The following is a 72,089-nucleotide window of genomic DNA, read 5'->3' on the forward strand; positions in this document are numbered from 1 at the left end:
AATTTTGTCTCTTGCAATCCTTTGTTCTTAACATTTAAATCCCTAGCGATTCGCCTTCACCTTGTCTGCTTGTGCAACCTCATGCCTTCTTTTAGCGTTCTTAATTTCTTTCTTCCATAAGTGCCTCATCTGTTCCTACCTGTCTATACCAGCTATACACCTCTTATTTTTCTTAACCATTGCCTCATTATCTCTTGAAAACAAAGGTTCCCTGAACCTGTTATCTTTACCTTTTATTCTGACAGTCATGTACAAGCTTTCTACTCTCAAACTTCCACTTTTGAAAGCCTCCCACTTACCAAGTATACTTTTGACAGAAAACAGCCTTGTTCCAATCCACACTTCATCCTTTCTGATACCATCAGAATTGCCCTTTCTCCAATTTAGAATCTCAACCCAGGGACCAGACCTATCTTTTTTGATAATTATTTGAAATTAATGGCTTTATGAACGCTAGATGTAAAGTGTTCCCCTACACAAACTTCTGTCACCTGCCCTGTCTAATTCACTAATAGCAGATCAAGTGTATTTATTTATTTATTGACATGCAGTATGGAATATGTCCTTCCGGCCCTTTGAGCCACACCACCCAGCAATCCCCCAACTGAATTCTCGTTTAATCATGGGACAATATACAATGACCAATTAACCCACCAACCGGTATGTCTTTGGACTGTAACACGCTGTAAGGTTTCACTACTAATGTAATGGCCTCTCTGTATGATTCACTGCTAAGGTAATGGTTTCTCTGTAGCAGCAATGTTTGGGTTATGACTAGAGATAACGGGGGCTTTGGAATGTTATGCTAGCCAATGAGCGGGATGTTGTTTTTTCTTGTGGGTCTGGGAGCGGGGATTACGCAGTGTTTTGCTGGGGAGAGATGAGGAAAGAAGACGTGAATGGAGAGAGTTGGTAGACCGCTGGATGGAGTGGACTTGGAGCGAGAGTCGGCGACGCTCGGAGGAGGTTGACGTGAACAAATGGACAACACTATGAACTCCAACGTTGCGCATGCGGGCTGTTTCATGAGAATGGCCCCTTTTCTTTTTTTTTGTTTGTTTACTAATTATATGGTCAAATTAATAAAGCTCAATCGTTTAATTGCATATTGTGTACTGTTTGTTATTTCGTGGTACTGATTGGTAACAGGGGACACATTACGCAACATCCACCCAAACAAGATTTCTCAAGTTTGGCAGGGCCGAGGGCTGTCTTCCCCTAGATTAAGCTACTAGCCGAACCGAGAGTTGCAATTGTTGGGGCTCGTCTAGGATTGATTTCGTTGGATGCTGTGTGATTACCCTGAGCATTGAACCAGTGGGGTGGATACTCGTACTCTGGATGTATTGTTAATTCACCTGTTAAGTATTGTTAAAGTTGTGATTGCGGGGCAGAGGTTTGATAAAATGGCAGGTGCAGTTCTTGTTTTAACGCAGACCAGCGCTGACGTAGCAGTAGCTGGCGGCTGAGATTTCAAAGACAGGTTTCTGTCATTTCTGAGGAGGGAGGGGAAGGAGTGGTCAGATTTGTAACGTCTAATTAGTCCCCATCCCCCAGTGAAGAGAGAGAATTCTGAATTAGTATCTGCCCTTAACGCTCTGGCAAATAAATGGAAAAATGCCCAGGTTCAAGGTCCCTGCCATAGTAGGCTCTGCCTATTTTCTGGAATAATGCCCACCCCTAAATGCGAAGAGGAGTATGAGACTTGGGCAGAGCAGGCCTCTCAGTTGTTAGATGAGTGGCAGTGCTCAGATGACGTAAAGCTGCTGACGTGGTGAGAGCCGTCAGGTTGCGGTATCCCGTAGCGACGGCTGTCAATTACATGCAGGCAGTGGACAATGCTTTTGGCCTGACAGGAAGCCCAATAGAGTTCAAGGCAGGGTTTCAGAACATGCGTCAGGAGAAGGGGAGAAGCTTTGTGCTTACATTTTTCTGTTAGAGAGGCAGCTAAATTGTTTGCAATGCAGAGGGGTCATTCAGGCAGCTGATGTGGATCAGTTAAGAGTGGGCCAAGATAGCCAGGGCTGCCCAGCCCCATGACCTGATTGCTTGGGGTCTCTGACAACCTTGTAAGACGCACCCCCTCCGTCTTTTGTTGAGCTGATCAGAGAGGTACGGGAAGAGGAGAATGCGTCGGAGGCACGGGAGGCCTCCGTCAGCAGGGTACAGTCCTCAGTCGTGGTCCGTTACGGTGAAGTGACCATAGATAGCCTACCCCGGGGAGCGGTAGAGAAGATTGTGGCAGAGTTGAGAATGGAGATGATCGGCTGTTATCAGCAGGTGTGACCCCCCCCCCCCGTATGATGGAGCTGATGGGGGTGCAGATCACTTAAGGGGATGAATAATGTGGAGGGCTGTTGGCAGCAGGTGTCACACGAGAAGGAGAGTGAGCCCCCAGGTACCTAAGCAGAGAGATTCTTTGGGGAAACTTAGAGGAGACCCTGTGAGGGAACGGCCTGGTGTCTCTGGGGGAAAACATTTCCAGCAATATACTAAGGAACCGCAGAAGGTGAAAGACCCTATTCCTGCTCCAGTGTGCCACTACGGACAGAGGGTATTTATGCTAAAGGCATACTCGACACTGGGTCGCAGGTCACATTGTTGTACCGTTCATTTTACACCCAGTAACTGAAGCATTTACCATCGACCCCATTCAGGACATTGGAGATCTGGGGGCTTAGTGCTAGTGATTATCCGTACGACGGTTATTTGTCAGTGAAGTTGGAGCTCTCTGAGGCTGAAGTGGGAGTGTCTGAGGTCCTTGATACGTTAGTGCTGGTTTGTCTGGACCCTGTTGAGAAGGGCGCCGTTTCAATTCTGGTGGAGACCAACACCCCTCTTGTGAGGAGGCTCATGGGGGCCTGCAAGGAGAAGGCTGGTGAGAGCTTTTTGGGAGCATTCTCCATGCACCTGGTGTTTCGAGTTGCTTTTGAGGAAGTGCGTGGCTGCATTGGGCTGGATACAGAATTTAGACGAGGGACTGTATGGTTTACCTAATCAAAGCCAATGATGGTACGGTCCAGGGAAGTAGTGAGAGGATAGGGACCCCCAAATTCCCCAGAGTGCCTGAGGGCAAGGCCCTCTTAAGCCCAATTCATACTTCTGCATCAAATGTACACCATAGGTTCGGCATAGTCATGTACTCTACGCTGCACTCTTTGCCGAACCCTACGCTGCAGCCTAATGTGCACCCCTCCCAAAATGTAACTACACATCGCGGCGACGCAGACCACAACAACTGTGATTGGTCCACTTAGTAGCATCGCATTTCCTCCATGCATTCCTGGTTGCTTCTTCTTCCCCGCCATTTCAGAATTGAGAGAGAAGAGAGAAGAAGAACTTGAGTTGAGCATTCTTAGCTCAACATGAGCTCCAACTCCAACATGGTGCACTCAGTTTCAATCCGCATTGTTTGAAGTACAGGAAGAAACTCAACACAGTGGCATAGAAACCCCACTGCCAACTAGCATGTTGGCTGTGAATTGTAGAACGACGCAGACACACCAATGCACAAGTATAAATGCTCACAACGGTGTAGGCCACTCACGTAGGCTACAGTGTAAGCTACGGCATAGCCTGTACGCACAAGTATAAATCAGCCTTTAGTGGACGCTCTGGAAGACCACGAGGGGGAGTTGGGATTTCCTGCTGGGGAACTAGTGAGGCCCGAGTTGCAGAAGCCCTCAGTTGTGCAGGTGAGCAGGATGGCAGTGATTGTCAGGAACACTGCGAAGAGGGAGGTCACCTTCAAGCAGGGGATACCCCTGGTGCATCTGTTCCCGGTGACAGTAATGTCTAACGTCCCTGTGAGACAAGCCCTGTGAGAGAAACTATTGCAAAGAGGGGGAAAGTTGGCCACTGAGTCATTCAACTTTGGGGACTCCCCAGTTCCTGCGGGTTGGAAGAGGAGGTTGATGGAGAAGATGTTGAAGCTGGAAGGTGTACTTTCCACTGACGAGTTTGATGTGGGTTGATCCAAGAACACTCGTCACACTATCCGGGTGACCGAGGACATCCTGTTTAGAGAAAGGTCGCAGAGGCTGGCCCCTGCAGAGGTGGAGGACATATGGCAACAGTTGTCTAAGTTGAAGGAAGCTGGGATCATCACCGAGTCCTGAAGCCCCGATGTGTCCCCAATAGGTGGCCCGAAAGAAGAATGGGAAGGTACGGATGTGTGCAGACTATAGGATTCTGAACAGGTGCACTGTCCCTGACCAATATATGGTCCCGAGGATTGAAGACGTGCAGGCCTGCCTGAGTGGGGTGAAGTGGTTCAGTGTGCTGGACTTGAGGAGTGGATATTACCAGATCCCCATGAGTGAGGCCGACAAAGAGAAGATGGAAGTTATATGTCCCCTGGGACTTTTCCAGTGTCAAAGGATGCCCAGGGCATACTGGGAGCCCTGCAAAAGTCCAGCGGGTCATGGAGAAGATGGTGGGGGATATGAACTTGCTTGAGGTATTGGAGTATCTGGATAACCTCATAGTGTTTGGATCCACTGTGGAAGAACATGAAACAAGGCTGCTGAAGGTGCTGGGTCGCCTGAAAGCTGAAGAGTTAACACTTTCTCTGAATAAGTGCCAGTTCTGCCAAACATCTGTTAGCTATGTTGGACACATAGTCTTACAGTATGGAGTAGCTACAAATCTGGCTAAGATATAGGCGGTTACCACTTGGCCAAGACCCCAGACTGTGAGTGCTCTGTGCTTGTTTCTCACGTTCTGTGGTTACTATTGGAGGTTTGTGAAAGACTACGTGAAAGTGAGTCACCCGTTGAATCAGCATCTGTGTGGTTAACCTCCCTTGGGGAAGAAAGGGAGGGGGAGAAAAGGACAGGAGTGTGGAGAGTATCTTAGCCCAGCGGCCCCCAACCACTGGGCTGCGGACCGGTACCAGGCCGCAGACCATATGCTACCGGGCCGCAAGGAAATGATATCAGTCAGCTGCACCTTTCTTCATTCCCTGTCACGCACTGTTGAACTTGACATAGGGTTGCCAACTGTCCCATATTTGCCAGGACATCCCGTATATTCGGGTAACTATGTTTGTCCCGTACAGGACCGCCCTTGTCCCGTATTTTCCCCACTAAGGTAGAGTGTTCCTATCAAACCTTTTGTGCTGAAATGGCGTGAAGTGAAAAAGCAATTACCATTAATTTATATGGGAAAAATTTTTGAGCTTTCCCAGACCCAAAAAATAACCTACCAAATCATAACAAATAACACATAAAACCAAAAGTAACACTAACATATAGTAAAAGCAGGAATGATATGATAAATACACAGCCTATATAAAGTAGAAATAATGTATGTACAGTATAGTTGGGAAGATGATGGCAAAACCAATTTGTGGGAAAAAATCGGCACGTACGTGCATGCACACACAGGTGTCCGCGCAAGGCTTCATGGTCATGATAGTCTTTCCTGGGGTAAAGTGTCCCAAGATTTCACTCGTAAACACGAGGAATTCTGCAGACGCTGGAAGTTCAAGCAACACACAACAAAGTTGCTGGTGAACGCAACAGGCCAGGCAGCATCTTTAGGAAGAGGTACAGTCGACGTTTCAGGCTGAGACCCTTCGTCAGGATCCTTCGTCAGGCCATCGGTGGTTAGCAGCATTGTCTGCCTATAACTTCAGCCTGAAGCCGAAACATCGATGCTGATGCTTTGCCGCGATGGGTGCATGAAGGACTGGTCAGGGACGAGAAGTGGGAGAGCATTCCTGCCCCGAGGGTGACCGCCATGTGTCAGTTTGCTATCACCGTGAAGGCAGAGGGAAAGGAGGGACAGGATCGAGCGGTGGATCAACTGGGGGCTTCTGATGACACCATTCCCTAAATTTACTGTAACCTGACTGCTCTGAAGACCAATCAGCTGCCAAAATTGAGTTCTGGGAAAGCGGTAGCTGCTCAGTGAGATGACCTGGGCATTGGTACCATTTAGGCAGCGATCGAAAAGGGAGACAGGCTCAGGCAGAGAAGTCGAAACACACAGTGGTGCGTCCATTACTGAGAGAATGGTCTCAGCTGGAGTTGCAGAACCAGATCCTATACTGGATTACTAAGCACATTTTTCCCTCCCTCTTTCTCTCTGCTTTCCACAGGGATCGCTCCTTATGCGACTCCCTTGTCCATTCGTCCCCCCTACCCCTTCTCACTGATCTCCCTCCTGGCACTTATCCTTGTAAGCGAAACAAGTGCTACACATGCCCTTACACTTCCTCCCTTACCACCACTCAGGACCCCAGACAGTCCTTCCAGGTGAGGCGACACTTCACCTGTGAGTCGGCTGGGGTGATATACTGCGTCTGGTGCTCCCAATGTGGCCTTCTATATATTGGCGAGACCCGACGCAGACTGGGAGATCATTTTGCTGAACACCTACGCTTTGTCCACCAGAGAAAGCAGGATCTCCCAGTGGCCACACATTTTAATTCCACATCCTATTCCCATTTTGATATGTCTATCCACGGCCTCCTCTACTGTAAAGATGAAGCCACACTCAGGTTGGAGGAACAACACCTTATATTCCTTCTGGGTAGCCGCCAACCTGATGGCATGAACATTGACTTCTCTAACTTCCGCTAATGCCCCACCTCCCCCTCGCACCCCATCCGTTATTTATTTTTATACACACATTCTTTCTCTCTCTCTCTCCTTTTTCTCCCTCTGTCCCTCTGACTATACCCCTTGCCCATCCTCTGGGTTTCCCCACCCTCCCCCTTTTCCTTCTCTCTGGGCCTCCTGTCCCATGATCTGCTCATATCCCCTTTTGCCAATCACCTGTCCAGCTCTTGGCTCCATCCCTCCCCCTCCTGTCTTCTCCTATCATTTTGGATTTCTCCCTCCCCCTCCCACTTCCAAATCTCTTACTAGCTCTTCCTTCAGTTAGTCCTGACGAAGGATCTCGGCCTGAAGCATCGACTGTACCTCTTCCTAGAAATGTTGCCTGGCCTGCTGCGTTCACCAGCAACTTTGATGTGTGTTGCTTGAATTTCCAGCATCTGCAGAATTCCTCGTGTTTACACCTATACTGGATTACGTCACCCCATACTGACCTCGGCGTTGCTAGCTGGTTCTGCTGGAGAAGTATCAGAAGATGTGTTGAAGTCACTTCATGATGATTCTGGACATTTGGGGTTTGAAAAGACTTATGGATTGCTCAAAGATCGGTTTTACTCGCCCCGAATGAAGTCAGAAGTCGAAGAGTACTGCAAGTTGTGCATTCGATGCATATGCCGGAAGATGCTGCCTATGCGGGCAGCTCCCTTGTCCCATTTGCAGAGAGTCGGGGCCCCTGGACCTGGTGTGTATGGATTTCCTGTCAATAGCACCTGATGTCAGCAACACGACAAACGTCTTAGTCATCACGGACCACTACACCAGATATGCACAGGCTTTTCCTACCGAGGACCAGAGGGTGTCCATGGTGGCCAAAGTGTTATGGGAGAAGTATTTCATTTATTATGGCCTCCGCAGGTAGATACATAGTGATCAGGGACAGGATTTCGAGAGTAGGCTCATCCATGAGTTACTGAGCACGCTTGGAGTTGAGAAGTCGAGGCCCATACCCAGTCATCCGTGGGCTGATCCCCAGCCTGAGAGGTTTAATCGGACCTTGCTAGACATGCTTGGGACCTTGGAGATCAGCAAGAAGAGCAGGTGGAGTCAACATATTGGACATCTGGTCCACAGTTACAACTGTACCCAAAATGAAGCTACCAGGTATCGTTTTGGGGAGTTATGTCACTGCCTTTTACACCTGGATTGGACTTTGTGTTTTGCAGGATGGATTGGCGAATTATCTCAATGTCGTGAGGACATGACTAACTTTGGTGGAGGGAGAGTGTAATGTGCTGTAATGTTTCACTGCTAATGTAACAACCTCTCTGTAATGTTTCATTGCTAATGTAATGGTTTCTCTGTAGCAGCAATGTTTGGGTTATGACTAGAGATAATGGGGGCTTTAGAGTGTATGCTAGCCAATGAGCAGGATGTTGTCCTTTCTTGTGGGTCTGGGAGCAGGGATTTTGCGGTCTTTTCCCGGGGAGAGATGAGGAGATAGGACGTGAATGGAGAGAGTTGGTAGACCGCCAGTCGGAGTGGACTTGGAGCGAGGGTCGGCTACGCTTGGAGGAAGTCGACGGGGAACAAATGAACGGAACCTTGAGTTCCAACATTGCAAATTAGACTGTTTCATGAGAATGGGCCCCTTTCTTTTTTTCATTTCTTTACTAACCATATAGTCAAATTAAGAATTATAAAGCTCAATTGTTTAATCGCATATTGTGTCGTCGTTAGGCCGCATCTGGAATTTCCAGTTGGCGGATGATCTCCCTCCACGCCGCTCTGTCCCGACACTTGTCCACAACATCCCTAGTCTAGTCCAGCTTGGTCCAATCCTTGATGTTATCCAGTCACGTTGTTCTTTGCCTTCCTCTTCCTTTCTTTCCCTCCACCTTTCCATATAGCAAGTCCGACAAGATGTTATCTCCCCACGTAACGTGTCCACAATAAGCAACTTTTAACTTCATGACCTTCTCTAGCAATATCCGTGGTCTATCAACCTTGGACAAAACCCTGTCATTTGAAACTTTCTCTACCCAGCTGATCTTCACCCTTCATCGATAGCACCACATTTCAAAAGTATTAATTCATTTCATGTCATCCTTCTTCAGGGTCCATGTTTCTGATCCATACCTCAGCACTGACCATACGTCGAGGAAGCGTATTGTGTACTGTTTGTTATTTCGTGGTACTGATTTGTAACGGGACACATCGTGCAGCATCCATCCAAACAAGGTTTCTTCAGTTTGGCTGGGCCGAGGGCTGTCTTCTCTTTGATTAAGCCACTAGCTGAACCAAGAGTTACCAGGAATATAGGAGGAAACCAGAGCACTGGAGGAAACCCAGGCGGTCACAGGAGAACATACAAACTCCTTGCAGGCAGCAGTGAGAACTGAACCTGGGTCAGTGGTTCTGTAAAGCATTGCGCCAACCACTGCACTATTGTGTCATCTGAGTATTGCACTCTCACTCTTTGGGACTTGTATGTACCGATAAAAAATACTTTCCTGGATACATTTAACAAACTCTGTCACATCCAGTCCTTTTACAGTCTGGAAGTCCCAGTCAATACGTCGGAAGTTAAAAACACCCACTATAATAACCTTGTGTTTCTTGCAGCAGACTGCAATCTCTCTACAAATTAGTTCCTCTAAATCCTGTGGACTGTTTGGTAGTCGATAATATAGCCACATTAACATGGTCTTGCCTTTCTTATTCCTCAGTTCCACACATAAAGCCTCACTAAACAAGTTCTCTAGTCTGTCCTGACTAGTAGTACCACCCCTCCCTCTTTAATCCCTCCCACTTTGTCACATCTAAAACAATGGAACCTGGGAATATTGAGCTGCCAGTCCTGCCCCTCCTGAGACCAAGTCTCACTCATGGCTAAAATATTATAATTCTATGTGGATACATGCCCTGAGCTCATGTGCCTTTCCAACAATACTTCTTGCACTGAAATATACGCAAGTCATGACATGCTCATGCATTCTTGATTTTGACTGAAGTCTTAACAACGTCTGTCTTCACAATCTCTCCACTAACTGTTCTGACACTCTGATGCCCATTCCCCTGTAAATTTAAAACCACAGTTCCACTCCCCTCCCCTCATACAACATTAACATCCTTTCTGCCAGAATCTTAGACCCCCTCAAGTTCAGGTGCAAACCATCTCTTCTGTACAGGTCCCACCTTTTCTGGAACAGAGTCCAATGATCCAAAAATCTGATGCCCTCCCTCCTACACCACCTCCTTAGCTGCATGTTAAACTGTATGATCTTTCTATTTCTAGTGTCACTAACACATGGCACAGGTAGCAGTCCCGAGCTCACATCCCTCAAGGTCCTGTCCTTTAACATAGCACCTAACTTCCTGAAACACACATCAAAGTTGCTGGTGAACGCAGCAGGCCAGGCAGCATCTGTAGGAAGAAGTGCAGGCCGAGACCCTTCGTCAGGACAGTCTCGGCCTGAAACGTCGACTGCACCTCTTCCTACAGATGCTGCCTGGCCTGCTGCGTTCACTAGCAACTTTGATGTGTGTTGCTTGAATTTCCAGCATCTGCAGAATTCCTGTTGTTTGCGTTTAAAAAAACCTAACTTCCTGAACTGACTTTGCAGAGCCTACAAGGACCATGATCATTCTTAATTAAGAATGCTGAGGACTTGATTTGAGAAGTTCCAAACGCTGGCACCCAGGAGGCAACATACCATCCAGGAATTTTGTTCTCGTCCGCTAAACCTACATACTGTTCCCCTAACTAATGAATACCCTATCACCACAGCTTGCCATGACTTTCCTCTTCTAGGTCATCCCCATCCCCCACCCCACTGTTGTTGAGAGGAAGGGCCACTGGGGTATTCCGCACTGACTGTTTAACCCCTTTCTACTTCCTGACTGTCACCCTATCTTTAGTGTCCTGAATCTTGGGTGTAACTACCTCTCTATATGTCCTATTGTTCACCCACTCAGCCATCTGAATAATCCAGAGTTTATCCATTTCTAGCTCCAACTCCTTAAGATGGAGTGTTAGATGTACCTCTCACAGGTATAGTCATCAGGGACACTGCAGGTCTCCCTGTATTCCCACATTCCAAAAGAGGAGGATTCAACTATCCTGCCTGGCATCTCTACTGTTATAAATGTGCAAATATAAAGAAGGAAAACAATAAATAAACCGGGTGGAAAAAAAAGGAAATTTACCTACAGTTTGTTCACCTTCTCTCACTCAAGCTTCTCCGCATTGAAGCCTCGAAAGCTAAAGCCTCAAATAACCACTCTAACACTGTCTGCCCCAGCAATGGCCGCTCTGCTTGCCCCACCTTTTTAAATTTGTTCTTGCCAATCAATCCCTATTGCTGATTGGTGACTGTTATTAACACCAAACTGTCGCAAGTCAATGCCTTATGTACTCAGTTGGTGAACCTGAGTGAGCTACATCTTCTCGCACTTCCAACTGCTCTTTGGACGCTGCTCAGAAGATATTATTGTTCTGTATGTAATCACTTGAGCATGAATGGGTTAATGTGCCATTAAACCATTCATGCTCAAGTGCATAGATTTGTGAATAGCTGCCAGAAAAGCATACTCTGGCTTTTTGTAGGTACGTAGCATCAGGAACTACTGTTACATTAACTTAAAATATTGCCAACTTAAAATGGCCAAATAAATAAATATTCCATGTTCTATGTGTGATTATCAGCAGATATCAGGTTCAATAATGTAGTTTGGAGCAGCTCTTAGGATGCACTCAGTTAGTTTAGTCTTTCTGTTCCAAGGTGAAAGAGGTGGAAGGGAGCCAGATTAAATGCTCCCTGCTGGGATTATACAACATGTGTTTGAGTATCAGGTGATATCTGGACCAACTTGCTTGTGCAGACATATCCTCTGGTTACACTTAATGTTTGAGAAAAAAAAGAATGAACTTGGGTGATTTCTGCTAAGTCTGTGAAATCCTAATCAGTAAAAGCCAGTGTTCTGACCAGCGAAAGGTCTGCTGTACTGATCAAATTTTAATATTATTTCATTGAAAGTCCACTACCATTAAACTGGTCGTTATATTGGGTGTTTTCTCAAAGTCCAAATATCCTCCTCCTCTAAAGGATGTGGGTTTTGTCTGAGCATGTTAGCTATCCCATACATAAGAGAATGATCAAATTTTTCAAATATGTTCCAGATGAGATCATTCTAGCTCTCCCTGATGGCAATCCACACATATTTTCCTATCTCCCCCAGTACCTCAGTCAGTCATTCACCAACAAAATATTCCTGCAATTCTGCTCAGTGGCCTATCTTTAATGTTTAGCAGCAGTGCTGAGCACCGTTTGGACTGCAGACTCTGCACTTCCCACCCTCAACACCTCTGCCTTCCACTCGCTCCATCTTCTAAACTCTCTAAAATTTATCACCTCGACCAGGTTACTTTTGAGTAAGAGATTTAGTCATAATCTGCCCTCTCAGGTAGATGTAAATATTCAAATTTTGAAGAAAAAATGGAAAATAATCCCAAGTGCATTGGGTAATATTTATTACTTTCTAAAGAACAGATAAATTAATTGACATTACATTCCAGTTTATGGAAGCTTACTCTGCAAAAATATCCTACTGTTTCCTCTTTATGACAGTGTTGTACATCAACAATTCTTCATTGCCTCAAAAGCAATTTGGGATGTCCTGAAGGACTCTTTCATTTGCCTTATTTGCTCTTGTATCTCCTTAGGTGATTCCTTTCTGCATTTTGAGTAATGTTGATAGTACAAAATGCCCTAAAACATCTTACTATATTATAAGCTTCAATACTAATGCAAGCTCTTTTTTTATTTCAACAGGAATCCCTGGATAATAATTGAAAATAGAACTCTATTGGCCTGAAGCCCAGAGTTCCCAAAGCTCCCTATGACACCAACATGCTTACAACTGGAGGAAAGACCTTACCAGCATTGTGATGCACCTTTGATGAATGGACTAATGCTGGCATTCTTCATACAACAAGGTTACTTATATCATCATTGGTATACAGTTATTGGTGCTAGGTATGACATCGGTAGTGTAATGGATGCCAGCAGACAATTACAGTTCTTAATTCTTTAATGAGTTTCTGCTTGTGCATGAAGATTATGTAACATTGATTAAATAAGTTTAAAAAGATGCTTGGGAAGTACTATAATTCTTATATGCATTCAAATCAAAATTGAAAACTTCAACAATAGGTTGAAATCAAAATGAAATGCAAATCTATTGTTAACCCTGTTGTTTGAAGTTCAGCATTTCTGTAAATAGATCATCATACCTGTTAACAATTGGGAAGCAGGACGTATAAAGATTAAAACATGATACACTGGTAAGGCGAGTAAAGTCAATAAGCTTTTGCAAGTGAAGAAGTCAAATTTGTTTGAGAACATTTTTATTAGTCAATACATCTATAACTGCAAATAGTGGGTGGAACCCCTCCACAAATGATAAATGGGTATTCATGGCATTGCTCGGAAGGAGCACATGGAATAAGTGAATGCAGCCTTTGACATTTAATGGGGTGCAAACATTGCACTAGCAGTGCCAGTTCCATGTGTATTTAATGATAAGTGGTTTGGCATAGAGTACTTTATAAAATAAAAGGAACTCAGCAGTTGTCATGTTTTCCATGTTGTGCATCAAACTGGTGATGTTTTCTTGAAACTATTGCATAAATGTTATTACTGTTTTAATTTATTGAATGAAAAATAATTATGTAGCAAACAAAGCTTCCTTCTGCTGTGTGTTCTGGAATCAAAACTTATTTTTCCTGTATTGTGTTCAACAAAAATAACACAATAGTTTTGTGGCTGACTTTGTGAATTCAAAAAGGAGGGAGAGAGAAACCGGGGAATTATAGACCGGTTAGCCTAACGTCGGTGGTGGGGAAACTGCTGGAGTCAGTTATCAAAGATGTGATAACAGCACATTTGGAAAACGGTGAAATCATCGGACAAAGTCAGCATGGATTTGTGAAAGGAAAATCATGTCTGACGAATCTCATAGAATTTTTTGAGGATGTAACTAGTAGAGTGGATAGGGGAGAACCAGTGGATGTGGTATATTTGGATTTTCAAAAGGTTTTTGACAAGGTCCCACACAGGAGATTATTGTGCAAACTTAAAGCACACGGTATTGGGGGTAAGGTATTGATGTGGATGGAGAAATGGTTAGCAGACAGGAAGCAAAGAGTGGGAATAAACGGGACCTTTTCAGAATGGCAGGCGGTGACTAGTGGGGTACCGCAAGGCTCAGTGCTGGGACCCCAGTTGTTTACAATATATATTAATGACTTGGATGAGGGAATTAAATGCAGCATCTCCAAGTTTGCGGATGACACGAAGCTGGGTGGCAGTGTTAGCTGTGAGGAGGATGCTAAGAGGATGCAGAGTGACTTGGATAGGTTGGGTGAGTGGGCAAATTCATGGCAGATGCAATTTAATGTGGATAAAAGTGAAGTTATCCACTTTGGTGGCAAAAAAAGGAAATCAGATTATTATCTGAATGGTGGCCGATTAGGAAAAGGGGAGGTGAAGCGAGACCTGGGTGTCATTATACACCAGTCATTGAAAGTGGGTATGCAGGTACAGCAGGTGGTGAAAAAGGCGAATGGTATGCTGGCATTTATAGCGAGAGGATTCGAGTACAGGAGCAGGGAGGTACTACTGCAGTTGTACAAGGCCTTGGTGAGACCACACCTGGAGTATTGTGTGCAGTTTTGGTCCCCTAATCTGAGGAAAGACATCCTTGCCATAGAGGGAGTACAAAGAAGGTTCACCAGATTGATTCCTGGGATGGCAGGACTTTCATATGAAGAAAGACTGGATGAACTGGGCTTGTACTCGTTGGAATTTAGAAGATTGAGGGGGGATCTGATTGAAACGTATAAAATCCTAAAGGGATTGGACAGGCTAGATGCAGGAAGATTGTTCCCGATGTTGGGGAAGTCCAGAACAAGGGGTCACAGTTTGAGGATAAAGGAGAAGCCTTTTAGGACCAAGATTAGGAAAAACTTCTTCAGACAGAGAGTGGTGAATCTGTGGAATTCTCTGCCACAGGAAACAGTTGAGGCCAGTTCATTGGCTATATTTAAGAGGGAGTTAGATATGGCCCTTGTGGCTACGGGGATCAGGGGGTATGGAGGGAACGCTGGGGTGGGGTTCTGAGTTGGGTGATCAGCCATGATCATAATAAATGGTGGTGCAGGCTCGAAGGGCCGAATGGCCTACTCCTGCACCTATTTTCTATGTTTCTATGTTTCTATGTAAAACTCATCAAATAGCTACTTGCTTTTCTACTGGCCTCCTATTGTCAGAGTTGAACATGTGAATAGAAGTAATCATTAGAAAAGTGAAAGAATATCTTTTGAAAGCTTTACATTTTGTGGCATAGTTAAGCACAAGGAAATTTACATGCTAGGAATCTGAAAATACATAACAAATCCATCATTGCCTCCAGTCAGAAGAATATGATGGGTCTGAAAAATGGCATATCGAGGTTGGATGCACTAAGCACTTCTAGCAAATCATCATCTGACTTCTATCTTTTTAAATGCTAATCGATTTGAAATGTTTTTTCACCATTTTATGTTTCTACTCAAAAAAAGTGCTAGATGTTTTTGCAGATGACTTCATTTCAAGTTCTCTCTTTTGACAATAAGTCCAGTGATAATCCATTAGCTTTATGAAGAAGCCTTATATTACACTCAACAATTAAGACCAGCTCCATTTTATGTCATTGACTCTAATAGGAAAGTAAGGAAGAAGGAAGCCTTTTTGCCCCTCAGATTAATTCTACCCCAGTTTGCAAATTGGTTTATTTGAATGCCTGCTTATTGCCCCCCTTGTTCTTTATCATTTGCCCTATTTGCTAAACAAAATACCTCTGTATCCAATTCAGTGTTAAGACTTTTAACCCGCCAGTCATTTTAAATACGTACATTTTCAATTTCCATCATGCTTCCTTTACAAAGATGTTTTCTAATTTCATTCCTAAGTGTACAAGTTTAGGCATTTGCCTTTGTTCTGGATTTCTCCAAGAGGAAAAGCTGTTAATTCATTTGTGTTTCTAAGACTCTTTAAACATCTACAAAAGATCACTACTCAAACTTCTAAACTTTACTCACTGTATTCCTCCTTTCCCCCCTCCTGGACTGTCATCTCCCCAAGCCAATGATTCAGGAACCAGAGCTGAACACAATATTTCAGCTGACGTCTGCCCAAGTCTCTATGCACTAAAGCAGCACTTCCTTATCATTGCTTTACAACTACTTTGAACTGAACGCCCTGTTGATTACTTTTTGTACTTGTACATCTGCGTATTGTGCTCTGTGTATAAACGCAGGGGAGGGTCAGATTGTTTTGTTCCTTCACAGCTCCTTGTCTCTGACCAGATAAAAACATCCATCTTTTACTAAATGACTGTATACCTCCCTACATCATCTCCTTCAGGAACAGGCAGAAGCTTTATCATTCATTTTATCTACACTTACCTCTTCATCTGTTGTTAAAATCTGAGGCATCTATGGGGTTCTTGGGCAAACATAATTTGCTGTATTTCTGGTATTAGAAGACATTCTGTGGTGTCCTACTTCCCAACTATTAGCTATTCATGTCCAAAGTTACCTCTAATTCCTTGTACATTATTATTCACAAACATTTTTCCCATGCCAGTTGTTAACAGCTGTCTTCTGACAGGCCATTATTTTTTTGGACACAATTGTAGATGGCAGATAGGCTGGAGGTCTTCACTTTTGCATCTTGAATGCCACTTGTGTACTTCAAAAATATCAGAGGTACGATTTCCCCCCAATTCTTTTCTTTGTACATTATTATTGTGCTGTCCTCAAAGGCAAATCTAATTAAGATACCAGACTTCCTCATCACAAAACCATGCTGTTTATCCGCTGATTATAATGATTATTATGAACTCGGGACGTTTGACAACGAAAGAGGAAAATATGTCCCTAGTTCTAAGTGTTTAGATTGATTCCACTCGCTTAAATGCCTAATCCAGACCTTCAGACCCTTTGCAGTTTCCAATTATAGGATGCGCCTTCAACATCTTCTCTCCGTCCTTCAGAGTGCTCGATAATCAATCACAGGAAGGTTGGCTTTTTTAATGTTAGTAGCAGGGCCGAAACATCTGCTATCTACTAACAATAAAAACATTCAAAGGCAAGTTTAATAAGACCCCAGGAGGCCCATCAAACTGCCTGGGCACTTTTGAAATGCAGAGTTCCACAGTGTTAGAGTTATACTGCACCTCTTGTAAATTCAGATCAATTATGAGGAGGCCTCCTACGGAAAATCTCAAATCCTTTGCTCTAGTCTGCCTTGGAAGGTTGTTCCCCAACGTTAGTGGCGACTTTATATTTCTCCTTGCCTAAACCGATCCTCTTCTGTAAGATATAACTAGAATGCTCGATTGCAGGATCATTTACTAAACTGATTTTTACCTGTATGTTCAGGTGCTGTTTTAATTTATAATGCTTTATGTTTGAGTAACGGTTACGCCGTATATAGCATATGACACATTGGTGCCATACAATGTTGAAATGATCTATTTGGTTTGTCACCCCGTGAAAGTGGAAGCGACAAGAGCGGGTGTTCGTAACCGGCCCTTTGCTCCGACTTGTGTTATCCCGTTTACGGATGAGTGGGAGGCAATTATGCGGGAGCTCGGGCACTGTACACCGAACCACGCTACTTGGTCCAGAGCTGAGAGAAAGGAACGAATAATTATGGTTGTAATCCTTCTCAGACAAATAATACCTTTGTTTCGCTTATCTGGAAATGTTTCCATACAGAAAATAGTGCAAAAATCCTGAAGTGCATTTAGACAATAGACGGACCGATTATAATTTATTGACTATTCAATTCAATGAACAGCGCTCATTTTGGCGGGATATGTTAAGTAGGGTCAGCCCTTGAAGTCTGGCGCTTGATAAACTGTAGGCGGTATTGAAACCTCTCTCCTTACCTCCCCACCACAACCATCACGGTTCACGGATTAGTCTCTGTGTGTGACTGACATCCACCGATTTATTTGGACCGCTGACAAGTAATAATTCAACGAATTCATCTTGGTGATACATTACAGCCCCTGGAGCTCGACTGAGATCCAGAAAACTATTGAAAACGTTTATCCTTTGATACAGCGAGAAACACGACCTATTGCTTAGTGGAAATTGCAATGTGTCTTAGATTATTTGCCACTGTAGGGCAGGATGCTTAAAATATCGGTATTAATACCGCTAACCTTGGCAGGGCAGGCAAAACAGGGGTTCCTCGTAACACCAAAGATGAAGTAGAAAGGGATGACCCTGAGGTATTACGGCAGCCTGTTGGGAGAGACTGCCCCAAACAGTGGGTTACACAGCAGATTTCAGCTCTCTGTCTGCATACATCAGACTATCAATGATTGCGGAATGCGTGGCTCTCAATGCATCGCTGTTGAACAATCCGCGAAGAGTTACTGAGGTTACATTGCCACTGAGAGATGCTAGACGTGTTGCTGGTCATTTTCTCTCAGTCAGCAATTTGCATCGAACTCCGCCCGTCTGTCATCTGGCATTGTCAGTGGATTTCTGCTCTTTATTTAAAATTTTGGCGGGCGGTACAACTATTTTAGATTTGTTTTATTCTATAAAGCTTGCAACAGTTTTATTTTCTTTCAAACCATAATGTATACATGAATTTATCAATGCTCGAGCGGGTTGAAGTGAAGGGCGCCAAGAATGCTAAATGTTCTTATGGAAGAGCAACGCAACTTTAAAAGGGCGGACAAAAGAGAATTCACATTTTCTCTACCAATATTAACCATATACCACTAGATAATCTGCCATAGTTGCAGTTGCTTCAAATTCATTTACTAGTATATATCACTAGGGGAAACCCCCGTTCTTTTCTTGAAGGATTGGGGCAACTTGCAATGTAATTTCTAAGCTGAGTATATGTTGGTGAAGTTAGGGGCAATTCACGATATTATTTAGAGTCGAATATTCATTTAAAGCCGAAACACTTGTTGGAGTTTACATTCAATTACACGTGGGAGTTTAATTGTTACCTGGAAGCCTACTTCTCATTTACTCGGCTGGTTTACTAAAATATTCAGCGAACAATAATATTTCACTCTTCTGCCTACATTTAACCTTTTTAAAGTTGAAGGTCTCGACATGTGCATGTTGCACATTTTATGTTTATCTTAGACTTAGAAGATAGCGAAAATATGCATAATATAGAATAAAAATTGTACTACACTAAAAGGGTAGCAACCTTCCAAAGAATGTTCGCTAAATTTGACTGCAGTGTTTTTGAGAAATAATCAGTATACGTGATTCCTCGGTCGATATGAGGGCAGAAAACTGTCTTCTTTAAAAGCGTTAGCATGGGAAAACGTTTATATATATATATAAACGCCCATTTTCGTTAAGTCATGGACAACCGGGGTAAAAAGAAAAAATATGCAATGATTACTTGGAAAAAATGTCACATTAAACTTAGACTACTGGGCTCTGAAACGTGATGTCACGTAGCTTTATGATAGACCAAAATGAGATTAATTTATGTGTAATCTTCTGAGGATACTTTAATATTTTGGTATTCGATATAAGGCGAGATTCTGTTGAACGAATGGTATTTACGTATGAATTTTATTAGCTACTTCTTCAAGTTACAACAAACATTGTGCTGGATGCATACTTGTTAACGTAAAATAAATCTTGATAATATTCTTAGAGGTTATTTTCTGGGAAGCATATACTGTATGGCACCCAAAGAATCTTCCTTAGAGAATAATACCTTTGCAGACTTCAGAAATAGATGAGTCGGAATTTGTTCAATGGTGTAGCTTATATGGCATTAAAATGATCTTAAAGAATTTGATCTCTGCGAAAACGTTATTTTTTAATGAGATAGAGCAATAAAAGAAACTCGTTCTAAGGGGCGATCGAGGTCTACGACATTGCCCTTTTAAAGATCCATGTGTGTGTCGTCGGTGACGTCACATGTAGGGGCGTGTCTCCGGTAAAACCTGCTTCGCCCGCTAATAGGCTGTCAGCAGCAAAGGACTGCCACCTTTGCGGGTTGATTGGCCAGGAAGGTCCGGACAGTGGAACAAAAGTTAACAGGCGGTGCAGTCTGGTCAGTGTATGTCAGTGAAAGAGGTTTGACCCTGAGGAATGAGAGGACAGTGAAAGGTCGGGACAGGCAGAGCGCAACCTATTTGTCCAGCGGAATATCAATTATGCCCGCGTTTTGCTGCGGGATTCACCACCTTTCCGTCTGGTTATCTCTTCTTATAAGTTTTCCAGTTGTTTAACTCAGGATTACGTTTCTGGGCTTGAAGATGACTTTGATCACTCCTTTTGCACTTTGGACTTTTCTACTGTCCCTGCTGAAAACGGGCTATTCCAATTACTCTGTAGATCAATGCAACTGGAAAGGAAGGTATGGGGCTATTTTATTAATTTACCACAATGTGAATCAGTTGCAATACCCGATCTTATTGGGATGTTTCATGAACAGTCGCGAACGGGACAAAAAGTTGCTTTGAAGTCTTTTAGAAACTGCGCCCCCTGCCATCAGCGTAAACTTCTCAACCATGTTTGCGGAACGCCTTGTTAGTAGTTATCAAATTAATAAGCTTTTAACTGTTTTTCTGGTTCATGAGAAATGAAATGATCTCTGAGAATGTACGCGAACTCCTCCAGAGTTCCTTGCATTGACCGCGTTTGAAAATAACAGCAAGGAGTCAAATATCGCCAGCGTTATTAATGCTATGCGTATTCCAGCGGTAAGCTGTTACCGATCACCTTCAACCTGATGAGATGTGTCAGGGAATTGCACGTCTGTCTGGGTTATATCAGATGTTACTAAGAAAAGCTTGGCTTCCATTAAACGATTGTTGGATATTACTCCCCCACACCTTGTCAGTTCCCGATGCTATTTGTTCACATTGCTCGAAACAGACGGGCTTTTGTATCAATATAGAACATTATAAAGTCGAAAACAACTTTGCACATTATTTGAGCTCAGCATGAGAGTCCTGAACTCGACTAGGATTATTGTTTTCGATCATTTGTGGAGAAGCACGGCGTTGTATTAAAATTGGAACCCTTTGTTATATATTTGGCGCGCACTCTTATTGTAACAATTGTCTTTTCGATTTAGTGCAGCGATGCGCTTGACAGCAGCGGAATCTCACGCAATCTGTCCTCTCTCTCCCGATCGTGGGACTGACTTCCCACTTTATTCATGTTATAAATTTAATTTGTTCAAAAATATCTTTATGCGGTGGCGCACATTTGGGTATTGAATTAAAGACACAGAATAAAACATGTGGGGAGGTGGATTCCTCTTGGCTATATTGATTATTCCATTAAACTGTTTGTCTTGAGTTCCTCGAGTTTCAATGGTGAGCTCCATTCGTCAGGAAATAGGATCATATAGTTCGGACTGCGAAATTTAGACGTAAGCGTATTTTAAGCCTTTCGCGTTTTTATCTCTTTGAACGGCCCAAAGCAACAACTGCAGGTGGAATCGATGATTGGCATCAGTAAAGGTTTCCATAGTTGTTTCGACAGAAGATCAATTAAGCACCGAAAGCTGGGGAAAGATTGGATGGAAGTTTGCAATTCATGGAGTGAGTGGGTAGTCAGCAGAGGTCATTCCGTCCCTCTAGTCTATGCCGACTCTTAGTAACAAACATGTCACTTCACACCTCTCTCTCCATGGCCCTGCAATTATTCTTTCTCGAGTCCCATCTAATTGTAGAGATTGGGTTTCCATCATCCCTGGAGATAGTGTGCTGCGAGTCGCTATTACCTTGGACAAGGTTTTTCCGTGTGTCTTTTACATTTGCCCGTAACTCGGTTTCCCAGGTACTGGTGGGAACAACTAACTCTATCTTGGATATCACGGGTCTGTACACCTGCTAGATGTCCACTTAGCCCTTTCTCCAAGGAGAGAGATTTCAGCATTTCCAGTTGAACTCCACGGCTGAAATCCCTCTCCCTAGAAACATTCCAACACGTATTTTATCTGCCCTCCCCTCCAGTACTTTCACATACACGATCAGAATAGAATGTAATATTCCATATTTTGTTGGACAGTGCTTGCGATCGGCTCATTGCACGCTCCCTGCTTTTGTATCCTGTGCCCTTATACTACCTAGGATCTGGTTTGCTTTAACAATCATTCTATGAACCACGTTCGATACGGACTCGCGGGCTTTCTATTCTCGCACGGCCTCTAAAACAAGTGAGTTTACATTGTCCCCTGCCCTTTTGCAGAACGAAGACTACTTCACATTTCCGTAAATTTCACCTGCGCTCGGGTGTCCAGTCATCCTCTATGGCAATAATTTTCTACCCTCTCCATCACTTACAGAACTCCCAAGTTCTGGGTGATCTGTAAAAGGAAGTCAATAATAATAACGAAGTAGGAGTCACGGTGAATCCCCCGTTTTCCATTCCGCTCCAATTTCTGCCTTAATTTCCTGCCCGCTCTATCAATTATTAACTAAAAATGTTAAAGGACAGAAATTTTGGGAACATGCCTTTAAAAGGCTGGACACCCTATCTGAAATGCTTCGGTTCTCCTTTCAATGGACCAAACCTGAAATCTGCAATGGATGAGGAAAGAGCAGGGAGAGTTGTACTGTACCGCCAGGAAGGACGAAAGGTATTTTATTTTTGGGGATTGCAATCAATTCCCATTGTCGTAGATAGAAACATAGATAGGGTGAATACATGCACTCAGGAATAAAAAAAAACTAGAGGGCAGGGGTTTGAAGTGAGAGGGAGAGATTTAATGTCAACCCCAAGGGCAACTTTCTCCCGGAGGGCGTTCAGTTATGTGGAATGATCTGTCGGAGGATGTAGTTGAAGCAGGTATATATCAATATTTAAGACACTTGGATAGGAAAGGTTTAGAAGAATATCGGTCAAACGCGGGTATCTGGGACGAGCTTAGATGGTCATCTTGGTGGGCATGGTCCGGGTGAGCCGAACGGCCAGTTTCCATGCTGTATGATTCCATAAATAATAGTGGGACACATAATTAATTATGCTTCCACCGTGTTGGACGGGAGCTGATGTGTAGAGGTGTTTTTTTTTCTCTCTCTCATTGACATGCTTGTGTTCTGCCGCAGCGGCCTGTCCTTGGAGCCCGGCAGCGTGGAACAGATCTTCCTTCACTGCGCCGAAGGGGACGTGGAATGGCTGTACCCAGTGGGAGCGCTGCGATTGAGCCTCTCCCCCCGGCTTCCGTCGGGGCCAGCCTCGTCGACGACCCGAGGTAACTTCGGTCGCATCACGGCGTGCATTAAACCAGCCGAGAACTTTCGGGGGGCGCAGATCTACCTGGAGCAGGGAGCAGAACTGGAGTTGCTGGTCCGGGATCGGCAGGGAGACGAGGAGGAGGAGGGGGCCGCGCCTAAAGTTCACTGCTTCAGTCGCATGGCCGGCGAGAGGGTGGCGCTCTTCATCCAGTCCACACTTCAGCGGGACATCAGTCGCAGGATTGCTGCCTTTAAATACGACCTCCGCGGGGACTGGAGTTCCGGGGCACTGCTCCCTCAACAGGCTGAAAGTAAGGCGCCTTGCTTTCAAGTAGATGTGTTGGATTGACCCCAGTGGGGATCTTGGTACCTGTCATTAAAGCAGCGGTTTACTCTGTCCTCCCAAACCTCCTGTCATTTTATAAGGAGCCTGGCAATTAATTCGCTCGACCCTGTTATCTATAAAACTGTCAACAACTACAGAGAATTTTCAGAGTCCAGTGGTGAGGCGGTGACCCTTTTATAGAACGTGAAACATTCTGCATTGTCCTGTGATCTTGTAGTTCTCAAGACTTTTGAGGTATTGGCTGCTATAGTTTCGTTAGGGAAAACAGGAGAACTTCAGATCCGGTAGAAACAATGAATTGTTGTTGATGATTGTGTATTGCACATTACATGGGAGGTTAAGACAAAAGAACAAATTTAATAACAGAAGTCAGGGACAATAAACTTAATTCTGATTCTGAATATGGAGTCGGATTAAACCAGTGAGCACCTGCTCTGCCATTCAATAAGGTCATGCCTGATCCAATGTTGACTTCAACAATACTTTCCTGCCATTGACATCCATAGTTTAGTCAGTCAGCCTCCCTCTTGAACATAATCAAGGACTCTGCCTCCAAAGATCTCCGGAGCAAAGGACCAGGAGATTCATAACCCTCAGAAGTTCCTACTTACTTTCATCTTAAATAGATGATACCTTTATTTTGAAACAATCCCCCAAATTCTAGCTAGATACCTCCACTAGGGAGAAAATATTCTTGGTATCTACTCAATTAATGCCCCTCAGAATCTTGCATCTCCCCTCCTTGAGCTCTAATGAGTGAGACTCAATCTCTCATCACGCACGTCAATCCAGTAAACCCTCCCAGTATTGTTTCTGATGCAAGCATATTATTCTTTAATGGGGTAAACTAAACTGCATGCAGTACTCCTCATATGGTCTCAGCAGGGCCTGCAAACCTGCAACAAAACTTCCCTGCTTTTATACTCTATAACCCTTGTAATACATACCAGCAGTCTATCATCTTCCTTAACTGCTTGCTGTACCTGCACACTAACATTTTGTTTCATGTATCAGATGGGTTTGTATCAAAAATATTTTGGAGTTATTAAAATAATGTTATTTTTCTTCATTTAATTCCAAAGTGAATAAGCTCACATTTTCACCATCTACCAACCTGCCCACTCACCTCACCTGTCTATATCCCCTTTCAAACTTTGTGTTCTCCTCACAGCCTAATAACCCACTTATTTTGTATCATCACTAATGTGGATATAGTACGTTCAGTCCTTCGTCCAAGTCTTCCATATAGGAAGTAAAAAGCTGATGACCACAATTTGATCCTATGGTACCCAATCCACAAGTTACTCGTTACTATTATAAATGTGTTACAATATCCTGACTTATGTTTTATGTTAGCTAGCCAATCCCTGATCAATGCCAGAATAATACCCCTAATGCCTTGAGCTCTTTTCAGGTGGCACATTATCAAATGCCTTCTGGAAATCTAAATGCCCTAGAAATCTAAATGCAATACACCCTTTGCCTTCCCTACTTGTTACATTCTCAAAATATTCTAGTAAATTGCTCAAAACCATTTCACTTTTATAAGATTGCTGATCTGCTTGATTGTCTTATACTTTTCTAAAAATGTTGCTATTATCTATTTAATATTTGTTCCAATATTTCTCAATAGTAATTATTAGACTGACTGGCCAAAGGCTTCCTGGTTTGTCTTTCTCTCTCATATAACGGTGTTACATTTTCAGGTTTTCAATCTTCTAGGACTTCTCTAGGGAATTTTGGTAAAAACGGCAATTAACATAACTACTACCTTCTTCAGCTTCTTCCATTGAAACCCTAGGATGCAGGCCACCAGGTCCAGTGAGTTGTGTTGGTCTTTAGACTCATTAGTTTGCCTGGTATTTTTTAATCCAGTGATGGAGATTGTTTTGCTTCTTCTTCCATGTAGCCCCTTGATTGATTATTGTTTTGTGGATGTTTTTAATGCACTTTATGGTGAAGCTCAATTCAAATTAATTTAGAACCCTTGACATTTCCCTTTTTCCTGGTCTCTTCTAAGGGACCAATGTTTATAGACCAGTGTGGGGTAGTTTTGCAATTTTTTTTGTAAAACTTAGATTGTTGGCTCTGTCTTGTTTAATCAATAACGAAGTGTATCTATCATACATGAAGTAAACCACCTTGCATAAAAAGAGAATGCTAGAATGCATTCATCAACATCTGAAAGGAACGATGTTGCAAGCATTCATAACAGTCTCATTAAAGTGTTCATGAATTTGATAATATTTGGAGAATTCTCCCAGTTGGGTTAATGATTTAACAGTAGGAGACTTGTTTTCCACTTAGTGGGAGGATGGTGGGAGTATGGGAAGTGGAAGGCAGAAGTTCACAGGTGCAGAGGAGAAACTGAATTGAAAAGTAGTTTTGTTAAGTAGAATGGAAGAAGAAAACATTTGGAGAGAAATAAACAGTCAACATTTCAGGTTGAAACAAGGGTCTCAACCCAAAATGTCGACTGTTTATTCCTCTCCATAGATGCTGCCTGACTTGCTGAGTTCCTTCAGAATTTTGTGTGTGTTGCTCTGGATTTCCAGTATCAGCAGAAGTCGTGGTTGAATCAGCAGAGCGCTTGTGTTTGTCTTTCCTCTGACAGCATCTCCTTGTCTCATTGGATTTTAATCTGGAAAACCTCTACCTTGCTTGTTCTGATTCCCTGTAGAATGGAAGGCAAAAATAAAAATGGAATTCTGGAAATCAGAAATAGAAACAAAAAGTACTTGTTAGGTCAGACAGACATCTTTGAGTTAAACATTAACTCTAATTTTCCCCATAGATTTAGCCTGAGTTCCCCCCCCCCCCAGTGTTTTCTGTTTTAACTTGAAATTGAAGCTCTTCAGGTCAAAGTTATCAACAATTCTTGGCTGAGTTGCTTTTAGAAGCAAAAACAACATCATGAATCCATTGTCTTAGGAACAAACTCCAGTTCACCCCTGGAGAGTATTTAAAGTTGTGAATTTAATAATGCATTCTATTGGTTACATTTGCCATGCCATTACAAAGCTACAAAGTTTTGTGTGTTCATTAACTTGAGAATCAGAAATATTTCTCAAAAGGCTTTGTAAAATTCTTAAGAATGAGGTCTGAGTCAATTTGATTTAAAACAACTTTAAAGACTAAACATGACAGAAAACTTGGCAGCACTGGTTTGTGTGGCCTGTGATTATTTTATGCAATAAGTCACACTAGCTGTTTTCACATTGTATTCTGTATAATTAGAGGTTAAAATCTTCAACTGTTCACTGAAGCCCAATGGGTTCAGTCAGGAACATCTGGACACCAACTTGAAGACGGGGAGTTCTGACATTTATATTTCCCCACAGTTTGGTTTTTGCATGGCTCACACACACAGAATTCTCTAAGAACAAGTTCAAGGATGGAAGAAGAATGCAAGTGGATTGAGGGTCAAGAATGCTCTTGTGTTATAACCTCCAATAGCACCTTTGTGGTGGTACAGACAAAAGCCCAGTGTGTTGAGCCTAGTGTAAGACTGTCCTTTATTCAGAAGCTTGAAAGATTAAGATTAGTATAGTTGCCATGGTGATTGTAAAGTATTTTGTCATGTTGCCCTTGTTTGTTTTTTTAAGATAATGCACCATGAATATCTTTCTGGATTTTAATTTTAAAAGATAAAGTTAGAATAAAATTTATGGAGCAGATAATTTTAAATTTTCATTGAAGTAGCTGAAATTCGAAATGCCAAGTGAGCATTGTTTTAAGATTCTAAGCTGTTTTGGATACTCGAAACAGACACAATCTGAAGTGACCTCTGTGCAATTTTAAGTATAAAACTCCAAAACCTGTTTTGTCATGAAGTATTAAAGAGATGTTGTACTGATTTGTAAACTCATGCTTTATAAGTGTAATACACAAAAAGTTGGAGGAAACTAGCTGGTCAGGGAAATGAAAAGTTGATGTTTTGGGCTAGACCCCTTTATTAGGATTGGAAAGGAAAAGGGCAGAATAAAAGGGTTGGGGGAGACCTTCAACTGGCAGGTGACAGGTGAGTCCAGGTAAGGGAGTAAGGTAGGAAGGTGGCAAAGGACAGAAAAAGGGAGTGATAAGAGAAGCTGGAAGGTGATAGGTAGAAGAGGCAAAGGACTGAAGAAGAAGGGGACAGAAGACCATGGAATAAATGGACAGGATGTGAGTACACAGGAGGGGAAAGAGAAGGGGCAAAGAAGCCAGGAAAAATAAAACAGAGGGAAACATAGGGATTGGTTACCACAATTTAGAGATATCGCTATTAATGCCACCAGGTTGGAGAATACCAAGGCAAAATATGAGGTGTTGCTCCTTAAATCTGTGTCTGGCCTCAACATGGCAGTATAGGAGGCTATGCACAGAGATGTCAGTGTGGGAATGGGGAGTAGAATTAAAATGGCTGACCACCGTGAGATCCTGGCTGTTATGGAGGATGGAGCGAAGATTCTCAATGAAGTAGTTCCTTTCCTCCAAATCTATGTTGAGTCTTATTGACATAAAGGATGGTGTGTCAGGGGCAATGTCACTTTATAAGTGTATATAAGTATATTTTAAACAATGTATAGAGGACATCATCTCCCCACTATTAATATCATGTAGTATGTTAGAGTCATAGGACACTACAGCACAGAAACAGGTCCTTTGGCCCATCTAGACTGTGCCAAACCATTAATCTGCCAAGTTTCTTTGACCTGCATCCAGACCATAGTCCTCCATGTGTGCTCTGGTCCTCAACTTGTAGTCTATAGAGAAAAACATCGAAAGCAGTCATGATCTTTCTGGCTTCCTATCATTTCCACAATCTTTCTATGAAAGGCTTTTAGGAAGCTGCAGCATAGAGGTTGTACTCAAAGAACTGGAAAATTCTGAGTTTATAGTTTACAGGTCCTTGAAACAGGTAAGAGCAATAATAATCCAGAAAATGGACCTGTTCATTCTCTTGTCCATCCAGCATATTGTGGTTGCACAGGATATCTACTTTAAGATTTTGCCAAACTTTTTTTGGTGGTTCAACATCAACATTGATTTTTTTTTGCTTATAAACTGTGTGGAAGCATTTTAACCTGGATGCTCCACTTTTCCACCTTTTGGCCATCTGCAGTAACTAGGCATTGTCTCGAAGGACTTGCAGAAGATGGTTGGTATGGCTTTACATAACTGAACTGATTCCAAAGGAATTTTATAAATGCAATGTGAACACCGGTTCCCTGAGTTGTTTGTCCATTGCAATGCATCTTCTGCTCCTTGCCTCAGCATTTCTGCCATGCTGTACACCATATTTGTATATTTGATATCAAACATTGTGAGGAAGATGAGTATGGAGTTCCTTTATTTACCATTGTTCACTGCAAAAGATGATGGGGGCTCCCTTGTATACAACTAAACTAGGTCTTAAAACCTCCAGTGATATTTTTTTCTGCAGCTTGCTTTATCCAGTAACAATTTAGAAAAATAAGTCAATCAAATTTTGGGCCCTGGCAGCTTGTAAAATGAAAACCATATGAGAGAACCTCTTTGTTTATATTATTTTCTCAAATATCCATCTATGTTGCACTTTAGCCTCAACAGAAGATCTGGGGATGGCACTGGTGCTGAGTGTAGTGCAGTGGCTACACAACAAAATACTAAATTTCAGGGGAAATGAGTTCTGATGGGAACGACCGTAATTAGAAATTCCAGATTACTTCTATTATATGTTAAACTAAAACTGTGTTTGCCCTCCTTTCACTTTCTGACATCCAAAATCCGCAGTGAGAATTGTTGAAAAACTGTGGACTGTTCTACCAATAGCAAAAAATATAATTTGAACTACTGTTTCAACAAGAATTTGTGAATAACTTTCATATCATCAGTATTACCGTGGAGTAAAGGGAATTACAGAGGCATGAGAGAGGACTTGGCCAGAGCAGCAATGGCTGGAATTTCTGAAAACTATTTGGAAGGCACAGGATTATATACATCCCAAGGAGGAAGATGTATTCTAAATGAAAGATGACTCTGTTGTGGCTAACAAGAGAAGTCAAAGCCAGCCTAAAAGCCAAAGAGAGGACATATAATAGAGCAACAATTAGTGGGAAGTTAGAAGATTGGGAAGCTTTTAAAAACCAAACAAAAGCCAACAAAAAAGTCATTAATGTGCAAGACACTAGCAGTATGGTGGAAGTTCCAGGTGACAGCGGTTCATTAAGTTACCATAACTAGAGAGAAGGTTCTTTGGAAACTGATAGGTCTGAAGGTAGGTATGTCACCTGGACCAGACGATGTACACCCCAGGGTGCTGAAATGGTGGCTGAAGTGATTGTGGAGGCATTGGTAATGATGTTTCAAGAATCACTAGATTTTGGAACAGTTCCAGAAGACTGGAAAATTGCAAATGCTACTCTACTCTTCAGGAAGGGAGAGAGGCAAAATGAAGGAAACTATAGGCCAATTAGTCTGATCTCAGTTGTTGGGAAGATGTTGGAGTTGATTATTAAGGATGAGGCCTCAGGGTACTTGAAAGCAAATGATAAAATAGGCCATTGAGAACATGGTTTCCTCAAGGAAAAATCTTGCCTGACAAATCTGTTGGAATTCTTTGAAGAAATAACAAGCAGGATAGGCAATCAGTTGATGTTGTGTACTTGGATTTTCAGAAGGCCTTTGACAAGGTGCCACACATGAGGCTGCTTAACAAGCTACGAGCCCATGGTATTACAGGAAAGATTTTGGCATGGATGAAGCAGTGGGTGACTAGGAGGAGGCAAAGAGTGGGTGTAAAGGGAGCCTTTTCTGGATGTCAAATACGATGTTAGCATTCATTTCAAGAGGACATGAATATAAAAGCAAGGATGTAATGTTGAGACTATAAAGCACTGGTCTCATTTGGAGTATCGTGAGCAATTTTGGCCCCTGATCTTAGAAAGGATGTGCTGAAACCAGAGAAGGTTCAAGGGAGGTTTACAAAAATGATTCCAGGATTAAATGGCTTGTCATATGAAGAGTGTTTGATGGCTGTGGGTCTGTATTTGCTGGAATTTAGAAGAATGAACTATTGAAACCTATCAAATGGTGAAAGGCCTTGATAAAGTGGATGTGGAGAGTATGTTCCCCATGGTGGGAGAGTCTAAGAACAAATGACACAGCCTCAGAATAGAGGGGCATCCTTCTAGAACAGAGATGAGGAGGAATTTCATTAGCCAGGGAGTGATGAATCTATTGAATTCTTTGCCACAGGCGGTTATGGAGGCTAAGTCTTTAAGTATATTTAAGGCAGTGGTTGATGGACTCTTAATTGGCCAGTGCATGAAGGGATATAGGGAGAAGGCAGGAGATTGGGGCTGAGAGGAAAATTGGATCAGCCATGATGAAATGGTGGAGCAGACTCGATGGGCCAAATGGTCTAATTCTGCTCCTATATCTTGTTATCTTATGGTCTTCTGGTGTACTGGACTGCTTGATGCACAAAAAGTTTAAACTATCACTGGGTCTGATCATTAATACAGTACCATCTTGTTCAGAACCCAAGAGTTGCTCTGTGTGAAATGGAGTTATGGGAAAGGATATTGGGTAAATTCAGATATGCTGCGTCAGAAGTAGCAACCTAGAGCCTAACAATATTGCAACAAATACTAGAAAAAATTATTGGAAATGGAGAACAATCTGTTTAATCTATAAGCAAAGATCAAAGTAAAATTTATTATCAGAGTACATGCATGTCACATACAACCCTCAGAGTCTTTTTTCCTGTGGGCATAATTATAGAACAGTAACTGTAACAGAATCAATGAACAACAAACAATAAATAGCAATAAATATGGAGTGCTTGAAATAACAAGACAGAGTCCTTAAAGTGAAACCATTGGTCCTAGCTGTAGTGTATGAAGACGTTATTAATAGATTAAGGCAGCTATTTGTTCGGGTGTCTGATCATCAATGGCATGGAGATGATTAAAACTGGTGTTTTATCAATTAATTAAGTGTACAGAAAAACAACTCAACTAAACATAAACAGACTTAGTGGCAATACTAAGCAGACCAGGTAGTATCTGTGGAATGGAAAACATGTCAATGACATTAAGGAATCAGAGACAGAGAATGAGGGTACATTTACAAGGAATATGAAAGGAAACTAAACATTTCTGCAAATATATAATAACAAAGATTAATTGAAGACTAATATAGCCCCATTACAGTCAGAAACAGGAACATTTATATCAGTGAAATGGCAGAGTAATGTAATACTTTGGTTCTGCCTTCATCCAAGAAGGCACACACAATGCTTATTGGTTTTCTTCCCACACATGTGGCCTGACTTGTGTTTTACCATCATTTCTATTTTCTGAAGAGTTAATGGTATTAGATAAAGTCATCATGGATGTATGAAAGGAAAACTGGCAAACCTATAATTGGTAAAGCAAGGGAGAATCAGTGGATATGATACTTTCAGATTTTCACCAGTCTCATCATTAAGTCCCACAAGAAGTTGCTATGCACATGGGATGATATAATGTCCAACATGGATTGAACATTATCGTCAAATGGCAATCAATATATGAAAAAAGTGAGTATTTTGTGAGGTAGCAGTCAGTGATCTGGCCGATGGCTTATATTTGAAACAAGTAATATATGAATCTAGGACCAGAGGACACAAGCTCAGAATAGAGGGGCATCATTTTAGAACCAAGATGTGGAGGAACTTGTTGATATAGGTGGCTGTGGAGGCCACGTCTTTACATATATTTCAGGCGGAAATTGATAGATTCTTGATTGGTCAGGACATGAAGGTATACAGGAAGAAGGCTAGAGATTAGAGGTTGGAGCTGAGAGAAACTGGTTCAGTCATGATGAAATGGCAGAGCTGACTTGATGGACCAAATGGCCTAATTCTCGTCCTATATCTTAAGGTTTTATTGTCTAAAGTTTTCCAACAAAATGAACCTTAATGTGATTATACAATGAGGTGTATACAAAGGGAATAAAATGTGTTTAAATACCATGATGCATTACAAGAAATGGGGATAAATGTGAAGCTGTGTACTCTGATAAAGAAAACTTGTCAATGACATTAAGGAATCAGAGACAGAGTATTTAATAGAGTATTTAGTAGAGTAGTAGAAGTATTTAAATATAGCTATAATGGGATCTGTTGATCTACACAGTGAGTGATCTGAGTGTCCCAGTGCACTAGTCACTGAAATCAAACCTATAGATGTAGCAAGCAGTTACAAAGGCAAATATTATATTTCATTTCATTGCAAGAGTTTTTTGAGTAATGGTGCAAGGATTCTTGCTACAAACTGAGAATGCTGGGAGATCACCACCTTTCTAATAAAGGGTATACTCTGATGTAGCATATTTGAATTTTCTCAGTATCCAGCTATGAAGAAGTGCAATAAAGCTGAAAAATAATGTAATTGTTGTATTTTCTGGTAGTGATAACCTTGCCTTAGCTACAATTTTGAATACTGGTGGAAAAGAGAAGAAAAGCAAATCTGTATTTTTGGTACCACACACATACAAGCACATGTTAGCATAAACAGAATATTTACAGTCATACTTGTATTAAAAGTTTTGCACACTCCTCGGCTACCTGTCCAAACAGAGGCCCTTTTCAGACTTGGTCCAAATTACATTTGAAATGGAATCGAAAAACAGATGCATAGCATTACAACACACTGCAACTGAAGAATTTAAAAAAAAAGATAATTTGTTTTTCAAGGAGCATTATGGCTTTGATACAAGTCTTCCCCATAATGAATGTACGCAAATTTTGTTACAAGTGCTCTCCTTGGATTAGATAAATCTAGATTAAGTGTGAATTTATCTGACAAAAAGTGTTGCATGTTAGCTCATGTTTTGAGTCAAATCTGTCAATTAGCTCAACAATAGAGGCTTGTTAGTGGAAGCAATATAACTCCATTCATAATTATACTTCAACTCTTTGAGTTATCTTATGGTAAAAATAGAAGTCTGAATTCATGCACCATGAAACTCACTATCATCTGACTGCTTCATTACAGTGGAGCAGAATGCTTTCAGTAAATTTTGCTTCATAAAGTATAGCTTAGAATGACTCTCAATCCTGAAGCCAATGTAGCTGGGAATTATCTTTAATGTAGTAACTTAAGAATTACATTCACTAGTTATATTAGTTAATAACAATCATATTAAAATACTGATCTTTACTAATTAGTGTTTTGTTGTAATATTTCATTTTTTGTTATGTCCAGAGGTTTTATGTGAAGTTAGTTTATATCTTGTTTTGGGAAACCCTCCCTGATTGGCAGAAACAACATAGAGAAAATTAAATGATAACTTTGCAGAATCTTTTCCTCATTAGTATAAGTTTTGCTAATTGGGTAACAAGTTGATGAATGTAATGAATCTCTGGGACCCCAATAACTCTTTATGGAATTAGTTTGTTGCTTTGTTTCAGCAGGGTAGGTAATCACTCTAAGTGCTAGGCAGCCAATGTGCAATATTTAGCCTTTATCTCCTTGATTTGTATGCAGACATACCTGCAGTTTCCAGCTTCAATGCAACAGTGGCTAATGATATATCTAGACAAGGAGGTATTTTGCAGCTGCATCATTCTTCTGTTTGTGATGTGACCTAGAGAATCCAGCATCATCCTCAGCTATCAACACTGCCTTGTCTCCCTAAGAGACTTGGGTGAAGTATTGAATAACTAGGGTAGCAAATCGTGGGGGCCTTAACTTTGCCTTGGGATAAACTGCTAGATTCAAGAGTCAACATTTCCTGTAGATGTTTAAAGGAGATTGAAATAATTGTTGCTCTGGGTCCAGTGCAGCACAAAAAAACCCACAAAAGATAAAGGACACAACAATTTTTTTAAAAGCTCAGTAAATACATAAGATAGCTTATATGCCCATAAAATATCATTAAGCTGTACATAGGGACTGACAACAAATAATAAAGTAGCGGTGGATTTAGTGTTGATCAGCCTTATTGCTTGAGAAAGTAACTTTGAGTCTGGTGTTCTGATGGGAGTGGGACAAACAGTCCATCAGCAGGGTGGATCGGATCCTTCGTGATGCTACTAGCCCTTTTCCGTCACCTTTCTGTATATACGTCCTTGATGGCGGGTAGGCTGGTGCCAGTGATGTGTTTGACAGTTTGGACTACCTGTGGTAGAGCCTTCCTTTCTGCTGCAGTGTGGTTTCCATACCAAGCAGTGATGCAGCTTGTCAGGATGCTCTCTGTTGCACATCTGTAGAATGGCGTGCAAAATTCAGCTCTCTTCAGCCTCAGAAAATAGAGACATTGGTGAGCTTTCTTGACTATGCAGGATGGCTTTTGAGACCATGAGAGGCTGTGCCAAGTGATCAAGAACTCTCTTGCCTCAACTGGAGAGCAAGGAGTTTCTTTTTACAAAAGCTTTATATAAGTAGACATAATAAGATTTCATCCGTAAACAGTTGGGGTCCATCAGAAGTAGATTTCCTGACCACTCTTTGGAAATTGTCATCACACCATCTACAAAATATAACAACCTTTACAGATATTATGCATCTGTTTGCTTTTTGAGATTTGTCTATGTAATGGTGCAAAAGCTAATTTTGTTAAAATAACTTAATTCTTGAGTTTTACAGTTCTAATGCACTTGTGAGATAAGCTTGAGTAATGCAAATTTGCCTCACTATATTTTAAGCTGCTTCTTGTATAACCAATCTCCACATTTGTCCAATAATGAAAGAAGCTTTTGTGTTTTCAAATGTAAAACTTCTGCATCCTTCAGTTCAACCTTTGAATAGGGTTCTCTTTCACCTCAGGTTTTTTGTATATGGGAAAAAAGTCTCTATTTCACTCTAGTGGGGGCAAGGTTAAACTTTAGCGTATGGTTCATTTGTCTTTAACAATACCAAGCATGTGTCACATCCAAATGCCTCCCTTTTATTGTTTTTGTTTTGCTCTTAAAACTCAGCAGCTGAGCTGCAATAAATTTTTTCACGTTCCAAATTCATATTAAATATATAGATGAGAAAATATGATTTCTAAAGAAATGGCATTTTAGTAACTAGACAAAGCATCGAGGATAAAGTAGCTTGTGTTATTAAAGAAATTAAGAGCCTGCAAAGAACAGATTTGTTGTTTGACTCAGCGAGCTGTTACGTAGATTTATAGATGTAATTTCTTTCAGAAGGAAAGCAAGCTCCTTTTGGATATGAAGTTTTAGTTTGCTGCTATTGTTATCAAAAGAATAGACCTTTTAGCATTCCATATGGTGCAGTCTGGATTTTGAACATTAAGGGAATAAAGAGTTAAACACTTGCCTAATCTTGTGACATCATAAAATCTAAGATATCTTCAATGTGACTAGAAGCTGACTGAAAGCAAAGATTTTTAGACCTATTGAGTAGTATATCTGTATTTAGATACAGTTTTAAATTGAGGATTATTAGGGGATAGGGTGGAGTTCATTTGATTGCCTATCTCAAAGCTCTTAACAAAACACTCATTGTATCTCAAATGTTAGTTAAGTGTCATATTTAGTAAAGAAAAGAACTGTGGGCACTTGTTTTCATATGCATGAGTCTGTGAAAGTGAGGTGTATACTTTGAAAGGAGCAGTATCAAAGCACAGGACAAAAGAATTAAATTTAAACTACCTGTGTATTGTTAACTTTGCAGAGTTGAGTTTCAGTACAGCTGGAACCCATACTCAACATGTGACCCATGTCACATTCTGTGTATGTGCAACATGGCAACAATTAACAACACATGGTGGATATGGTTTGGTCTGGAGAAAAGTAACTGGAAATGTCGAGATTCTGCTCAAATGTTTCTTTTGCCTAATTTGTCTGGTTAGAAGTAACAGACTGTCCCTAGAGGAGGTAGTAATCCACGTAGTGGGTAAATTTTGCTGACCTAAGTGTAATTGGCTTGTCAAAAAATTTGGACAAAGAGCAGCATTTAAAAACGGTTGCTGTATCTATTTTGGATTTTTTCATTTGAATGTTAAAAGAAGTGAAATGAATCACAAACAGTTAAACAGGCTGAGCAGCAATACTCTCTGCTACATTATTCTGACAGAACAGTGAACTCTGTATAAATTCCTCAATGCACAACAATTGCCCAGTGAATGGTAAAGTTAGGTAAATACAAAGAAATATTGAATCCCCTCAAATATTTCTTGCAAGGCATACTGGCTTACTTCCTCAAGGCAAGCAAATCCGTCATTTCCAGCTGAATTTTTGCTGTCCATGAATTACGTTACCCATACGGTATTCAAAATCTGGCCCAGCTTGAATCTAAATTTCCTTGCAGGTTTTTGTTTTAGCTTCTTGCTCAAACCTGCTCAAGCTGACATCAGTATCAGAGTAATCAAAAATCATTTAGTCATTACCCTCCTCATGTTCTGTGAATACACTGTTGGAATAGTTCTTCCAAGCTTCTGTTCTGTGCTGAGGAATCACAGAGATGAAAGTTCACAAACCCACGTCCACCTTTGCTCCTGTCATGTTAACAATAATTTTATGTGATTCTTTTGCAGTTGTTTTTCTTCAACCGTACAAACCGAATTAGGAATAGGTCTTTCAGGCCTTCAAGCCTGCCTTGTCACTCAATATGATCAAGGCTAACCATCTTTCTCAGTATAATCATAAATGCAAGAGATTCTGCAGATGCTGGAAATCCAGAGTAGCACACAGAAAATGCTGGAGGAACTCAGCAAGTAAGGCAGCATTAATGGAAAGGAATAAACAGCTGATGTTACAGACCAAGACCTGCATAAGGTACCGATGAAGGGTCTCAGCCCGAAACATTGACTGTTTATTCCTTTCTATTGATTCTGCCTGACCTGCTGAATTTTGTGTCTTTCTCAGTTTGATATTCCTTCTTTCCTCATAACCCTTGATGCCTTAAATATAATGAGTAATTTAGACTCTGCAGTTCTCTGTGCAATTGAACGCCACATGCTCACCACCCTATGAGTGAAGAAATATCTCCTAGTCTCAGTCTTAAATCCCTTGCCCTTTAACCTGAAACTATGACCTCTCACTTTAGATCTTGAGCTGGGGAAAAGACCTCCCTGCATCCAGTCTGTCAAAAAATTGTAATTTTCAATTAGATCTCCCTTTGTTGTTCTGAACTCCAGTGAATACAAATCTAGTTAACTAAATCCCTTTCATATGACAGTCCCATCCTCCCAGGAACCAGTCTGCTGAACTTTACTTACCACAGAAGGTGTGCAACTATAACCTTTCTATGGTAAGGTGAAAAAAAAACTACATGCACTGCACCAGGTGTGGTCTCACCTTGGCCGTGTACAACTGTAGAGCAACCCTCTTGTTACAGAGCTCACATCCTCTTCCAGCAAAGACCATTACAACGTTTGCTTTAATTGCTTAATATACCGGTGTATTGCCTTTTAGTAACAAGAACACCAAAGCACCCAAATCCCCTTGTACCTTGACACTTCCTCATCTAAAATAATATGCTGCCTTTCTATTTTTCCCTTCTGAGTTGGATAACTTCACATTTATTCACATTATATTGCATCTGCCAGGTTTTGGTTACTTGCTTGATCTAAGTGAATTAGAAGGCTGTTGGCATCCACCTCACTGCTCACAATCCCACCCAATCTGTAAAATTCAAAATATTACATTCTGTTCCCTTCTCCAAATGATTGTATATTATGAGTGTTGAGGTGCAAAACACAGAGCCCCTTTGATACCCAGCTAGATGCCTCCTGCAACCAATTAAAGACCCATTTATTCTACCCTGGGCCCTGTCAGTAAGGCAAATACAATTGGTTTTGGATTTAAATTCCCATTGGCAATATCATGATTCATACTGTAGCATAGCAGCAAAGTATTTTTGGAAAATAAAGCGTCCTTTTCATGAATGTAAATACCCAACTTATTGCAAACACGAGGAAGTCTGCAGATGCTGGAAATCCAAAGCAGTACAGTACAACACTAAATGCCAGAGGAACTCAGCAGGCCAGGCGGCATCCATGGAAAAGAGTAAACAGTTGGCGTTTGGGGCCAAGACTCTTCACCAGGATCGGGCTGAGTTTGATGAAGGGTCCTGGCCCAAAGCATCGACTGTTTGCTCTTTCCCATGGATGCTGCCTGGCCTGCTGAGTTCCTCCAGCGTTTTGTGTGTATTACCTAAGTTATTGAATTGGCTTTTATTAAAACACATGCTATGGAACTAAGATTTCGTCCAATAAAGTACTTACTGCTATGGAATAATTTCAACTTTCTCCTTATGTTATTACTGTCTCCACTGCTTGGTTGCTCCTCTTTTTTAATAGTAATTTCTAAACTTCTATTAAAGTAATATAAACTAAATGTGTTTCCATTTGTTTCTGTTGAAGCTTGGTTTTGTCTACTAATAACTGTAATTGTGTTTGTATTGTAAAGCTGTAGAGGTCCCCACCCAATTCTCACCACAATACTAATCTGTTAATTGTTTATCTACTTGCTCACCTAGCCACTGCAGCTGTTACACTCCAAGCCATATAAACGGCTCCAATCCAGCCCATTGTAAATGCATTATGGGCCTTAGCTTTGATTTAATCGGCATCTTGTTGAGTGAAGAATATGTTCAGCAAAGAGCAGGGGTTCTGGCTGAGGTGCCTGACCAAAATTTGAAGACTCATTTTTCTTAAATGATTACACAAATTCAATGCACTAATTGAATAAAATCGGCTAATGTAAATTGGGATCACTGAATGTGACATGAAGTCTAGATGGGATGCAACCTTAGAAAATTTGCCTCCTTAAGCACCTGTTGTTGAATTGTATGGGTGCTGATGTGGTTTGCACTTTGTCTACCATGTTTAGGTAGTGTATTATCGACAATATTAAGGGCAATTTGGAGGAGCAACACCTTATATTCCATCTGGGTAGCCTCCAACCTGATGGCATGCGACATGTCAGTCCATGGCCTCCTCTACTGCCGCGATGAGGCCACGCTCAGGTTGGAGGAGAGACACTTTATATTCCATCTGGGCAACCTCCGACCTGGTGGCATGAGCATTAATTTCTCGAACTTCTGGTAATTAGTCCCCCCTTTTCCTTCACCATTCTCCATTCCCACTTTCCCTCTCTCACCTTATCTCCTTCCCTTTCCCTTTCTTCCATGGCCTTCTGTCCTCTGCTATCAGATTCCACCCTTCTCCACCCCTTTATCTCTTTCAATAACTGATTTCCCAGCTCTTAACTTCATCCCTCCCCCTCTCCCAGTTTTACCTACCTACTACCTTGTACTTCTTCCTCTCCTCCCCCCATCTTCTTACTCTGACTTCTAATCTCTTTTTTCCAGACTTGATAAAGTGTCTTGTCCCAAAGCATTGATAGTTTACTCTTTATCATAGATGCTGCCTGTCCTGCTGGGTTCCTCCAGTATTTTGTGTGTATTACATTATTAAGGGCAGTAGCACATGATGCTTGCATGTGCCAAGTTAATGAAGATTATGAATTAATTATGACTGAGTTGATATCAATACTATTGGCAATGTACTTATTGCCATATATTCAATTCACAGAATTGAGTGATTTGCAACGGTAAAATTTCCCCCTGTTTTTCGCTTCCTCCCCTCCTTCTCTGTCAATATCAATATCTCTTGTACTGTTGCTGGTGGATAATCTTGCTAGTTGTCTTTTTTTAATGGTATCATAAGTGTTGGTAGAAGTTCAGCTTCTACAATTCATGGGCTGTGGTAGAAGTATGAATGGACTGTTTCTTGGTATGAGCCAAGTCTTATTGCCCCCTGATGCTAGAGGGACTGGCTGCACTGCCATGACCAACTAAATATGTTCAGCATGTTAATAATGACTGTCTAGAAATTCTGCCACAGTCAGCAACACTAAACTTGCTCCAGTGTATTCCCTGCCTCTGAAATTCATTCCATCTCATTCAGTGAGGCTGCTGTACAGCACATTTGGTGCTAGTGGCATGGAATAACCCGTCTCTTAGTGGTTAGCAAATTCTTTTCCACTGCCTCACCAAATACTTTAGAAATACTGTGTGCCTAATCCCACCAATGATCAGCTATGTTTTCTTGTATGCTCCAAGAGCCTCAAGTATGGTTGGAATAGTTATTTTGACATTATTACAGGCATTATTTTTCGCAATGCAGCCCCAACAAGTGCAATGTACACACAGTGATCAATTTATTAGGTACCTCCTGTACCTAATAAAGTGGCCTCTGATTGTGTTTATGGGCTTTTACTACTGTAGCCTATCCACTTCAATGTTCGACATATGTGTTCAGAGATGCTTTTCAGTACATCGGTGTTGTACTGTGTAGTTATTTGAGTTACTGTCACCTTCCAGTCAGCCTGAACCAATCTGCCCATTCTCTTCTGACTTCTCTCATTAACTAGGTATTTTTGTCTAGAGGAACTGCCATTCACTGGATGTTTTTTTTTATTTTTCACACCATTCTCTGCAAAGTCTAGAGGCTGTTATGCATGATATCTCTGGAGATCAGCAGTTTCTGAGATACTCAAATCACCTCATCTGGCACCAGCAATCATTTCACAGTCAAAGTAAACTGTATTAGATTTCTTCCCCATTCTGATGTTTGGTCTGAACAACAACTGAGCCTCTCGACCATGTCTGCATGCTTTTATGCATTGAGTTGTTGCTACGTGGTTGACTGATTAGATATTCGCATTAACAAACAAATGTAGAGGTGTACCTAATGAAATGGCCACTAAGTATGTTTTTTTAAACATGTATCAGATGTATTTTACTATCCACAGAATAGGCTGAAAATGGGCAACGTGGAACTTAATTCATCATTGGACTGTGCAGCATTGAACACTGTGCAATTCTTGTAAACACTTTGCAGGAGAGATCGGCTTGGATTTAAGCCTGCAGATGAAATTGAAGTATGTTCCCAGGATTGGAAAATTATAGCTGTGGAGGAGATGCTAGAGAGACTGAGGTTATTTTGAAATGCAGGAGACGTAGGAGTGAATGGAGGTGTATAAAATAGTGAATTGAGGCTTGGATGGAGTAAATTGGAAAGACATATTACCCATGTCAACAGGGACAAAACACAAGAGTGTTGATTTACGTTAATTGGTAGAGGGAAAAGAGATGAGCTGAAATCTTGAAAGTGTGGTGGGTGTCTGAAACCTACTGCTTAAAGCCATAAACCCTCACAACACTTATAAATAGTTTCGTGCAAACTTGAGCCAGGACCTGCAAGTCTACAGACTTACTGTTGGGAATGAGCTTAAGGCTTGTTTTATTTTTTTGGCCTGTGCATTGGATCAAATGTCGTCCAGTGTCATAAAGATCCCCTGACTCCGTTCTTTGAATTGTAAAGTTGAGGCCAAAATATTTGTTGTCAAGTAAATCTACTTCTTTGACTGCTGCATTTGAAGACTGTAAATGCAATCTCTGATATTTTTTTCCTTTTGAAGTTTATTGCAGTAGTTCATTGGGTGTTCCAGTTGATCCAAGGTAATTTTTGAAGTTTACCTGATGCATAGCAGTTTTCTAGATTAACTATTATTCTTTACTTCAAGAACCTCTGCTGAAGTTTATGAAAGCATCATGTTAGAAATGCACTTTCCCTCCTCGATGGTTCAATCAGCCTTAAGCCATCTGTCAAGCAGAAGTTCTGAAAACGTTTGAGGTGAGGTCATAAAGCAGAGCTGGAGGCAAAGCCCGGGTGTTTGATGGCGGTTGGAGACTAAAACTGTTTACTCCTCTCCTAGCCTAACAAACTATTTGTGGCTATTAGCCCATGAAGAACAAAACCTGTTTAATTGCAAGCACATTTAACCATTAAAACAGTGACTGGACAAAATTCCTGGGTGGAATTCCATTTTCTCCCGGTATTTTCTCTATGTTGTATGAAGAGGTCTTCAATTGCCTGTGCACTTTGCTAGCTTCTGAAGCAATATTAGAATCTTAACGTTAGATAAGAATTTGTTTTAGTTGGACTTGTGACTGAATATTGCCCTTGTCCTCATACTTCAAACTGTTTTCCTGGAAGCGGACTCTCACTTGGGATTTATTGTTGTAGATGAACAATTCTGCAACCGCAGTATTGAGATGATTTGGCACAACAATTTTTTTATCCCCCAGAAGTTTAAAAGTTTGTCAGACTTATCAACAGCCTGTTGGATTAGAGCAACTGGATACGAAACTCCAAAGTAATTAAATTTGTTTTCAACTGCCTCCAACCACCTTTTCTTCATTTGCTTTTTACAAACCTGGTGAAATTACTACATCCAGTGCCCCGGGTCAAAGATTGGACTGTTTTGAAATCTCTAAATGAACAGCTGGCACTTTAAATCTTTTGTTTTATTTAATTATTTCCTTTCTCATCTCCATTTTCTTCTACAGTACATAATGCTATGTACTGTATTTATATTTATAGTGCAAATATATGCTATATTTATAGTGCATTTCCATCAGAAGGAAAATAGAAGTTCATGACCTAACTTCTTGTCTTGTCCCCTTCAACTATGTAGCTCTTCCTTACAAATTTGACATGGTTCGACAGCATTGTCCTGTATCTGAGTTTAAAGGTAGCTGTTGAGTCAATGCTGCAGTGCAATGCTATTATTAAATTAAAAGCTCACCTCTAATCAATGTGGTCTAGAATCACTTGCATTATGAATTGGATTCTTTGGCCCATCAAAGACATTCAATTCAAATTGTTCTTCATGGTGCTATGCCCTCTCACTGGAAATTACCCACTGTCTGGTGAAAAGCGCATCTAACCATAACAGAGGAGAAGCAGGGGTAATGGGGGATGAGCGGAAGAGGGTCTGAAAGACTTATGTTGTTTGATCTTTTGGAATGTTTGCAAAGAACATTGCCTTTGGCTTAGAAAAGTTCTACCATTTAGCCTGTCACTTGTATGCATTGCATAATAGAAATTGATAATTGGTACCTGGTGCATCTTTTGTCAGGTTTTCAAATTCTTCTAGATCCTTTCTGGGGCAAAATATATGGAGGTGTTAACATTAATCATAGATAAATAGCCTGTGGATGTTATGAATAAATGTGTGGCCTATGTCAGTACAACATAAAGATGACCAGACTAATCCAGTGTGTTGAACCACCAACCCAGATTATGTACTATGCAGTTAGTGTGCTTCTTCCTCGTCACTGTACGCTGACTTTATCTCGCTCCTTTCCCATCTGCCTACCTGCCAATCTGTGTTCTGATCCACAGACCTTGGATGGCATGCTTTATGTCACCAGTTTAATGTAGTTGCCCTTGAAAACCATTTCTAGGTTTTGCAGGATATGTAAACTATATCTGTTTTTGATGGGCTCCCAGAATGCATATCAAACAATAAATTTTCATTTTAAGCTGTTTCAAATAGCATATGTTAATTGTAAATTGAAATGGATTAATGTTTTGTTGACTCAAACACGAGGAATTCTACAGATGCTGGAAATTCAAGCAACACACATTGAAGATGCTGGTGAATGCAGCAGGCCAGGCAGCATCTCTAGGAGGAGGTACAGTTGACGTTTCGAGCCGAGACCCTTTGTCAGGACTAACTGAAAGAAGAGCTAGTAAGAGATTTGAAGGTGGGAGGGGGAGGGGGAGATCCAAAATGATAAGAGAAGACAGGAGGGGGAGAGATGGAGCCAAGAGCTGGACAGGTGATTGGCAAAAGGGATATGAATAGATCATGGGACAGGAGGCCCAGGGAGAAAGAAAAGGGGGAGGGGGGGAAAAACTCAGAGGATGGGCAAGGGGTATAGTGAGAGGGACAGAGGGAGAAAAGGGAGAGAGAGAGAAAGAATGTGTCTACATAAATAAATAACGGATGGGGTACGAGGGGGAGGTGGGGCATTAGTGAAAGTTTGAGAAGTCAGTGTTCATTGGGTTGGAGGCTACCCAAATGGAATATAAGGTGTTGTTCCTCCAACCTGAGTGTGGCTTCATCTTTACAGTAGAGGAGGCCGTGATAGACATATCCACGGCTCATCTGTTATTATTTATATACACACATTCTTTCTCTCTCTCTCTCTCCTTTTTCTCCCCCTGTCCCTCTCACTGCACCCCTTGCCCATCCTCTGGGTTTTTCCCCCCCTCCCCCTCTTCTTTCTCCCTGGGCCTCTCGTCCCATGATCCTCTCATATCTGTTTTGCCAATCAAATGTCCAGCTCTTGGCTCCATCCCTCCCCCTCCTGTCTTCTCCTATCATTTCGGATCTCCCCCTCCCCCTCCCACTTTCAAATCTCTTACTAGCTCTTCTTTCAGTTAGTCCTGACGAAGGGTCTCGGCCCAAAACGCCGACTGTACCTCTTCCTAGAGATGCTGCCTGGCCTGCTGCGTTCACCAGCAACTTTGATGTGTGTTGCTGCAATCTTTTGTTGAGGTACCTTATCAGCTAATGATAACATTACTTGGCCTTGTGATAGATTGTGCGAACACATTTCTAGGATTGTGTATTTACGCTGTGATTGGTTGAAGTAGAAGACTGGAAATTAAGAATTTACAGATGAACCACGAATAGGACTGATTGTAATCAATAAACAAACCACAAAAGCCACTTGATTAAATATTTTCATCACATTCACTGATAAAACTCAATGCCAGCAAAGAACATCAGAAATTGAAATATATATTTTTATTCATTTACCTTGTAACAATGATGTAGATCATTTCAAGTTGCTCACTGATGAATCCCATGTGCTTGTAGGAATGCTCTGGTTACTGGTGTGATAGGTAACTGTGAAGGTTTGTTATTATTGCCTTTTTTTGGCTGCATCTTGCTGGCTGAGGTATTTCACAACTATACAGAAAAAGGTTCAAAGGTTCATTTTTTTATCGAAGTATACAACTCTGAAATTCTTTCTCTCCAGATAGTCACGAAAGCAAGGAAAAAAAAGAATGGCAGAATGCTCATCAGCCCCCAAATCCCTCCTCTCCGCACAAAAAAATGAACAAAAACAGAACAGGCACATTGAACCCCCAATCCCTCTTAACTGCACCCAAAAAAAACCAGAAAGATCAGGCAAAAAACACAGAATACAAAAATGCTATAAGACTGAAAAAAAAGTCTACAGTCCAAGTCCACATCCAAAGCACAAAATACCTAGGCAACATTCTACCTCTCCATAGCACAGCAATCTCACCAACAATAAAAAGGAAATCTAGCCTCTTCAGTAGCAGAGTGATCCCTCAGCGATTAAAAAGGCAGGCAGCCGGCATTTCAATTTCCCTTGTCACTTTAATCGGCGAACAATGGAGGCTTTAATTGGCAAGATGGAGTTGAGTATCGGTTCACAGCCTTCTTGCCACAAGGTTCCAGCACACTGCCTCTGCCTCCCGGAATCCCCTCGAGGACTGCAGAGCACTGAAACACTCAAACAATCTCCAAACTGCAAATCACAGGTTCCTATAGTTCCAGAATCATATTCCAGACAAAAAAACAATGTAAAGGCATAAAGGAAGTGAAATATATGGTTTCATGATCTATCCAGAAGGTGTCAACCAAAGGAGTGTTGTGCCTTGACTGGAATATAAGGGGATATTTTAAAGAATCAAAACTGGAATGAGTGCTTTGCTCAGAGCTGTCTTGGGTCAGATTCAGCTCTATGGCTGTATGGTGCACCATAGGCATACAAGCTTTGCCTTTGTAATTGTTTAAAGGCATGTATGTTTAAAAGTTCAACAATAATCCACTGATAATTACTTCATGTCCTTGTGACTGCAACATATGTGAGCACGATTGAACAAGCATCAATGGGGGAAAAATGACAGCCAGCAAAGTTAATTCACCCTCCCTGCATTACCAACTGTCATGTACTCAGGAATTCAAAATGTTTCTGACATCATGAAAGGTCCAACTATTTCAAAAATCAGCATTTTTAATAAGCCGTTCAATTATACTAGAATTGTTTTCTATAATATATAATTATTTAAAAGGTAAATTAATCTTGTCCCTTGAGGCCACACTGTTTACACACAACTTGGTGCCTAAGCACAACACCAATGCCATATTTAAGTTTGCTGACAATATCATGATCGTTAGCTGAATCAAAGTTGGTGATGAATCAGCATATAGGAGGGAGATTGAAAATCTGGCTTAGTGGTGCCAGAACAACAACTTCTTACTCAATGTCATTAAGACTAAGGAGCTGACTGTTGACTTCAGGAAAAGAAAGCTGGAGGTCTGTGAGCCTGTTCTCATCAGGGAATCAAAGATGGAGAAGATCAGCCACTTTAAATTCCTTGGTTTTATCATTTCAGAGGTCCTATCCTGAGCCCAGTACATAAATACAATTAGTAAGGGAGTACGGCAGAGCCTCTACTTCCTTAGAAGTTTGTGAAAATTCAGCATGTCATCTAACACTTTGACAAACTTCTATAGATGTGTGGAGAAGAGTATATTGATGGGTTGCATTGCTGCCTGCTATGGAAACACCAATGCCCTTGAACGGAAAATCATACAAAATGTAGTAGATACAGCCAAGTCCATCATGGATAAACCCTCTCCACCATTGAAGATATCTACATAAAATGCTGATCCACCATTGGGATCCCTCCTCCAGCCAAGTCATGCTGTCTGCACGATGTTGCCATTAGGAAGAAGGTACAAGAGCCTCAGGACTCACTACCAGGTTCAGGACCAGTTATTACCCCTCAACCATCAGACTGTTCAACCAGTGCGGACGTGGGTATAACTTCATTTAACTTCACTTGCTTGTTCACTGAACTGTTCCCACAACCTATCGACTCACCTCCAAGGACTCTTCATCTCATGTTCTCAATATTTATTGCTTATTAATTTATTTATTTTGTCTTTTATACTTACACAGTTTGTTGTTTTTTGGTCATTAGCTTTTTCCTGTCCCGTTGGGTGTGGTCTTTCATTGATCTTATGACGGTTCTTGGATTTACTGAGTATGCCTGCAAGAAAACAAATCTCAGGGTCGTACATGGTGACATACTGTAAATGTACTTTGATAATAAATTTACTTTGACCTTTGTTCATTTGTTTTCAGAACTTATAATTTGAGCTTTATTATAATAGATACATTTATTTTTGATATGTACCCTGATAGAAAAATAATACTTACTTCAAATGTCTTTGCACATATGAGTACAGTTTTAGAACTATTAACGTCTGTGTATCTTTTTCCCACTACAATGTAGTCTACTTTATTAACAAACATTTTTATTAAATTGTTTCTTAATGACTTCTGCATTGTTCAGATTCTTCTAATTCTGCATATTAATGCTGTTAATCTGAACACAAGTTTGCTTAACAGAATCTCTCCCTGGTTCTGAATTTAACTCTAGTTGTTTCTTTTAAATCAAAATTAGTAGATTATGATGGATACGGTTGGAATTATATTGGATTTGTGTTTTAAACTATGAAGTCAAAGCTGATTGATTATGATTAATTTTCCAGGTGACTTTAGGTGACCTGATGTTCATTTGCCCCAATCTGAGATTGGATGTAGTAGTCAGCATGGCCTGTAAAGAGAACCTGCTGCCAATGAGAACCATTGCACATTCGTTGTCAATGGGTTTTTGTACTAACAAGCAGGCTGAGTTAGTTTACTAGATGTTAATGTATTAGATTCCACCTAATATTTAGCCTGGCTTCAAATTGCTGCAGTTGTGTTCCTGAGGAGTATTATTCTTAAATATGGGCAACAAATGGGCTCCCTTGTTCCCAAGAACAGAGTTTACATGCTGAGTGATGACAAAAATATTCCAGTGTAATCCAACTATTTGGGGCCTGTGTGGCTTGCTCTTTATGGTGACTTTGAACATTTTTGGACCAAGTATTCCTCAGTAAGGTAGTGATTGCTCTGATGGGACTGCCTCCACCAGTGGCCTTGCAAAATTGTAACACTGTGTAATTGACAAGGGTTTAAATTATTTTTGCATTATGCATGATAGGGAGACTTGTCACTGAAGTGCTTCAAGCTGTGGTTTGCTGGTCTGGGAATAAGGGAACCTTTATGAACAGACACACCACTTGGGCTAAGCATGCATGTTGAAATTAGGGTGGTTGTGAATAGACTTCATTGTATTGTGATGTTTTGTTCATCAAAAATGATTAAACAAAACCTACCAGTTGACAAGTAGATTGCATGTTTTCAGTAAAATACTTTCCAAAAATTGACAAATTAAAGCTTTGGTTACTGCAGCTTCACAGAGCTTAATTAATGTCATTGCAGATAACGTTAGCTCTTTTATTGCTGGGTGAAAAATGGATCGTAGGCAATTGGCAGCCCATCTAACACCTTGTTTTTTTTTAAAAAAAGATTGTGTTGCAGTTGATGGAAAGGAAATTATATGTTGCAAATTTGGGTATCTTCAAGTTATCACCTCATTGTTAGAGGAAGGTAACAGTTGAACACTAACCAGTGATGTGTGTGTGTGTGTGTGTGTGTGCGTGTGTGTGTGTGTGTGTGTGTGTGTGTGCGCACGCGCTAACATCAAATGAGCAATAACTGTTGTCCTGAAACTGGCAATGTTCCAAATCATCAAAGCTTTTACAATTTTAGCATTTGGAGGAAGCACCACAGAACCACATCCTAGCAGAAGTCTCACCTTCAATTGTGGGAATAAAAGAACAGTAATGACATAATTATACATGGAACAACTAGAAGGATTAAAAGGAAGTCATTCATTTCCTAGTTTTGAATCATTGACATATCTGACAATTTTCCTGGAAATCAATTGATTGCTGTTCAGTATATTTTTGTTATCAATGTTATATGACCAAAACCATCAAAATTCTAACAATGATGTTTTATTTTGGTTATAGGAGCATGTAGACCATGCAATGATACAGAGGTTCTTATGGCTGTCTGCACAAGTGATTTTGGTAAGTGACTTACTGTAAGTTAACTATTATTTTGTTTCCTCCCCAGTTATTCCCACTCACCTATATCTATCTGTCTTTTTAACTAACTGTTATGAAGAAAGCACAGCAGCACCTCTACTTCCTTAGGAGTTTGTGAAGGTTTCACATGACATCTAAAACTTTGACAAACTTATATATGTGTGTGGTGTGTATATTGACTGGCTACGTCATGGCCTGGTGGGGAAACACCAATGTCCTTGAATGGCCTTTAAAAAGTAGTGGACACAGCCCAGTCTATCACAGATAAAGTCCTTCCCAGCTTTGAGCACATCTACACGAGGTGTTGTTGCAGGAAAGCAGTATCCATCATGATGGACCCCCACCACCCAGGACATGTTCTCTTCTTGCTGCTGCCATCAAGAAGAAGGTACAGGATTCTCAGGGCTCATACCACCAGGTTCAGGAACAGTTAATATCCCTCAACCATCAGGCTCTTAAACCAAATGGGATAACTTCACTCAACTTCACTTGCCCCATCATTGAAATGTTCCCACGACCTATGGACTCACTTTCAAAGACTCTTCATCTCATGTTCTCGATTCTTATTGCTTATTTATTTATTTATTTATTTATTATTGTTATTTCTTCCTTTTTGTATTTGCACAGTTTGTAGTTTTTCGCACACTGGTTGAATGCCCAAGTTGGTGCGGTCTTTTATTGATTCTATTATGGTTATTATACTATATGGATTTATTGAGTATGCCTGAAAGAAAATAAATCTAGGGATTGCATATGGTAACATATATGTACTTTGATAATAAACTTACTTTGAACTTTGATATACTTTTTTGTGGAGCTGGGTGTTTAGGATAGGGTGGTCTACAATTTAGTAAAAATAATTGTATTTGCTCTTAAGTTCTCTGTTCCATGAGGAAGCACCAGAATTTGTTTTCCTATCCTGTCTATGGGGCATGATATATTTGTCTTTTTATTGTTGAAGTGGAAATCGCAATGAATAATTCTGAGATAGATGTGGATTGCTTTTAATATTAAGACATTAATTTATTTGTGTTTTTGTAAAATTAACCCCAAAATGTAATAAGGTCACCATATTTAGTCATAGTCGTACTTTATTGATCCCGAAAGAGATTGTTTTTGTTACAGTTGCACCAACCAAGAATAGAGTATAAATAAAGCAATATAAAACCATAAATAATTAAATAGTAATAGGTCATTGCCAGGAAATAAGTCCAGGACCAGCCTATTGGCTCAGGGTGTCTGACCCTCCAAGGGAGGGGTTGTAAATTTCTCTTTCCAAGTTGTAGACTAAAGTTGTAGTACAAGGAGCTGTAGGCTAAATTGTAAATATGAAGTGTTTAATATCAAAGGAAATGTCTGCAATTGAAATGAACCAGAGTGAATATCAGGCTGTTTCTTCTGGGAGTTATGGAGAGAATGCGGCATTAGTATCTCCTTCCTTGATTCATTTCCTGATCAATCCTACCAAAATGAATGACCTGCTTATTTGTCTTGCTGCTGTTTAGTAGGCTTTTCTGTTGTCTGTAGTAATGGCATTGCAATAAATAACTCACTAAATTCTTCCTAACACGTAGGATCCTTTAAGTTAGAGATGCCATATAAATACACTGCAGTAAATGAAAGAATTAGATGTCATATCCCAGAACATTCAAAATTACATGAATGGAAGCTTTCTTCAACAATTCGTGTATTGGAAGCTGCCAAAAACCTTTAGGCAAATTTCCTGTCCTAACTGAAACTTGAGAATTGTGTGCAGCATCTCAATTTGAGATTGATAATGGTTTGGATCAGATTGTGCTAGGTTTTACTGTGCTGATAGATTTTATCTAAAACATGGTTGTATGTTGAATGCTTACCTTGCTGGTTGTTTATTTATTATTTATTTATTGAGAAAGCCCTTCTGACCTTTTGAGCCACACTGCCCAGCACCCCCTGATTTAGCCCTGGCCTAATCACGGGACAATTTACAATGACCAATTAACCTACTAACCGGAATGTCTTTGGATTGTGGGAGAAAACCAGAGTACTTGGAGGAAAGGAAACTGACCTGGTCATGTGGAGAACACACAAACTCCCTACAGGCAGTGTCAGGAATTGAACCCAGGTCACTGGTACTGTAAAGCCCTTGTGCTAACCACTTTGTTCCTGCTGCTCCATGTCTGTGCACAAGCACTGGTGATGCTGGGAGTGCATTATGGCAGCAAGTTACTTGTTATCATGGTGCTGGCATATTGCTACAGTAACGTTGTCCTACAGCAATCACCTGGTGGTTCAGTCGTGTTAGGATTACTATTGCAGTGTACAATACAACTATTATTTATTTAAGACCCCTTAAAGTGCTTTGCTTTTGCTAGTGATCATTCCCACTGCCAATCCACTGCTTAGTCAACAATTGTTATTTTGGCCAGCCTTCTCTTCCGCTGTCCCTGACTCTCTACCCTGAACCCTTTCCCATCACCAAATATACCGGTCATTGCATCCCTCGTCATTGTAACTTAATTTTCTTCTTCAGACTCACCCAGTCTGTGTCCTAGCTGATACCTTGCAACAGCTCTACTTTCTGTAATGGAAGAGGTTGAGAGCAAAACGCTGTTCTGGGTCTTACTTGTTCTAGACAGAGTCAGGGATTTCTGAGTGTCAAAGAGGGCCTCGCGTATGAAAGAACATTACTCCCAACTGCCAAGCTGGAACTGGCTTCCCACGGCAGTTTGCTTTCACAGACTATTTCAGAAAACCTGCAATCCTTAGGTAGTGAGTCTTTAGATCATCTTTAAAACCCTCACCGTGGAACTTAACAAGTTTCTTTAGAAATAGTTTCAGTTACAAATTTAGCTCCAGCATGTTGCTAGAAAATAATGCAGCACAGGAAGTCATTCAGCCCATCATACAGGTTCAGAAGGACCTGATTTAACTGAAAGGCCATTGACCTGATATGTTGTTTCCTTCCACAGATCCTGCCTGACCAACTGAGTATTTGTAGCACTCTCTGTTTGTCATTGAGATTTCCAGAACCTGCAGTTTTTCAAAGTCAAAGTAAATTTATTATCAAAGTACATATACGTATACTACCTTGAAATTAATTTTCTTGTAGGCTTTTATAGGAAAATAAAGAAATGCGATAGAAGTTATGAAAGCTATGCACGGACAATGTCTGACATGCAACCATTGTGCAAAAGAAAACAAATGGTGTAAAAAAAACCTGAGAACATGAATTGTAGAGTCCTAAGGCTCCTTATCCCCTGCTGACTGGTAGTAGTGACAAGATTGCTTGGCCTGGATGGTGGGGATACTTGATGATAAAGGCTGCTTGCTTACAGTAGTGCTCCCTGATACTGTGTTCAGTGGTGGGTAAGGCATTGCGTTTGGTGCATTGGGTTGTATCCAGGAATAGACTTTTCCATTCTTGGACACCTTTTTTTTCCATACCAGGTTGTGATGCACCGGTCAGGATACTCTATACAAGTTTGTCAAAGTTTATGTGACATGCCAAATCTACCCAAACTTTTAAGAAAGTTAAGTTTTTTTTCTCCCTTCTGTCAAGAAACAATTTCGCACACAGTCTGCACTAGGACAGTTGTGGGAAAGAGCACTGGGGTACTCAAGCCTCACTTGGGAATGATCATGGTTCCTAGTTGTTCTTTAAAATGCCGAAAGATAAAATTTGATTCATAAACATTTAGAAAGTGGAACTTGCTTCCAGATGGAGTGGCTGAAGCACATAGCACAGATACTTTTAAGATGAAGCTGGTGAGGTCAGTGAGCTGACTGAGCTGGATGAAGCAAGGCAAAAGCCCGTTATCAATTGCAAGGGGCTGCAGATGCTGGAATCTGGAGCAACGAACGATTTTATGGGAGAAACAGCAGGTTGAGGAAAACTTTGGGGAGTAAAGGAATTGTCGACAATTCAGGCCAAAACCTGATGGCTAGTATGAAGAATCTCCTTAGTCCATCAATCACCTTAGACTCCTGTCTCACTACTTCCCTGGCCAGCTCCCCACTCCATCCTCAGTCCTGTTGTAGGGTTTCAACCCAAATCATTAACAGTTTCTTTACTCCCAGGGATGCTACTCAACCTGATGAACTTGTCAAGCAGGTTGTTGCTCCTTTGTGGATTGTAGTCTTGGCATAGACCTGGGGCAAATAACCTGTGGTGTTGCTGATGAACATGAGAAAATTTGTAGATGCTGAAAATCCAAGCAATGCAAACAAAATGCTGGAGGAACTCAGCAGTCAGGTGGCATCTATGGAAAAGAGTACACTCAACATTTCGGGCTGAGACCCTTCCTCAGGACTGCTGATTAAGTTTAAAGCATATTGTGCTATACTATTACCAGAATGAAGAGCACGATTGGTAAATGGTAAAAATAAGGGAATAAATGATGGGTCTAGGGATAGAGGTAAATTGTCATAGTCAAGAGACCAAAACCTTGCACAAGAGAAGGCAGGCAGGGCATCTGTGGTTGAGGAAGGTACGTAGGTCGATCCTTGGCACCCTGTGAATTCCCACCCTGAGCACTGGTCCAAATTCCTCCACTGCCTGTGAATGAGTTGCCCACAAGCCATTTAATGTTAGGTATTGTTAAAGAAAATAGGATTGTGGTTAAAATCCAAGTTGCCAAAGACAATTAAACTATCTGTGTTACTAAAGACTGGAATTAACTAAATAACATTCACACGGCATTGCCACGTTACTCAAAAATTAGTTGCTGGTGAAGGGTGAGTTAATGACAACTCTCATACATACTAGGAACTAGTGTAAAAGACTTGTGGCCTTAACATCTAGCCTGAGTTGTAATTAGCAAACTCCTGCTTCTGCTGCTCTGCTGTGAGCACTCATGGTCTGCTGAAAGTAAATGGCCAGTGAGCCATTTATGCTTGCATGGTTGGCTAATACCATGATTTGTAGGCCTTAAATGTACCTCAGGTCAAAGGGGATATGGCTGCTACCCCGCCCACAACACCCACTCTGATGAGCTTTTGTTCTGAAGTAGTTCTCAGTGCATGTGCTAGTTTTCTTTGGAGTTAAGTCTGTTTGGGAGTTCAAAGAAAAAAAATCAAAATTATATTATATCATTTTGACAGTAATTTAAATTGTTTTTTGAAAAGCAAGCTTAAAAATAGGAACTCAATCTTTACAGAATCGTGTATTTAAGAAGAAATTGACCTGCCTCCTCAGTTGCTTCCTGAGTTGCTGCTTTGAGAAACTTGGAAAAAACACTATGAGGAGGCTTGTTGCCATGGTTTCTCCACACTAGGTTAAGCCTTAGCACTTTGGAGTTTGTGATTTGAAACCATAATTAATCCAGTAGGTAACCTATAAGGGAAAAGAGGCTATGTCCATTGCAACTCAGTCATAACGTGTATTAAATGGAACATATTCTTGTGGAATTTTGTGGGATAACATTTGGATTGTTTAATCAGGTTCTGGTCTTTTGTCAGTTTTGTTGACTGCCATGGCAATACAACAGTGTAAATTTGAAACCTTACCAAAATATGCAAATAATCCATTATTCATCTCAAAAGTCACTGCTGATCAAAGTCTTGAAGATGACACATTTTAAGTTAATTGATGGATGTTGATGTCTGCTAGTTGACAGTCATTTTACTTCACCTTGATTCTTAAATTTAAGCAATTTTAGTATTCTAATTGCATAAGTAGATGTCCAACTTTTATAGAACATTTTTATAGATCTGTTGAAAGATTTGCAGATTCATAATATCAACGATTATGTGAAAGGTCAATTCTAGGTCTTGATGATTGCATTTGAATGTTTTATACACTGTTCTCTCCATGTATTTGTTCCATTATAATTAAAGTTACAGGACAGAACTACAGGGAATCTCTGTTCCACTTAAAATCCCTGGAGAAAGAATGGTTTTATATATACCAATTGTAGTAAACTTTATTGTGCAGTGAACTATGGCTTGTTTAGCTTTCATAACAGGCATGCACACAGCACAGCTCCATTTTATCTCAAATAAATATCCTGTTTAAATATGTTGGCACTGCAGTGGGATTTCCACTAGAGTACTAGTGTAAACCCAGCTAAGGTTTGCTCATTTATGGAGGACTGAGTTCACAGTGTAATTACCATTTCGCTCCACACTGACACAGACCCTGAAGACACTCTTTATTATTGTTCACTACCGTTTCCGGCCATTTCTCATTGTACTTAATGGTGCATTCTCAAAAGCAGCTTACATCAAAATTGACTTCTAATTGCCTGAAATAGTTAGACACTAATTTAATAACTGTTCGAAACAACTTGGTTCTTCCCCTTTTCTTTCAAATAGTTGAGTTTGGCTTACAAAAAGTTTAATTGTACTGCTTGAAATTAAAGCAGGGGTTCCCAACTTTTTTTTATGCCACGAACCAATACCATTAGGCAAGGGGTCTGTAGACCCCAGCGTGGGAACCCCTGATTTAAAGCACTTGTCTGTCTTTCCAAAAATTAGATGTAAGCCTGATTACAGAAATTGCAGTCTGATTATGAAACATATAACTTTAAATATTTCCCCATCAATTATCATGTTTACTTCCTTTCTCTGTGTTCCAAGTAACTTGTTCGAGGGGTCATTCTTCATGTGTAAGGCAGTGACTGTCGACAGTCAATTTCATTAATAGGACTTCCATGCAAATGAATGCTGTTGAGCAGAAATGTTGCCTCTCCAGCCTCCTCACTGGGATGCATTATCTCCAAGTAGGCGTCTGCTTTTCTTTAAGTTTAAACCAGAAATCAATGTATGGGTATTAGTGTACCTAGAAGGCATTTTCTGACTGAGCCATAGGAAATCAATGGGATATTTTAAGACCATAAGACTGTAATACATAGGAGCTGAATTTGGCCCATCAGTCTTCTTTGCTATTCCATCTTAGCTGATTACTATCTCTCTTAACCCTATGGTCCACAGAACCTTTGATGCCCTTACAAATCAAGAACCGATCAATCTCAGTTCAAATATACCCAACAATTTGGTCTCTACAGCCAACTGTGCATTGAATTTGACAGATTCACCATCCTCTGGCTAAAGAAATTACTCCTTCTCATTTACTATATTATTGACAGAGTAAATGCTAGTTTTCCTGTTGTTTAGTTGCCCCTTCATCTCAAGCTGAAGTTTTGAGACCCTTACATTTGAAACCCTAATTTCTAGTCACTCCATGTTTGATGATCTTATCTTGATTAGTGATTTGGACATTTCTAGAGATGTCAGGGTTTTGGGCAAAGTGAAGACTCTGCTTTTTAGTGCTTGCTGGAAGTTTGCTAACGGGTGGAGCTCCTCTGTTGTTAGCACCCTGCTTTGCCAAACCCCACTTCAGTATACTGAATATGGGTTTCAGTAATGACTGAGCACCAAACACCAGAAAGACCAGTACCCAATGGGCAAAAATGCCTGAGGCTCCTAGAGTCCCATCTCCTTCTGAGCGTATGAGATCAGGGATTTACTCCTTGTATTTCAGCTTCAAAAACTTAGTTTTAAATGCTGCAGGAGACTGTGGCCAAAATGGCCTCTTTCTGCTATGTAATTAACTCCATGACTGTAAGATATACTTACCTTCCTTCAAAGTATTTACTCGATGTCATAATAATTTATTGTAGAATTGTTCAGTAAAAACATATTTCACTGTATATTTCAATGTACATATGACAAGTAAAGTGAATCTTTTAAAATGGTGTTCAAAGGCACAATATGTGGAATATGTACAGTTCTATCAAATTTTACTGATTTCACACACTCTGGAGATCAAAAGATTCTATTCTAGAATGTACAGTGCATACATACAATTTTTGACACATGCTTTTATTGTCTGAAGTTATTGTTTCTAAAAATAGTAAAAACCTGGTGCTTTTTATTTTAGGAGGGAAAATATGTTGGTCTTTACAAACACAGCTGGGTGGATCTTGTTTGTGCAGTGGTGTAAAATGATGATTGACTGTTAACAGGTCATTACACTGCTCCCTGATTTTTTTCATTCTCTTCGTTCAGGAGTGAAAAAAGATAGTTCGAAAATAAATAGAAATGACTCTAAGGTTGATCTACTCCACTGAATTTCAGTTTAAATCAATGTGCTGGACTTTGTCTTCTGTCTTGGGCATTTGTGTGCACTGTTTGCAGAAATATTGATGTTTTCCTTTATTTTTCCAGTGGTGCGAGGTCACATCCGGAGTGTGATTCACGACAGAGAACACCAGGAATCCGTTGTAAACGTGGGCACCACCAAAATTTATAGACAGAAGTACACGCTCTTCCACCCGATAGGAAAATACGGAAAATCATTTGGGGAAGTGAGGACATTCTTGAAGTGTGGTGTCAAGCAAGGAGTTGGGAGCTTCATTTTCACGGGCCACATCCACTTTGGAGAGGCCTGGCTTGGGTGTGCACCGCGTTACAAAGATTTTAAGAGGATTTATGAAGCAGCCAAAGAAACACACGAGAATCAATGTGAGATTGAATCTGACTGAAACTGCTGTGTGGCTATTGGCAGGAAAGGCCGGTGAAACATATGCCACTGCAGCGATACGGTACGTGAGAAATCATGTTGTGAAGGAATTCCTGAAAAGATTTTGAAGGATTGATTCATTGTCCAGTGAGAACGTCTGTGACTGTACTGCTAACCTCATTGTGCAAGGCAACTGTGGGACTGATTTATTGTCTAATACAACAATTGTTATTACACAGCAAGCTTGTGTGTGAAGGACACTTGGAAAGGAAGGGGAGTGATTTATTGCTCCTTGTGAACAATTAAGAACATGCACTCAGTTTCACTTTGTGAAAGGCCTTTTTGGTTAAATAATAAATATGTAAAATAGTTTCATATCGGGACGCCGCCTTTTTGCAGGGCAACAGTGTATTCCACAATAAAATTGATTTCAAATTCAAATGATACAACTGGTTCAATATCCTGGAAGAACATTCCAAATATAATATATGGTATATAGATCACATGGCTCCATGCAGGTGTTTATGAAGATCTTTTAACCAAAATTAAACAGCACTAAATAGAGGTTATTGACACAAGATCAATGACTGATGTTTTGTCACATGATTCGTCCAAGTAAACATGCTGGGTCATTCAACTGAATGATTACTTTGTATATTTTTGTTATTTATGATGCGATTGGTTGCAACTTTAGGAGACCACAGTGAAAATTGGAGTGTTTGTTATTTCGGGCACATACAATCCAAATACCAAACATATAAACATGGTAACAAAAAACTACAAGTATTTACATTTGTTAGATTCCATACTCTTGTTGAAACTACACTCTTATGCACAAGTTCCCTTATTACCCCATGATCCCTGCTTGGCGCCATGGTAGTGTAGTGGTTAGCACGACGGTATTACAGCTTGGGGCGTTGGAGTTCAATTCTGGTGTCCTCTGTAAAGAACCTCTGTATGTTCTCCCCGAGGAATGCGTGGGTTTCCCCAGGCTCTCCAGTTTCTTCCCACAGTCCAAAGACGTACTGGTTAGGCTAATTGCTCATTGTAAATTGTTCCATGATAGGATAGGGTAAAATTGGGGTTGTCCGAGTCGCTGGGCAAGTCCGGCTTGAAGGGCTGGAAGTGCCCATTCTGCGCCGTATCGCAGAAAAATAATTGGCTCTCCATTCAGCCTATTTAAGAATTTAGATTTGAATGTGTTTATAATCTTTGCACTGTTCTAAGTCTTTGCTTTTCCTTTGAACGAAATAGTAATCCACTGTTTCACAAGCAAGATACCAGAGCATTTACTACAAGAAACTGAACATATTGGAGAATGTTGCTCTGGAAGCAAAGCTCCATTTGTGGAATTTGGAGAAATATGGGGCAAGTTGCATACATAAACATCTGGAGCTTTAAGTGGGCTGCTACTAAACATAAAACCCACCAGTAATGTTAATGCACAAAGCCACGACTTTTAAAATCCAATCTGAATAGGGCAACACTTGATCAAAACTCCATTGAAGAGTAATCAAAACGAACAAAATCTTTATTCCACTTCTATTTCTTTGTCTTTTAAGTGTCTTGTCATGGGATGGTGGTATTGGCAATTCTGCTCCTATAGAATATTTGCTACCATGCCATTTATCAGCGGCCTTGGTTATGTTTGTGTATCTACAACTAGTGTGAGTGTACATAATGTAAATATTTGTTTAAAAAATCGTAAATTCAATGGATGGAAAAATGGAAATCTTTTGAATCTATGTATAAATATGGGCTAGAGTTTTGTGTCATTTTTTAAAGAAGGCCTTTTTACTTTACAAAAGTCTATTAAAATCTAAAGTTGAGTTCCATTCTTGTCGTTGGAATTATTTATCAGTATGATGGGCTGTGTGGCTGTTTTCCCCATGTTTGATTATATGGTTCTGGATATTTTCAGGGGGCTAAAATGGATAACATACAAACAACTGTGGTTCCTTTGGGTATGTGCAAGACTTCAGTCAAAGTTAAAAGCAAATTCATTATTGAAGTACATGTATATGAGCACACACAACCCTGTGATACTTTTTCTTGCAGGCATACTCAATAACTCCATTATAGAATAATAATCAAAATAGAATCAATGAACGACTGCAACAACTTATGCATTTAACCAGTCTGCAAAAGTTACAAACTCTGCAAATACAGAAAGAAAGAAATAATAGTAATAATAATAATAAATAAATAAATAAGCAATAAATATCGAGAACATGGGATGAAGAGTCCTTGAAAGTGAGTCTATAGGTTGTGGGAACATTTCAATGTTGGGGCTAGTGAGGCTGAGGGAAGTTATCTCCTTTTGTTCATGAGCCTGATTCTTGAGGGGTAGTGGCTATTCCTGAATCTGGTGATGTGAGTCCTGAGGCTCCTGTACCTTCTTCCTGATGGGAGCAGTGAGACAAGAGCATGTTCTGGGTGGTGGGGGTCCCTGATGGGGGATGCTGCTTTCCTGGAACAACATCCTGTGTAGATGTGCTCACTGGTGGCTGGGTTTCACCCGTGATGCACTGGGCCATATCTATTGCTTTTTGAAGGATTTTCTGTTCGAGCGCATTGGTGTTCCCATACCAGGCCATGATGTAGCCAGTCAATATACTCTCCACTACACACCTATAGAAGTTTGTCAAAGTTTTATGTTATACTGAATCTCTGCAAACTCCTAAGGAAGTAGAGTTGCTGCCGTGCTTTTTTTGTAATTGCATATGCGTGCTGGGCCCAGGACACGTCCTCTGAAATAATAACACCAAGGAATTTAAAGTTGGGACCCTCTCCACCACTGTTCCTCCGATGAGGACTGGCTCATGGACCTCTGGTGTCCTCCTCCTGAAGTCCATAATCAGCTCCGTAGCCTTGCTGACATTGAGTAAGAGATTGTTGCTATGACACCACTCAGCCAGATTTTCATTCTCCCTCGTATATGCCGATTTGTCACAACTTTTGATTAGGCCTACAAAAGTGATGATGTCAGCAAACTTGAATATGACGCTGGAGCTGTGCCTAGCTACACAGTCATAAGTGTAAAGTGGGTTGAGCAGGGGACCAAGCACACAGCCTTGTGGAGCACCTTTGTTTGATGGAGATTGTGGAGGAGATGTTGCCAATACGAACTGACAGGGTATGCAAGTGAGGAAATCGAGGATCTAACTGCACTAAGAAATATTACGGCCAAGGTCTTGAAGATTTTTGATTAGTTTTGAGAGGATAATGGCATTAAGTGCTGAAATGTAGTCGGTAAAGAGCATTCTGATGTATGCATCTTTGCTGCTGAGGTGTTCCAGGGTTGAATGAGGAGCCAGGGAGCTGGCATCTGCTGTGGACCTGTTACTCCGATAGTCAAATTGGAACAGATCCAATTCACTTGTCAAGCAGGAATTGATGTGTTTCTCTCGAAACACTTATCACTATGGATGTAAGTGCTACTGGGAGATAGTCACTGAAGCAGGTTACCACCTTCTTCTTAGCCACTGCTATAATCAAAGCCTGCTAGAAGCAAGTGGCTGCCGAAGAGAGAGGTTAAACATCTCCATAACTGCCAATAGAAGTCAATGCTATTTGGGAATTATGCTTTCAAGGGAGATGGAGATCTGGCAGTAAAAACAAAAATGCAGTGATAGGAGGTTGGCCATTATGCTAAGTGTTGGTTTGGGGAACTAAAGTTTCATGTGGGTATCAAACAGTATCTGATAAGTATCTCAGCCTCTGGAGGGGCATGGTGTGTGATCTGAGTTTTCGATGAAGTCTCAAAAATGCAGTTCATCATGAAGTTCAGATGGGTTCACAGCAGTGCTGCTGCCATTTCCAAGGCTACTAAAATTGCTTGGGTGTTGTCCTGGGGTTAGTATCAGTGGGACCATGGAACACAAACCACAGCTGCTTTGGATGAAGCATATGTACTCCAACAGTGGAACTCCTGCTTGTGCTCTTACCGTTGCTAGCCAGCTGCTTTGCTGAGAACATGTCATAAAAGTTATCCTGCAAGTCTACTTGTGACCACCTCTTTAACTTCCCCTGAAGAAAAGTATTGAAGTATTTCTGTGAGCCCTGGAGATACAGAAGTGATACTCGGGACCCCAATATTAAAAGGAACTGCTGTAATGCTGAGTCTGCACTCCTTGTGGCCCTTCCTGTATCCTGCCACAATTTACAATTCCTTTTGATGGTAGCATCCTGGTCCAGAGAAGCAGCTGGTGTTCATTTCATGAAATGGACTGAGGACAAAGTCACAAATGTGTGATGAGGGGTGAGGTCGGCCATCTGAAAGTCAAAATGCTCCCTTTGCATGCATAAATTCAACTTTGCATCAGAATTTGCTTTCAAATCTAACCTCTGGATTTTTCATAGTAACAAGATAGATCAAATACATTTTACTCTTAGAGGCACAACTGAATGAAGCTTGTCAGTTTTGAGATCTGAAAATCTAAGTTGGTGCTTCAAGGTGATGCTGAATAGATGGTGCATTGTCGAAGGGTATCAGTGGATCAGAGAAGGCATTGAGCTAAAGCCCTCTTGATGAAAAAAGGAAAAAATATGTGTAAGAACATTTTAAGGTTTGAATATTGAGTTCTCTTCAGTGTCTACAGACATAGTTACCTCATCCAAACTATTGGGTCAGAATAAGAATCAGAATCAGGTTTATTATCACCAGCATCTATCATGAAATTTGATAACTTAGCAGCAGCAGTTCAATGCAATACATAATAATATAGAAAGAAAAATAAATAAGTAAACCAATTACAGTAAGTATATATATGTACAGTATATTGAACAGATGAAATGTAGTGCAGAAACAGAAATATATAAAATATATGTGAGTTAGTGTTCATGGGTTCAATATCCATTCAGGAATCTGATGGCAGAGGGGAAGAAGCTGTTCCTCAATTACTGAGTGTTTGTCTTCAGGCTTCTGTACCTCCTACCTGAAGGTAACAAAGAGAAGAGGGCATATCCTGATTGATGAGGGTCTTTAGTAATGATCGTCACTTTTCTGAAGATGTCTTGGGTTCTGTGGAAGCTGGTGCTCAAGATGGAGCTGACTAATTTTACAATTTTCTGTAGCTTCTTTCAGACCTGTGCAGTAACCCCCCGCCCCCCCTGCCCAATTTCAGACAGTGATGCAGCCTGTCAGAAAGCTCTCCACAGTACATCTTTAGACGTTTTCAAGTGCTTTAGTTGACAAACCAAATCACTTCAAACCCCTAATGAAATATAGCCATTGCCTTGCCTTCTTTATAGCTGCATCAATATGTTGGGACCAGGTTAGGTTAGATCTTCAGAGATCTTGACACCCAGGAACTTGAAATTGCTCACTCTCTCCACTTCTGAACCCTCTATGAAATAAATATTAATTAAAGGCCGTGAGGAGAACTCAATATTTCACATCACAAAAAGTATCTCAAAATCACAAGAAGTATCAGATCCCAATGTCTGGTTCCTGGTTACAAACATGACTCTTCAAGTCATAATTCATTAGTTTTAAAGGACCTTGGGATACCCAAGGACTTGAAAAGCTCCTTGGAAATGTTAGAGAAATCTTCACTCCCATATTTATGTTGCAGACCAAGTTGGTATCAGACCCACCCACTTAATTTGTCACCAACAGTTCCTGCTCATCTGTACTTATATTTAAAGTTATTGAATAATATAACATTTTTAAAGTACATTAAAAGGTTAGGAAATAATTAGAACCTTATATACGTTAAAAAAAAACAATTTATAAATAAAATGTGCTGGAAATACTCAGCAGGTTAGACAGTAACTGTGGAGAAAGAAACAACTAACATTTTAGGAGATCATCTTTCACCAAAACCCACTACAGCATCTGCAGATTTTCTTTTACAGAAATAAATACCTTTTCCTTCCTAATCTTCAGACTGGAATCACCATTCAATTGTTTGGGATCTCTGTTCATATGCCAGGCTTGTTTGGCATCGGGTCAAAGAGGCAGATTCCCCAGCATAATGCCCCAATGCAGTTGAGCTCTGTCGCTGGATTTCATGTGGAGCCCAGTGACAAAATGCACTCACCTATGTGTCAGCATTTCTCACTCTGTGAGTGCAATACTTACAGCAGCTTGAGGATTAGCCTGTGATCAGATGTGTCCTTGGAACTACTGGCCACAGTTAAACCTTCTTTCCTAGCATGTCGTACCAGACAGTCAACCATTCTTGTCTGGTGCGTGGTGTCAGGATTGGTCTCCTTTTGGATTAACCAGGTCACGATATGAACGTTCTTGACTCGGCCCTTGTTTTTTACGAGGCTGAGTGGCTAGCTCGACACACAACCCGGCACGGATGGAAAGTGTGCCCGGGGGGTGGCCCGACTTGGATTCGAACTCGGGAGCCTTCGCTCTGCAGTCCGGCGCTGATGCCACTGCACCACCAGCCGGCCAACAGTTAAACCAAATTTGGCCCACATACTGAATTCATGTTATCTATTCTAATCCAGCAACATTTCAGCTGTAAAACATACATCACAGCCAAAAGAGCAAAATTTGATCTTGTATGAAAATGTAGTTAATAACATATTATTGCTAAACAGAAGCAGCTAAAGTCCATGTAGTCTTTAGCCTTTTATTATTTAGTAGTTCCTGGATATAATTCTTTGTCATAGGGGAGGTGGGGATGGGGATGCCCTTTACTCAATCACATCAGTAAACTTCACTCTCCCAAAGGGTCTGCTCTGCATCATGCATGGCTTCGACTCATTACTCTGTGAAATCTCCATAAGACGTCAAATACTTTAATAGACTGGGCACTAAGAGCAGTGTTTATTTAAACCTATTTTCTTATCCAGAAACAAATTAGTTCTCAGAAATCCTGCCTTAAATTCAAAATAGTTAACTCCTTTGTCAGCGAATGCTATTAAAGAGATACCATGGGAAGGAAAATTGCATAAAGCCAGCGCTCTGCTTGTCTTTTTGTTACATAAAACATCTGCGACTTATTCACTACCTTTAGCCATCACTGCAGTGGGAACTACTTTTGTCTCCGGTGTTGTTGAATCTGCATTTTCCCTCAAACTGAGGAGTCAGCTTAAATTGTACAGACATCACAATGACCCCTTAGGCTGCTCTGTCTCAGCTTTAACTTGCTGTTCAATTGATCTGGCTGGGAATTCCCATCTCCACTTTGATTTTACTGCTTATTTTATAGAAGTCTTGCTGCAGGTAACAATTCCTCCTGTAACTGTTCTCTTTTTACCAAATTGTTCATCCTCTAACATGTCTTGTACGGTGAAATATATACTTGCTTTTAATTTGATGGTGGTTTGTTACTTTGAAGCACCACATTCTTGTAAACTGACTGCTCAGATTCTGTCACATTGATACGGAGGACAACAGATCCATTAGAAATTGTAGTTTCTCATCCGTCTTGTTCTTTTTAGGGGTTTAAACAAATGTACTCCTGAACATTGGCAGAAGACAGAGTGATTAGAAATTCAAGCAGCAGAAATTCAGCTGAGCACAATGGCTGTTGTCAAGCCCTACATAAGGGCACCACTCACAGCAATGCAAAGTCTCAGTAAGTTCCTTCCTGTTGAAGTCAGACTGATACATTTTTAGTTGAACCTTTTATTTGGACTTTTACGTAGTAACTTCCAGAACAATCATTGGCTCTAAATGCACTCGACTAATACAAGCAGGTCTCTGAAGCAGCTGCCTAACTGAAAAAACTTTGATATTATTCCTAAAAGTGTAATTAGATGCTTTGCTTATTTTGTAATTAAGGGTAGAAACATGTCCAGTAACTAGCATGAACAATGGCCCATTTCAATTACAAATTACCATCCATGGGATAACATAGTCAATTTAGTGCTTTCTGTGGAGAAGCTGCCGGTCTGGGTGTCTGCTCAGCACAAACAACACAGCCATTCCTGCTGTCTGACTCTTATCTTCATGAAATTTGATTCCACATGACTCAGGTCAGAGGATCCCAATTACACTATGTTTTAAGAGGAATGCTGAAAAAAAAGAGTTTCTGCTTAGAGTATAGAACATACTCAATATATCACAGAAGTAGCAGGAGAGGAGTGTTATGTCATGGGATTTTACAGCACCGAAACAGGACCTTTCGGTCATCAAGTCCAGGTCAATCATCAAGCACCCATCTATATTAATCCCATTTCCCAGGCCTTCCTGCCTTGGCAACTCCAGAAAAATTTGGTCAGTCTCTCCCTCTACCAACCCCACAGAGAGTGCAATCCATATTACAGCCATTCTTTAGTGAAAATATTGCCCCAGGGATCCCCTCTAAATCTGCTACCCCTTTTCTTAAACCAAGCCTTCTGGTTTTCAGAACTCTATTCATGTCTTTAATGATTTTGTACACACATCAACTGCATTCAATGAGTGGTGGAGAGAGAGGCTTTGGCAAAATGTACTTATTACTGGAATAAGATGGGAGCAGCATGAGGAAGATGGAAAACAGTAAGAGCATAATTATAATTCAAATTAAAAAGGTAATAGTATTAAATAGAAAATAATGGGGGAACCTGGTAAAGGATCATTGCTTGATAATGTTATAAAGAAGGAATGTGGGCTGATGAGAAAGGAGAAAGAGACAAAGAAAGCGATTGTTGCTTCAGGGTGGGAGAACAGATGTCAGTTGTCAGGATCAGGGTTCCCTGGACTGCTCTCCAATAATATTGTTTAGTCCATCAGACAGATTTCTCCTCTCGGCATTTTACATTCGGCACAGAACATTGTACATCCATATTTTCAATCACAAAACCTATATTGCCCATCATACAGATCCAATTAGAATATGTGGGCTTGACAGTTCGAGAGATTGCATCCACTCCTCTAAATCTCTGAGTTTATGTAACCTTCAGATGTGCATTCATAGGACTTGATGCTGATGATCTTCAGACAACTTGGATTTCTATAGCTTAAAGTAAAGCGTAACCTAACACTGTGTTTAGGAGTCAAGTAGGCGAATTTAAGGAATACTGAAGTTGATTTGAGCCATAGAGTCATACAGTTATACAGTACAGAAACAGGCCCTTTGGCCCAACAGGTCCATGCCAACTACAGCATCCCCCTTGCTAGTCCTAGTTATCTGGATTCAGCCCAAATCCCTCCAACCTCCACCCCCCACCCCATATACAGTACCTATCCAAATGCCTCTTCAACATTGCAGTTCTACCTACTTCAAACACTTCATCTGGCAGCTCATTCCACATGCTCACAAGCCTCTCAGTTTAAAATTGAGTATTTGTACTCCCAAATCCCTCTGCCCCACAACACATGTCAGTTCCCTGTCATTCACTGTATAAGCCCTATTTTGGTCTGACTGTCCAAAATACATCATCTCACACTTTGAACCCCATTTACCCACATATCTAACTGCTTCACTTTGAATGAGACCCCTTAATTTGTTATCATCAACAAACTTGCAAATTGTGCTATGTTCGTTGAGGGACCGTTACAGAAATAATTAATAAAAAAGGTGCCATCACTGACCCCTGAAGCACCACACTAGTCACAGGCCTCTAGTTGGAGAATCAATCTTTAATTATCTCCTGTGCTTCCTCTGATTGAGCCGATTTTGAACCCACATTGCTAGACCCCCCCCCCATGAATCCGATGCAACCCATCCTTCCAGATCAGCCTGTCATGTGGGACCTTGTCAAAGGTTCAAAGGACATTTATTTTCAAAGAAATGTATAAACTATGCAACCTTGAAATTTGTCTGCTTACAGGCAGCACAAAGTAAACCAGAAAGAATTCAATTAAAAAAAAGGCCAACTCCAATTCTATTTGCAGGGAAAGAGGGAAAAAACACAAATCATGTAAACAATAGAAGAAGTAACAACAGCACTCCGAACCAAACTGAGCCTATACCACACTACACTGGATAATTTTGAAAACGAAGCTTTTTCTCTTCGTTTTGACCTTCCGTCCACACTGAAATGGCGTTTCAGCCCCCAAAAATGGAGATTTTCAGAAACAGTCTCCAGAGTGAATAAATCTGAAAACGCCTAATATCCGTTGCAGTGTGTAGGGAGTAACCGGAGCTTTGTAAATCGGCTGTCATGACATGCCGGAACAAATGATGGCAGCTCAGCATTTCATTGTTTTCTTCTTATTCTTCTTCTTCTTATTATTATTACTACTTTATTGTCACCAAACAATTGATACTAGAGTGTACAATCATCACAGCGATATTTGATTCTGCGCTTCGCAGAACCTAACAATTTCAAAAGATGGCAACGAGACTGAAGCCAGAAGAGTTAGAAATGTACTCACCAAATACATTTGCTTACCCATAGCTTACTGAATGGACTTCTTCATCAAGTTATGGTATTGTTGCACTGTTGTAACTATATGTTATAATTAAGTGGTTTTGTTAGTTTTTTTCAGTCTTGGTCTGTCCTGTGTTTTGTGATATCACACCAGAGGAAATATTGTATCATTTCTTAATGCATGCATTACTAAATGACAATAAAAGAGGACTGCGTGTCTTCATAATCTAAAAATAAGTATACTCACTTTGCCCTGTTTTCTGTCCTTGCTTGTATGAAGGTGGTTTACTTATTTATGCAAGCACTTCTCTGACAATAGATGTGTAACAGCCTAATGTAACATTGTATGGAAATACAAGATAACACTGATGCAAACATGTTTTATACATTTAACAAGGTGCTTTATTATTGCAACAGAGTTATTCAGTTTTTCAATGTTCGTCATCAGCCAGGTCATACTGTCCGTGAACTCCCTGTCGGTTGCCTCCATATGCTCCAGTATTTGTTTTTGTTTTAGTTTTAAGTTCTCCTGCGCGAGAGCCAAGAGCAATTCCTTTTAAGTTTTTCTACTCTGTAACTGGACAAACGCGCACCAAGTATACCGTTTCCTCTTCGCTTGTTTTCTGGGCGTCCTGCGTGTGCCCAGTAGATGAGATTCGCCTAAATATCTGTGTCAGTGTGGACAGAGATATTTTGAAAAACGCTTAGTGTGTACGCCTGTCGTTTTTACTCAAAACCGGCGTTTTCAAAATTATCCGGCGTAGTGTGGACGTAGCCTGAGTCCTTAGATCCAAATTCCCAGAGCAGCCTGGAGTAGGCCCAGGACTTGGTATCAGTTCATCATATTACCAGGGCAGGTCGCTGCAAAGCTTGCAGACATGAAGCGCAGCAGCCAGGGCAGTCCGACAGTCTCAGGATCATGGAAAGAGGAGTGAACGTCGTGGGAGAGTGAGCAAAATCGTCCTGACACTTGACACCATGCCTTTCTAGTCTATCTGGACCAGCATTTAAATTATCCGAACAGTGGATCATACTTCACGTTAGGACGGGGGCTTTGCCTCAGCAAATCACTCCGGGCCTAAAACATGCCCCCCAGAAATTTGCTTCGGGCCTAGATTTCACTGCCATTCTCAACCTCTCCAAATCGACTCAGTGCTTAGAGCGATCCAAACTTGCACCCAGCTTAGTTGGACGGGCATCAAAAGTCCTCTGCCTCAACTTCTCCTCTCCGAATCGCCCACTCCAACTCAATCCATCTGTATTGAATCTGCAGCGCACCAGCACAGCTCATCTCTCAAATTCCCTTTGCCGTCACTCGCATCTTCATTGTTTGTGGTGATAGTTTACCTCACTTTACTTCAAAAAAAAGTGTATTAGTAATGTTTGTAGTCATATTTCTTGTCTTTTGAGCCATCAATAAGCTGACACATGCCATTGGTCATGCCGTCTTAAAAGCCTTATTGAAGCCAATATATACAACATCCACTGCCCTAACTTCATCTCTCTCCCTAGTTACCTCTCCGAGGAACCCCAAAAGATTTGTTAGGCATGTCCTCCCACACACATTGTGAAATGAAATCATCATCGCAATCTTGAAATAGTTGCAGCACACCAAGTCAGGATGTTAACCAAGTTGGGATCTGGAGTTTAGTGGGAACTTGCTTACTCCTGGAGTTTTAACTCACTATATTCACTTTTTTTTTGGAATTTATTTTTTATTGAAGTTCATCACCAAACAAACATTTCCATAAGATGTATTTCAGATATTGTACATATATATCATATTTGCCACAAATCTCCACATGATATTCTCTGAGGTATACACTTATAGAAAAGAGAGGAAAGAAAGAACAAGCAAAAGGAGAAAACTATGTACAAGTAGGGAGTGATCTGTTTTTTACAACATGTTTATTGATTTATGAGAATAAAAGCAGGTCTATGAGATGTTATGTAGTTAAACCATTTTTCCCAGTAGGAATCAAATTGTTCCAACTTATGATTAACAGATGCTGTTGTCTTACAATTAAATGTCCATTGTAATTTCCATTCATGCATTTAAAGTTGGCTCTCCTGTGATAACCATTTCCTGGTAAGTGTCTTTTTACCAGCCACCAACAGTATATTCATTAAATATTTATCTCTTTTCGACCATTCTTGAGGTATATACCCAAAATATATGGTCTTACTTTCTAAGGATATTTCACATTTAAAGATGTCTTGTAGGGCGTTATGTATCCCACTCCAATAGTCTTTGATAAAGGGGCATTCCCAGAAAATATGATAATGGTTTGCATTTTGATTTCCACAATTTCTCCAGCAAACAGGGAGATTAGTATCATAATGGGATTTCTGAGAGGATGTAATAAAATATCTAATTAAGTTTTTCCATCCAGACTCCCTCCATTTCTGTGAACTGGTACACTTCCATTGATACCTCCATATTATTGTCCATTCTTCCTCAGATATAATTACCCCTCCTTCCTTCTCCCATTTTGTTTTAATGTATGAAGTCGAATGTGTTTTAAGATTTGACAAACCTTTATACACTCTTGAAATGATTCTACCACCGTTATCTGAATTATATGCTTTTCCAAATAGCTCTATCAAACATGTACTTGCCTTGGTTACATTTTTCTATATTCACTTGTCAAACTATTTTTCACCAAGAGCCTTGCACATGGCTAGTGACATACAACAATGTAAGGTTTTCTGTAATGATTTATAAGGGCGGAGGGATCAAGAATGACATCAGTGTTGAAGATATCCAGGGAAAAAGCAGAGGTAACTGCTTGTCTCTTGCTTCAATATTTTATAGATGCAGGGACTTGGTTGCTCACAATCAAAGTATTATGCTGCAAAAGCTGTTGGCCCGTAGGATTTGAGTTTACAATGTGCATGCGAAATGTAAGCTCTCCTCAGGCACTTTTTTGAAGGGCACATAAGGACTTGAATAACAGTGAAGCAAACATCTGGCTCAATGTGAGAGAACTATTGTTAAACTTTTGGGTTACTCTCTCATACAATTAAATAATGGATAATATAGGCAATAAATACGGCCTGCCCAACAGAACTGACAATATAATATAATTAGGGTCTCAGTGCTGGATGTGTTGGCTGTAGAGGATGCCAACACATATCCTGTCAGTGGATTTGGAAAATCTTACAGGAACAATCATGTCATTCTGGTGCTTTGAAATATCCACTGAAAGTGATCCACACCTTAGAAGCACGCAGGAGGGTAAGGATTACTGGAGGTCTAGATCTTCAAATATTCCTTTTTCAGATTATCGAGGCTATGCTGCCACTCAGCATGAAATGGCGAATATCTTCACTGATACCGGCCTTTATTGCCAGTTTGGTACCATGAATTGGGAAGTGTTGTCTGTGTACTACAGGATGATAATGTAGACCTTTATTTTCAATGGGTGATATAGGGGCACGTAGGTAGAGAACGTTAACTTTTGGATCTTAAGAGTATAGCCCACTCTCTTCTACATTCTATGATTTTGAGTTTGGCACTAACCCAGACTCTGGAAGCTGATGCTTTGATCTGAGTGGCATCCCAACTACAGGAAACAATTCAGGAATGCTCTCAAAGCCCCCGAGACTCCACAGTGACTCCTGGAAATCACTGGCACATGATGTCATGAAATGTAGAAAGATCATTTGAGGTAGGACTTTTATTATGTCTTTTATGGTGTCTGGTAATTACTGGCAATGCAAACATTTCTTGCCCATCTTTAATTTCTTGTTGAGAAGATTGACTTGCTAGATCAGTACATTTCTTGCCCATCTTCAATTTCTTGTTGAGAAGATTGACTTGCTAGATCAGTACAGGGATATTTTTAAGAGAAAGAAAATGGTCTGGTCCAGGAGTTACATAGAGGCCAGAGCAAGTAAGAAGGGCAGGTTTCCTTTCATGAGGAATAATAAATCAGATGACAACATCATTTTATTTGTGGTCATTAATACCAAGACCAGAAATTCCAAATTATTAACAGATTTTAAATTGGTAGCACCGTGGCAAAGCATTTCACAACTCCTGAGACCCAGATTAAATCCTGATTTCTGTTGTTGTTTATGAAGAGAATATACATTGTATATTCTATAACTGTGTGTCTCCTTTGGGTGCACCAGTTGCTTCACAAATCCCAAAGGTGACGAGGTGGGTGAATTGGCTACTGGCAGGAATGTCAGGGGCAAGATGGATTAAAACAATACACGCAAAATGCTGGAGGAACTCAGCAGGCCAGGTAGCATCTATGAAAAAAAATACAGTCAACATCTTGAGCCGGAAACTTCGGCAGGACTGGAGAAAAAACGCTGAGGAGTAGATTTGAAAGGCGGGGGGAAGGGAGAGAGAAA

The 72,089-nt window shown here is 40.8% G+C and overlaps 1 protein-coding gene across 2 annotated transcripts; it reads left to right on the forward strand.

Moving 5' to 3' along the window:
- The first annotated feature begins 19,676 nt into the window (after window positions 1-19,676).
- metrn (meteorin, glial cell differentiation regulator) lies at window positions 19,677-59,294 on the forward strand. Of its 2 annotated transcripts, none has more exons than XM_072268609.1 (4): window positions 19,677-20,026; window positions 22,731-23,170; window positions 48,941-49,000; window positions 57,167-59,294. In XM_072268609.1, the coding sequence occupies exons 1-4, from the start codon at window positions 19,926-19,928 to the stop codon at window positions 57,481-57,483; spliced, it is 918 nt and encodes a 305-aa protein (XP_072124710.1). In that variant the 5' UTR covers window positions 19,677-19,925; the 3' UTR covers window positions 57,484-59,294. The 2 variants fall into 2 exon arrangements, with proteins under 2 accessions (XP_072124710.1, XP_072124709.1); XM_072268608.1 differs by lacking the exon at window positions 19,677-20,026 and adding an exon at window positions 22,167-22,261.
- Window positions 59,295-72,089: the final 12,795 nt, after the last annotated feature.

Source organism: Mobula birostris, chromosome 9, assembly GCF_030028105.1.
Source record: "Mobula birostris isolate sMobBir1 chromosome 9, sMobBir1.hap1, whole genome shotgun sequence".
Lineage (NCBI taxonomy): Eukaryota > Metazoa > Chordata > Chondrichthyes > Myliobatiformes > Myliobatidae > Mobula > Mobula birostris.

What these genes read in the sequence shown, in the direction of transcription:
- metrn (XM_072268609.1), top strand. Translation starts at nt 19,926, where the DNA reads ATGACTTTGATCACTCCTTTTGCACTTTGGACTTTTCTACTGTCCCTG. An exon ending in CAATGCAACTGGAAAGGAAG is followed by an intron (nt 20,027 to 22,730) that starts GTATGGGGCTAT and finishes GTTCTGCCGCAG; the next exon opens with CGGCCTGTCCTTGGAGCCCG. An exon ending in TGTCTGCACAAGTGATTTTG is followed by an intron (nt 49,001 to 57,166) that starts GTAAGTGACTTA and finishes TTATTTTTCCAG; the next exon opens with TGGTGCGAGGTCACATCCGG.